This window comes from Eschscholzia californica, unplaced genomic scaffold (genome assembly GCF_041429995.1).
Source record: "Eschscholzia californica isolate CP2 unplaced genomic scaffold, dmEscCali1.0.p SCAF_2, whole genome shotgun sequence".
Classification (NCBI taxonomy): Eukaryota; Viridiplantae; Streptophyta; class Magnoliopsida; order Ranunculales; family Papaveraceae; genus Eschscholzia; species Eschscholzia californica.
In genome coordinates, this window is record NW_028238309.1 from 29542547 (window position 1) to 29614317 (window position 71771).

The window sequence follows — 71771 nt, forward strand, 5'->3', positions numbered from 1 at the left end:
TTTGGTCCTAGACCATGTCGGATGGCACGTTCTAGTCGCATCCTAGACGCGGTCTAGCACGACATGGCCCTAGGCCATGCACGGTTGGAACGAGTATGGACGGGACGTGTGTCTCGGACTCTATGTCCGAGACGCGTCTGGACGTGCCAGGCGCGTCCTAGGAGCGTCTGGTAGCTTCCAGATGCATCTGGTCGCTCCAGACGCATCGACGCTAGTCCCTGGTCTCGGTCCTAGATCGAGACCATCTGGACGCATCTGGGACGTCCTAGTCCCATTCGGACTGGGGTTCCAGACGCGTCTGCGTGTCCGAGATGCGAGCATCTCGGACTGGGAGTCCAAGACGCGTCGGGCAGTCCGAGATGCAAGCATCTCGGACTCCCAGTCCGACCGGGACTTTTGCCCCGTGTTTCACGGTCTCGGGACAGAGTCCCGAGACCTACTGGCGGGTCCGCACCCGTGAGGAATTTCAAATTTCCTTCCAACCGAGTTCCATCATCTTCTTCCTACTTTTTCTCATGAAAAACTGTTATTTTTTTTTAATGGAAAAGCTGCTGGTTTTTCAATATTCAAGACTAAAACTTCATGATTTTGAACTCCAATATAAAAAAAAATTCATCCGTTGGATCCGTTTTCCATTTCCAAAAACATATAATTTTGACTATTTTGAGCATTGAAACCCTTTCAAATACATGTTTGAAGGTGTTCTAAAAACTTTTCAAACAAATCAAAATTTTGTCCGAATCTCTATTCAAACATTTCTATCCATCAATCTAAAGTTCGAATCTAATTCTTTTCGCCAAAGATAGTTTCATGCAAACGGCTCTTGATGCCACAGTTGGGAATTACACGTATCTAATACATAACCTAATCATGTTACTAGTGTTGGTAGAGGAATCTAAATCATCTTATGATTAACGACAGGTTGTCCAGGATCTATACATGAACATATCAATGAACAAGAATGAAGAACAATACCTGGATTTGCTTTCCCACGAACTAAATTCCGACCAGTATTCGGAAGATAAAGAGCTTCAAGTGGAGCTCCTCCACTTGAGACATCGAATTGTATAACTCGAACTCCCTTCTTTTGAGTCAGCTGGGACCTTCTTGAAGGTTGAGATGAAGAACTGCTTCTTCTAGACTTGATAAAAAGAATGAGAACTTTTCTCTAAAATCTTCTTCTCTCTAAGATGTGTGATAGAGATGATTTTCTTCTGAGAAAATTCCACACCTTTTCTGAACTCATAATGAGGCTTTATATAGCATTAGCTTACTAAAGTCCTACTAAAATAAGGAATCCTAAAAAGTCTCTTCAGAAAAGATAAGCACAAGTTAGTGTTTAAACTAACCGGGACTCCCTTTTATGGGGAAAACCCTAATTAGGGTTCCCCATTGATATGGCCAGCCAGAGAAGCCCTTAATGGGCTTGCTCTGTCCGGCCCAACCCTCTATCTTGGCCGGTCAGGGATCTCCCCTTAAGGGAATCCCAGTTTGCCCCTTAAAAGTGAGTTTTTACCTTTTTCGAACTCCTCTTTCGAGCCCGATTCTTTCTATCTTTTAGACTGGGCCATATTCATCTATTTACAAGTTCCTATCAGTCTATTCTCACTGTTCAAGTTACCAATTCTTATGTGTAACCCGTTGTAGGATCCGGTCTATGTTAGCCGCGGATAACAGAAGTGATCCGACAATCGTAAGCGGCTTCTACCTAAGCATTACGACTCCTAATTGGACCGGATTGATTGATCTTCTAATAAAGTCATCATTATCCTATGAGTCAAATCATACGCATTGCCATCTTGGTCGGAAGGACATTCCTTCAGAAGGATATACTTTTGGACTCCAAGGACATATATGCATGCCCCGATCCAAACTCTGTTAGGGTGCAATATAGTTTGCTAGTTATAATCGATTATGTCGTGTCGATTTTTTAGAACGAGGTTCGACATTCGCCAATAGATTTAACTCCAGTAGGTACTAGAGTTAAATTCGATTGGGCCGTGTCGATTTGATCTGAATCCATACGACATGAAACGATCGATTGGAATGGGTATTACTCTCTGCCTTGGAAATTTTGTTCTTAGAAGTCAACACTTAGAATTGTCAGTTCCATTAAGTTTGAATATTTCTTAAGTCAGACTTTTTTGAATATTTTTTTCTTGTAAATCTCGTTTTCCTCTCTTCTTTATTCTCAACTTAAGCATTGAACTACAATGTTCAAATTGTTATCTTTCTCTTGTTCATCATCCATGGATTTGTCATCATCCATGGATTTGTCATCATCCATTGGTTCGTCAATGCCAAACCTAGTTGATAAGTTGGTTTTCAGACATTTTCTTGTTAAAAAAAAAACCACATTTTCTTACAACATACAAAAATAATAATGATAATAAATCTTAAATAACCCACATTTAGACCTCAGGTTCAGAAGATGTACCAGACCTCAGGTTTGGATCGTCTTCAGTGTCTGAACCGACATAGTAACCATCTAGACCATTTAGACCCTGAACAATTGGTCGGACATTATCGGTGCATTCGCTACCTTCACTTCGGATTGGAAATGGAACATGTAGACGATTGGTGCTCTCCTAAGAAATCAATGACGCACACCTCCGTACCGAAGTCTCATTCGTGCTACTCTAGCTCTTAGGCACTCAAGCGCTTTTCCGTATTGACGAAATTTGGGATTTTCATAGTAATCACAATATACTGGGACTCTTATACAGTCTCTGTAATATTTCTCACGTAGCATTCCCAATGTGTTTGTTCTTAATAGAGTTGGGCTTGCATAGATCGTGTGATCAAGTTCCGACCATTATTTTGTTCAACTTGTGCATCTTTGTTATTTCTATCCATCTTGGTATGCTCTTGGAGTTAGAGAGAAAGTTTTCAGATTTGGATAGTAATTTCTATGGTTTATCTACTCAATATATGAACCCATTTATATACTTAGTGAAAGTGTGGTACTGTGGTCAAAGATGAGACCTATCAAGTACCATACCTAAGATATCTAGAATTTCTAGACTGTACCGTGGGGGTTTGTCATATTAAGTGACCATACACAAGTACAATACTTTGCAGTCTAGATATTCTAGATATGGTACTATGGTTAAAGGATGTGACTTTACAATGGATACCCTAGACTCTATAGTATGGTTATATGAAAGGATGTGACCTTACACAAGTAGCTAAACCCTATATCATATTGTATGGTTATGTGAAGAGATGTGACCTAACACAAGTATCTAAATGTTAGACCCTATGGTATGGTCATTTGGTAAAGGGAATACATAGAACATCGAAAACCGAAATTGAAATTCCGAAGTTACAATCGATCGGCACGTACCGATTTGACTTTTTACACAACGACATTGATGGATCGATTCCCACCCCGAAGCTGGATAGTTTACTGATACTAAGTTTGGTTTGACAATGTCGGTGCGCTTTAGAAGCAAACGAGATCCATGTATCGATTCTAACTCTAGGAAGTTAGAAAGCCTTCTGAATTTCATTTCGGCCTAACAATGTCGGTTGACTTAAGTAACAATTTCGAGATAAACCGAAAAATTTATTTTACAATCGACAAAATCTAAGGTAATTTCATCAAATAATCATTTATTAAAGGCTTATAATTATCATTTAGGAAGAGTTTTGCAAAAACTAGGAACGGGTTCACGGATTCTACATGTCTTACGATTATGTCTCAATTGACCACATCTTCCACATTTTACCTGCCTCTTCGGTAAAACATCGCCTCTAAACTTTCTTCAGGTCTTCTTAGGTCTTCCTCCATGACGGCGTGTAGTGGGGGGCTTAATATTTGAGGTCGACGCACTGTCAGAAGAAACCCAAGCTGATAAGGATGTCACTGGTAAAACCGAGTCTGCATAAGCATCTATAACTGTTTGGAGAAGGTAATACTTTGTACAATATTGGTAAATATTAAACACCTCGTGTTACAAATGGCTTGTTGAAGATCAAACTGGCGACAATTGTAAGTCTTATTTTCAAATCCATCGTCTCACGAGAAAGACGATAATTCACTTGGAACTCGTCAATGCTAATTGGTACAATTATGAAATGATCAGCCATCGACTTCCTGTCCTCCATCTTGTATGGTGCCTATTGCGTAAGAATCGAGTCCCTGTGAGTTGTTTGTTGTCGACGCTTAAAATACTAGTTTTGCAGTGTAGTTCGAATGAACTCAACAACATGTATAAAGGAAGTTCTCTTGCCTCTTTCATCAAGTCATTAATACTTTCGGCAATGTTTGATGTCATCATATCATAACGATTCTTACTCGCTTGAGCACGTGTCCATCGTTGAAATTCAGTCTCGCGCAAGTAACGACCATGTTAGGAAATGTAAGTTCCAATTGAAGAAAAATACTTTAAAAAATCTTCAACTTTGTAGGATTTGCTTGCTCTAAAGAACAATGAACTAAAGTCTCATGCCCAAATTTTGCCTTCAGATTCATACAAAGAAGAACGATACAAATTTCGTGCATCGCACCGGGGAACACTTCCAATACCGATTTCTCAATACTCTTGTGGCAATCGAAAACTACGACTAGGTCCTCAACATTACCGATACATTTTCTTACCTGAGACATGAACCGATTCCACGACATGTCATTTTCAGAATCAACAATGCCAAATGCAAGTGGATAAATATTGTTCTTGCCATCGATCCCAACACAAACAACCAAAACACCAAGGTACTTTACTTTTAGGAATGTCCCGTCAACAGCAAGCACCGGTCATTTGTCAACTAAAAATCCCCGTACGCTACATCCCAAAGCCGTGAAGTAAAATTTGAAGTGGTTCGAACTATCTTTCTCTAGACAACATACGTACCTGGACTTATCTGAACAAACACTTCTGAGTAACGTTGCAAGACCACATATGACTCGTCCACAACCCCCCTCAACAAATTGCGGGCATGTTCTTTTGACTGCCATGCTACATTATAGCTGAGCGAAATTCCCATTTGTTTATGGATGTCACAAACTATGTCGTCGGGTCTATAAATTCTTTTTACACCAACAAACTTGTCTTTGATCAACTCACCAATCACTTTTGAAGTCGTGTGGAGATCACGAACAACACTACAAGAGTGGATATTGTTAAACTTGACAATACTAAAGGTAGAAGAGTGACCTATTGTAGTTGCATGGATATAACTGTAGGATTTTGAGTGTATCTAATACAACTATGTAGTGTTCTAAGCGGAATCTCAAACATCTATATGTTAACACTAGATTATCAGGATCATAAATAAAGAACTAATCAATGAACTAGAAGAGGAATAAATACCTTTATCGGTTTTTTTCCCTCGAACTTTTCCAATCGCATGTGAAGATCCAGAGCTTCAAGTGTAGCTCCTCTACTTGAGACACCGAGTAGGTTAACTTCATCTCCCTTCCTTAATGTCAGCTAGAACTTAATGGAAGGTTGAGAAGAACCCTTCTTCTTGACTAGATTGATAGAGTGGGAGCTTTTTCTCTACAATCCTCCCTATCTCCACTAGCTGTATATTGAGAGAGAGAGTTGTATAATTTTTCTTTCTGAGAAAAAATCCATACCTTTTCTGTTCTCTAATGACCCTTATAGAGAAGCCCTAATTAGAATCATATTCAAATTAGGTTTTTCTATTTTCCGGGTCACAGAAAAGATAATACCCAAAATACCCTTTTTGGGTGTTTAAGGTTTTACCCTTTAGTGTGGCCGGCCAAAGAAGCTGACCATGGGCTTTATGTGGCCGACCCAGTTCCTTGGTCGGCCATCACATGGCCGACTGATGAGACATGAAAATGTCCCATCTGAATCTCTTAACTCGGGTTAGTTAGTCCAACTCGAGCGGTTACTCTGATGAATTATTTGATTTTCTTTCTCAGGTCTCATTTATGGAGTTCGATGCGAAAACATCGTGATAAAGACATACTTGAGGGGCATTTTGGTCATTTTAATGACAAGGGTATTCTGGTCAATATTAGTGCTCAAGTGAAAACGGAGTCCGAGACGAGTCTATCGGCGAAACCGGAAGTGAAAACGGAGTCCGAACGAGCAAGATAGAGAAGGTCAAAGTCTTGGTCCAATTAAGTTGACTAACGAGTATGAAGACGACATGTGGCGTTGCAACTTAATTATTCCTATGGTGAAGCACAAAATCAGCTCTTATTTGACCGAGCCAGCAAATCAACCACCAGCAACATCTTTTCCCAAAATTTATGGGAAATCTATTCTTTCCTACTTTCTCTCATATATTATATTATTATAATAAAGAAAGAAAGGCATCTTTTGCTTTCTTTCTTGGTGAGAGATCCAACGACAGCTTTGAGTCCCAATCACGTGGTTCCATCCGGGTGCCTATTGCAAGGTTTTAAATAGATCCGTGAAGCACCATAGCAGCCCCTACTTCCAGCTACATGCACGTAAATTGGTTATTATCCTCTCCCATCTCCATTTAAAACCGAGACAACCTAATTGGGAAGATTGGCTGGATATGATTTTGAAGATGTTTCCATTTAACAGGGAAGAAAGAGAGAAGAGTATCTTCTCTCTCTACAAACTAAACAGAGTAAGATTGATTACCGTTTGAGACAGAGAAGGAAAGCCGTGAGAGAAAAAGATTTTCATAAAGGAGGAAAGAAGATTGAAAACCGGTTTTGAAAAGAGATGTTTCCTTAAAACCGAAATGGGGAGATGAGCTGGTGATTTGAAGATCGAATTAGAGTTGGGATTTATCTCTTATAAAGAAAGGAGAAAACAGAGTGAAGATTATCTCATCTTCGGGGCAATAAAACAGGGAGCTCTTCTTCTCCTCTCCGGGCTTCAAGTAATTTTTAGAGAGAGAGAGAGAGAGAGCTTTTATGTAAAAAGAGAGAGAAAGAGAGGTCTGAGCTACCATTATCTTCTTCTTGTTCTTCTCCTGTTTTATAAATTCAAAGAAAAAAAAAGAGAGAGAATTGTAGAGATGGGGAGGGTTTGTGAGAGACTTTAACCTTATTCTTTGTAATTTTCTTCTACAAGCATAAATCAAAGAGACAGAGAGAACAATTAACACATTTCTTGTGTTTAAAGAGGGTTTGAGAGGGACTTGATAAAGGTTCTTGTGAGAGGAACCAAATATTATCAAAACTCTCCATCACTTACATCATCATCATGTTGGGATTTTGAGCATCTTCATGGTGATTTCTTTTACTTGTCTTGGATTTGTTTTATTTTCTTAGATTGATAACAAGACACTTATAAGGATCACATTGGTATTAATGTTTATGTCTCTCCTTATACGGTGTTGGTGAAGTTTTAAGCATGAGTAAACAATTTAATCTCTTCCTTTTCATGATTCTTAAGATATGCGTTATTGTTTTACTATGCTCATTTCGATTCCATAAAATAATGGTAGTAGCTTCATCGTCTATACTTAGAGCTTGATAGATCATACTTAGAAGTAAGTTTCTTTGATGGTTTATACTTGAAATTTGATAGGTGATAGTTGGGATACAATTATTTAGGACTTGAATTTAGCATAGTTCATTCTAGATATGTTTATTTCAAATGTTTGATTTTCCGATGTTTAGGTAAAACTACTTTACTAGACGTTGAGTTATAAAATTAAAGAATCGTGTCAGAAAAGAGTTAAATAATTTATGATAGTTCAAAGTGGAATTCCAAAATCCTAGGTCCTCTCCCCAGTTGAGTTCATACATTTGTTTTAGCATTTTATTATTTTATACCAAAAACTAAATTTTCAAAAACAAAAACCGTCTTAATTCCAAGTCTTAGAATAGGTTTCACTTAGTCTCTGAGGAACGAACCGGTCTTACCGGAATTACAACTTGACACCCGTGCACTTGCGGGTGTAGACCTATTTAAGGTAACTTTCTAGGCCCATCAAGTTTTTGGCGCCGCTGCCGGGGACTAGTTTTAAATTTGTTCTAATCTTGGAAAGTTTTTATTTTTGGTAAGTTTTTATTTTTGGCCACTTTGACTTGCTTCTCTATTTTTGGTGTTTAGGGCATAAAGGAGCGAAAGAGAAGGCGCAAACAAGGAGGAGGAGTCGAAAAGAAGAAATTTACATTTATTTGTTTATTTTATTTTTGGTGAGAGAGAGACTTTAGACTTTCTTAATTTTATTTTTTTTGGATTAAAGTTTTGACCCTAAATTAGAGGGCTTTTAAATTGTAACCGAAAAATCAAACGAAGCCTCGGGTTCGGACACTTAAGGGAAGAGTGGCCCGGGTCGTCTACAAAGGTCATCGCCCGTCTTGAACGGGAGGTAAATTTCTTGAACACCCACGAATCTCCTGTCAGTGGGTATTGGTGTGAATTCGTGTGCCTAATTGCTTTGATCGAACTGTTTAGTGTAATCATTCTAGTAAGGGCACTAACCCAGTTACAAGATAAGAAACGGATTTCATCACCGTTCTCTTGCCCACATAGGTAACAACATTCACGAACCCAAACCTTACTTAAAAAGCTAAAATATTATTTAGACATCAGCCCCTAAGGTATCGAGCTCATAAGACCCTTCAAAAACAACTCGGGAAATTGACTCTTATCTAGGCATTCTCAGAGGAAAGTTTGTAAACAATTCTTGTCAAAAAGGCCGCCTCGAGAAGAGGAAACGTTTGCCGAAGGAAGACGGCTATCACAACGTTCATCGTTGGTTGTCTTCCTGGAGAATTGTTTACCGACTACTCTGATCGAGTAACCTTTATAACAGTCAAAGTTCAAGTGTTGTGGCGAAGTAGGAGCTGTCTAGCTTTTTAGGTGAATCTGACAAACCCACTCATTGCTAGATTTTGTCTAGGTTGCTTGGTGGAGTCAGCCTGATTGTGTTTGCTTTCCTATAGGATCTTCGTAGGGTTTCCCGGTTTTCGATTTAAAAAAAAAAAAAAAAAAAAAAAAAAAAAAAAAAAAAAAAAAAAAAAAAAAAAATTGATGAGAAATGGATAGATCGTGGTCCCAACATAATGGCAGAAGGGACGAGAGTTCTTCAAACCTACCATGGTGGTACTTAGCAAATGGGCAGAATAGTAGTAGTCATCCTAGAGACAATGTGCATAATGATGGTCGTAGGGATTATTATCAACCTCAAGAAGGTGATGAACCATATTATAGATATCCTGACAGATCATCTTACATGCATTATAGTAGAGAGTCTTATGCTCCAAATGTGTCCCAACCTCAATGGGAAAACATTGAAACTAATGACTCTTACATGCATTATAACGAAGAATTTTATGCTTCACACGTATCTCAACCTCAATGGGATAACGGTGAAACTATTAATCCTTCATCTCCAGCATCATCTTCGTTGGCTGAAGAAATGAGTATGTTAAAGAAGGTTCATGAAGAGACTATGAGTGACCTAAGGAGGATTTGTGGAGAGTCTTCTGCTCCACACGTGTCTCAACCTCAATGGGATAACGGTGAAAAAGTTGACTCTCCATCTTTAGAATCATATTCGTTGGCTGAAACTATGAGTATGTTAAAGAAGGTTCATGAAGAGACTATGAGTGACCTAAGGAGGATTTGTGGAGAGTCTTCTGCTCCACACGTGTCTCAACCTCAATGGGATAACGGTGAAAAAGTTGACTCTCCATCTTTAGAATCATATTCGTTGGCCGAAACTGTTAGTGATTTTCAAAAGAGTACTTTCGAGTTTTGTGAGACTTTAGAAGAAAAGAATGACAATACCTATAGAACTCTAAAAGAAATAACAACTAGTATTATAGAAGAAGATCACCATGAGAATGTAGAGTACGGTCCACAATGTCCTGTGTACTATGATGACGAGGATACAATTTTAGAGGAGTACAGTTCTCCCGACAACATCGTTATTGAGACTAAAGTCTCAGAAACGATGGAGCCCGATGTTGAGATATCCTCTCATTGTATCGAACTTGAAATCCATTCAGACCATAATGAAGAGTTCACTAGAGTTGAAGATGATTTGAAGTCGTTTGACTCAACTGAGGATGATGAATCATGGTTGACCAATTTGCTAAATGAGAGGATTGACTCGCCTGATTTAGGCGAAGATTTAGAATTCTTTAGGGACACAGATGATAACATGATAAAAGAAATTATAGAAGGACTATCTAACTCAACTTCTAGGGATTGTGAGTCTGATAGTAGGGTTTCTTCATTGAAGGAACCCGAAGTACCTGTTTTAGAGAACCCTAGTTTAAGTCCTAGTGTCATTGATAGTCCTCTAGATTGCTTTGTATTTTGTCCCTCAAAACCATGTGTAGATTTTGAAGCACTCACTCCCTCTGTCGATCATCCATATGAAGACCCATTCTATCCGGTCTGTACTTTTTCTAGTGCGGTACCAAACTTAACGACCTTAATGTTGTCTAAGTTTGGGGATTGCCTTTCTTTTCTGATAGTCTCACATGCACTATCAGTAATTTACAAAAATGTGAGACTATCGTTCAATGAAAACTTTGTGTTTTGGGTGGACCCACAGATGTATCGATTATTGGTTTACAGTTAGTTACGCTTCTGTAATCCAGTAGGTATAATCTTTTCCATTTTTCGAATCATCTGTTTCGTCTGGCTGAAGACGTTAAACTTAGCGCTTTCTGGGAGGCAACCCATGCAGAGGACGCTGAACCGGGTAATATCTTTCCCTTCACCCTGTTATTTTTTTGCATAGTCTTCAGAACATTGAGGACAATGTTCGTTTTAAGTTTGGGGATAGGGGATTGAATTTTTGAGTCCTTATTTCAAAAATTCAAAAGGGTTTAAAATTTTTTAAATTTTTGGATTGAAAATGTGAGTCTAGTTATTTTTGCTTGTTAATAGTTATAGAGTCTAGTTGGTTGTACTACACTTTTGCTAAAGGTTTTTTTTCACGAATTTCGAGTCTTGGAGTTGTCTGTGCACTAGCCATGTGAGTGTTAGATAGGTGAAGAGTTGACTTTTCTGAGAGAACTTAATCGATCATTAGTGGAGACTTAACCTATGTGAGATTCTGAGCCTTTCTTGTTGTTTTGAGTGATCTCTTCTGAGCTAATTCCGAGTAGAGTGAAGAGCTACTCAACCTCGCAATATTGAAAGAAGAACTCGTTTGATCTCTTGAGTTCAAATTTTACAACCACTAGGGATGTCATCAGGAAGTAAACCTTTCTCTTGTAGTCTGAGAAACTTGAAAACAATGTCAACTAGAGGAAGATAGAAATCCATTTGTTAGAACCCTGAGAATAAGGCATGAAGCAAAATGAAGAGAATTATACCCAAGGAAAGAATAATGTCAAGAAAGTTTTTTGTGTATTTGAGTTTGATTACCAGAAAAGTACTACGAAAAAAAAAAAAAAAAAAAAAAAAAAAAAAAAAATAGAAATAGAAAAAGAAAGAAAAGAAAAAAAAGTGTTTAGTTGTGTTTAAGTGTTTATTCCCTGAAGTAGTTCTTGAAGATTTGAAGACGTCGAGTTCTCAGGAGTTCTAGTCACATCCTTAGTCTATCGACCTCTAGGAAGCATTGTTAGAAAGTAGATCAGGTGAGAAGAGTTGGTATGCTTCCCCATTCCGTATTAGTGGTTGTTTCCCTCTTTGAGATCAGTCGTCCACACAATTTTAGTCCGTCTTTTTCATGTGTTGAGTTTTCATTCTTATTCATACTAACACATAGAGTGAACCATTTCTGAGCGACTTTAATTGTTGAGTGTATGACCGTGAGGCAGTAGTCGAGGCGAAATGTATCGAGACGGTAATCGAGGTCTTGTCTTTTCAGAACCGAAATGATACTCATATTGGCTGGTCACGTGCACTTTAGGTCTTGATTACTAGTGAAGAGATTTTTAGCGTTTGTATGGTTTGATTGACTTGGATTTCATTTCTACTAACTTTCAAAAACCTACCGGATGAACATCTTTAGTCCACATCATATTTAGACCCTTTTGCATTTTTGAGATTTTTGAATTTTGTGGGTATATTCACTGCAAACCCTCACGAGACAAAACTCGTCCTTTAGGGCAACTTAGAGGTTTAACGGCTTGTTGCACGTGCTAAGTGCAATCGTGATTCCCTACGAAAGTGGTGAACTGGGCTTAGTTTTATTTTTCTGTTTTGCTCGAGGACTAGCAAAATCTAAGTTTGGGGATGTTTGATGAGACATGAAAATGTCCCATCTGAATCTCTTAACTCGGGTTAGTTAGTCCAACTCGAGCGGTTACTCTGATGAATTATTTGATTTTCTTTCTCAGGTCTCATTTATGGAGTTCGATGCGAAAACATCGTGATAAAGACATACTTGAGGGGCATTTTGGTCATTTTAATGACAAGGGTATTCTGGTCAATATTAGTGCTCAAGTGAAAACGGAGTCCGAGACGAGTCTATCGGCGAAACCGGAAGTGAAAACGAAGTCCGAACGAGCAAGATAGAGAAGGTCAAAGTCTTGGTCCAATTAAGTTGACTAACGAGTATGAAGACGACATGTGGCGTTGCAACTTAATTATTCCTATGGTGAAGCACAAAATCAGCTCTTATTTGACCGAGCCAGCAAATCAACCACCAGCAACATCTTTTCCCAAAATTTATGGGAAATCTATTCTTTCCTACTTTCTCTCATATATTATATTATTATAATAAAGAAAGAAAGGCATCTTTTGCTTTCTTTCTTGGTGAGAGATCCAACGACAGCTTTGAGTCCCAATCACGTGGTTCCATCCGGGTGCCTATTGCAAGGTTTTAAATAGATCCGTGAAGCACCATAGCAGCCCCTACTTCCAGCTACATGCACGTAAATTGGTTATTATCCTCTCCCATCTCCATTTAAAACCGAGACAACCTAATTGGGAAGATTGGCTGGATATGATTTTGAAGATGTTTCCATTTAACAGGGAAGAAAGAGAGAAGAGTATCTTCTCTCTCTACAAACTAAACAGAGTAAGATTGATTACCGTTTGAGACAGAGAAGGAAAGCCGTGAGAGAAAAAGATTTTCATAAAGGAGGAAAGAAGATTGAAAACCGGTTTTGAAAAGAGATGTTTCCTTAAAACCGAAATGGGGAGATGAGCTGGTGATTTGAAGATCGAATTAGAGTTGGGATTTATCTCTTATAAAGAAAGGAGAAAACAGAGTGAAGATTATCTCATCTTCGGGGCAATAAAACAGGGAGCTCTTCTTCTCCTCTCCGGGCTTCAAGTAATTTTTAGAGAGAGAGAGAGAGAGAGCTTTTATGTAAAAAGAGAGAGAAAGAGAGGTCTGAGCTACCATTATCTTCTTCTTGTTCTTCTCCTGTTTTATAAATTCAAAGAAAAAAAAAGAGAGAGAATTGTAGAGATGGGGAGGGTTTGTGAGAGACTTTAACCTTATTCTTTGTAATTTTCTTCTACAAGCATAAATCAAAGAGACAGAGAGAACAATTAACACATTTCTTGTGTTTAAAGAGGGTTTGAGAGGGACTTGATAAAGGTTCTTGTGAGAGGAACCAAATATTATCAAAACTCTCCATCACTTACATCATCATCATGTTGGGATTTTGAGCATCTTCATGGTGATTTCTTTTACTTGTCTTGGATTTGTTTTATTTTCTTAGATTGATAACAAGACACTTATAAGGATCACATTGGTATTAATGTTTATGTCTCTCCTTATACGGTGTTGGTGAAGTTTTAAGCATGAGTAAACAATTTAATCTCTTCCTTTTCATGATTCTTAAGATATGCGTTATTGTTTTACTATGCTCATTTCGATTCCATAAAATAATGGTAGTAGCTTCATCGTCTATACTTAGAGCTTGATAGATCATACTTAGAAGTAAGTTTCTTTGATGGTTTATACTTGAAATTTGATAGGTGATAGTTGGGATACAATTATTTAGGACTTGAATTTAGCATAGTTCATTCTAGATATGTTTATTTCAAATGTTTGATTTTCCGATGTTTAGGTAAAACTACTTTACTAGACGTTGAGTTATAAAATTAAAGAATCGTGTCAGAAAAGAGTTAAATAATTTATGATAGTTCAAAGTGGAATTCCAAAATCCTAGGTCCTCTCCCCAGTTGAGTTCATACATTTGTTTTAGCATTTTATTATTTTATACCAAAAACTAAATTTTCAAAAACAAAAACCGTCTTAATTCCAAGTCTTAGAATAGGTTTCACTTAGTCTCTGAGGAACGAACCGGTCTTACCGGAATTACAACTTGACACCCGTGCACTTGCGGGTGTAGACCTATTTAAGGTAACTTTCTAGGCCCATCACCGACCCTTAGAGACTTGCTCCGGGCACCCCTAGAGCCTTGTTCTTATTTTAGTGAGAGAAAGAAAACAGAGTAGTAAGAGAGAGAGAGTTTGTGAGAGATAGAGAGGGTTGTGAAGAGAGAATTGTAGAGAGAAAGACAGAATTGTCCTTCATCTAATATAATCATAAGGTTTAATTTATTTGTTTTGATTCTCTAGTTTGATTTAAAGAAAAGAAAAAAAAACGGTAGAAAGAAAAAGAAAGAGTTATCATCATCTTCACCGCCAACCTGGTAAGTCTTGAAAAGATTACGGTCATTGCAGACATGGATAGTTGCTCCTGTGTCGTACCACCAACCACTGTCGGCATCTATTTTATTAGCTTCAGAAACTGTGGCTATGAATTTTTCTTCGACCATGTTTGCTTGCCCTTTAAGATTTTCTTTCTTTAGAGACAATCACGAGCATAATGGCCAGATTTGTTACAATAGTAACAAATTACCTCTTATTGTCCTTCCGAGTTTGTTTCTTAAACTTTTTATCCTTCCTAAGATTTAGAAAATCTCTGTCAGATTTTTCTTCTTTAACCACATTAGCCTTAGTTAGATAATCAGTTTGGGTCTCTTTTAATTTTCAAATACGAGAATCTTCTTCAATACGAAGGTGACGTTGTAGAGAATCTAATGAATAATTGTATGTGTCATGCTTGAGTTTTTTCTTATAGTCGCTCAAAGAAGGGGGTAGTCTAGAAATGATAACCCCCGCCAGAAAAGCATCCATAAGAGAAATCCCAGCGTTTTTAAGATTGCCTACAATAAGTAATAATTCACTGCCTTGAGTCATAGCTGACTTACTGTTAACCATTTTAAAATCCATAAAATTACGAATTAAAATTTTTTGATTACTTGCCTCTTCAATGCGGTATTTGTTGTCCATTGCTTTCCATAATGCTTTGGCAGAATCAATTGAACAATGAGCATTGTAGATGGAAGTAGACAGAGCGTTCAGAATATGACCACGACAGAATAAATCGTCTTCCTTTTGCTTTCTTCTGTTTTCCCGTAATTCAGAAGAGTCTCCTCGGGAAATTTATCAAGAACCCCTTCTATTATATAAAATAATTTAATAGAATTCAGAAAGAACCGCAATTTATCTTGCCACCTTGTAAAATTTTCTCTATTAAAACTTTCAAGACGTGTGTAGGCTTGATTCATAACGCCCCAAGCCCATCAGTTATCGATATTGTCCTCCCTTTCTGCACCACCCTCGCACGGATGGCAGGAGGCTTTGTTCTTAGCGAGAACACTCCCAACACCCCTAAAAGGCATCGACACTTGCAAAAATTTGAGCATACACCTATAACCTAGGCTCCAGACACTCTCGTGAGCAATGTGGGACTATCACAATCCCCCACCCTCAGCCAAGAGTCGTCCTCGGCTCTTATACCACTTGTGACGCCCCAAGCCCAGTAGTTCCCGATATTGTCCTCCCTTTCTGCACCACCCTTGCACGGTGGTAGGAGGTTTTATTCTTGGAGAGAACACTCCCAGCTCCCCCAAAAGGCCTCAACACTTACCAAGCTTGAGCATACACCTATAGTCCAGGCTTTTGACACTCTCGTGAGCGATGCGGGACTATCACAGGTGCCCACAAAACTCTTCTTTGTTATTCTTCTTTGGGTTCTTGGACCTTAGGATTTTTGGGTTCCATTTAGAAATCGAGGGTCGCCTTCATAATTGTCTCTACTTTTTATATTTTTCAGAAAAGACAAAAATGTCATTCGACTTCTTTCTTCCATAACTTTTCCGTCCAAACTCCGATTCGACTTCCATTTTCGCCATCGGACTCACCATTGACTCTAATTTCCATTTAACCTCTGATTTTCCTAAAATAATAAAAATACCCCTGTTGCTCTTTCCTTCCGGTCTGTTCCACATGAGATGAAAATGTGATAAATGCTTCGGTTTATTCTGAATCAAACGTCAAACTCCAAATAAGGTACCTACCAAGAAAAACACATAAATAATTAGAAATAATGCTTGAAATGAAGTAACTCGTCCAAGTTAAGTGATCTAAATGTGGTATTTTAACGCCACATCAGGACGAAAAATGCAGTGTAAGCAATTTGTCGGATATAGGACAATTAATTAGGAAGATCATCAAATCCGGATGATTTAGGGATCGTAATGTTTAGCTAGAAACCAACTACGACCGTCGAAGTACGAAGTAATTCGCGGCTAACTTCGACCGGATCCTACACCGGGTTACACATAAGAATGGGTACTTGATCAGATGATATGACTAGTGGGAATGAGATATATATATGCATGGGAGAGTCCCATAGATATGTCTCATAGGCCTAAAAGAAGTTTGAGCAAAGATAACACAAAAGGCCCGAAAGAGGTATTTTGGGCCGGGAGTAAAAAAGAGGACTTTTTACGCTCAGATTGGGCCCATCTTTGGGTGGACGGTTCCCCTAATTGGGAAGGTTATATCTGGCCTTCAGGGAATGGTTTGGGCGTTCACACATCAAGGGAATCAAGAAATAGAAACTAGTTTATATTTTTGACTATTTCCTTAATCATATTCAAAAGGGACTTTTTAGAAATCTAATTAGGGTTGGACTCTAACTTAGAACTCTATATAAGGTCTCTTAGGGACTTAAATAAAGTGTGGAATTTATCTAAGAGCTTTCTTACTCTACCACATCAAATAGAGAAGAGAAAGTGAGCTTATTCCCAAAAGCTATCAACTAGTCAATTAAAGAAGAAGGAGTTCTTCTTATCAAACTACCATTGTTGTTCTAGCTAACATACAAGGTAGGAGATTAAGTAGACCATTCGGTGTCCCAAGTAGAGGAGCTACAATTGAAGCTCTTGATCTTCTTCAAAGCGATTGGAAAGGTTCGAGGGAAACTAGCGATTAAGGTAAATCTCTAACTCTTAGTTGATTATTAGCTTATGCATGATGATCATTGGAATACTAGTGTTTGACATTGGATGTCAAAGTAATCCGCATACAACACTAGTAAGTGACTCCATAACTCTATAGTGGCATCAGAGCCTCTTGCAAATAGCTAATTTTTGCTAAGTTTCAGACTAATCCATTATTGATTAGCTTGATAGTTTTGTCTAAAAGGGTTTTAGACATTCAATTTGATTATTTTGAATGGGATTCAAAAGTTTTCAAGTTGATTATTCAAGAGTGATGATTGAAAAGAGTTTCAAAAGACTCAATTTTGAATGATTTCGGTATTGAAAAGTGTTTTCAAAAGTGTTGTTCTTCATGAATTTTGGAAATCTCTCAAGAACAAAGAATTGAAATTTTAGAAGTTTCAAAAGTTGTGATTTTCATAATTTTAGAAGTTGTTAAAAATCAAAATTGGGTGTTTTAGAAGTTTCCCAAAACCTTGAAAAGTTGCGATTTTCATTATTTTAGAAGTCTTGAAAATCAAGTTTAAGATTGGTAGGAGTTTCTAAAAGAAAAATTGGGATTAGTTGCTTGAGAAGCAAAAAGAAAAAAAAAATTGGGGGAAGTTGCTAAAAACTGGTCGGGACTAGACGCGTCTGGCCAGTCGCGTATGAGTCTTGGACATCCAGGCCGAGACCGTTCTTGACTTAGAGTCCGGAACGCGAGGGGACTGGTCCCTGGTCGCGTCCAAGAGATATCAGAACCGTCTCGGACTTGAGAAGCAAAAAAGAAAAAAAAATTAGGGGTGCCCAAACATCTCGGTCTTGCACCGAGATGGCTAGGTGCTTCGGCCAAGGGCCAGACGCGTCTGGGGCGGCCCGTGGTGTCTCGGTTGAAGACTGAGACACGTATAGGGCTAGGCCTTAGGCCAGACGCGTCTAGGCCTATGCTGTCGTCCTGGCTTAGGGCCAGGACTCGTCCAAAGCCTCTGCCGTGACCAAGACGCGTCTGGTTTCGGCCATACCGTGCTAGGCACGACCCAATGCACTCTGGTCTAGGTCAGACAGTGCATGGGCCGGACCTATGCTAGTGATACGGGAGCAACAGTGCTGGACCAGCCAGGGCAGGAACAATCAGAGCTTGAGCCAACAGAGCTGAAGCAAGCAGCGCTGGAATACGCAGACAAGCCTACCAACGGTCTGAGCGTTACTTTCCTGAAGTTGGACCAACTAAGCAATGATTAAATATGGGCTTTAGAGAGGATTATCGAAGATTTGAAGAGTCATTTCCGTTTTATGCATTCACATTAAGTTTAGTCTTTTATTTCTACATTCATGCATTCAAACTAGGTTGTTTCCAATTTATCAAGTTTCTATGCATGTAGATTAGCTTTTATGACTCCTTTTAATGTAATCTCCTCTATATAATGAGGTTTATTATCAATGGAAAAATCATAAAACGAATTTGAGAAATTATAATGTCTTTAGTGACTTTGGATCTGTTTAGATCATTTCCTTTATCCTCTGGTTTTGGAAGAGCCATTGGTGGTGGAAACTTTATAAAAGTGTGGTGTTAGCTCAACCGGTTTCTTTATCACTTTGTGGTGAAAACTTTATCAAAGTGTGGTGATCCGGATCTTCGTATTCACTTGTTACGATCTTATCTTCACTCAGTACTCACGCTTCCGGTGAAACGCATCAATTGGTATCAGAACTATAATTCAGGTTGTTGGAGTGAAGTTACTATATACCCTGTTTTTTTCAAATGGATTTTCTAAGAGGATTGACTCTTAACCAAGCCCACGATGAACGTATTGGTAGAGAAATAGAGGAAATGAGGCAGCAAATGGTTCAGGCTTTTAATGGCATGAATATGCAAGCGCCTCCAAGGAGACAACGAGTAGACGATGACCATTCATCTTCAAGTAACGACGAACGTGTTTCTCTTAGTTCTGATTTTGATCTTAGTGTTAGGGCTAGACATGGGAGAAGGAAAAGAGACAATCGTCCACAACAGCAACATCGTCAAGAAGAACTCAAAGTTGATTTTCCTGACTTTGAAGGTAATCTAAATCCAGATGACTTTCTTGATTGGTTAAGATAAATGGAGAGGGAATTTGAGTACAATACATATGACGATGAGAAGAAGTATAAAATAGCAACCTTAAAGCTAAAGCGTTATGTTAGCCTTTGGTGGGATACTCTTAAGTCGCAGCGTTTAAGAGAAGGCAAGACCAGAATCAAGTCTCGGGAGAAGTTGAAACGACTTATGAAGAGAAAATTTTTACCCGATGATTACAAGCAAGATTTGTACCTGAAACTTACACACTTGCAGCAAGAGAAGAAGACTGTAGAAGAGTATACAAGGGAGTTTGATCTTCTGAAATTACGGTGTGATGTTCAAGAACCACAGGGCAGGACTATTGTATGCTTTGTACATGGTTTGAATGATGAGATTTCAACCAAGGCGGAGCTGCAACCTTTCTGGACTCTTGATGACGTCAAGAAGCTTGCGATCAAGGTTGATAAGCAGAACAAAGTAGGGAAGAAGCAATACACCAAACCCTACAATCCAGTATCTTCTGTTCCAAAAGGAGCTGTGAAAGGTGATGTTAGCGGCAGCAACAAAAAGTCAGAAGTTCAAAATTCAGCAAAACCTATGGATCTGAATTTGAAGAAGTGCTTTAAATGTCAAGGATTTGGGCATTTCCAGGCTGAATGTCCTAATCGAACAGTTATGACAATCAAGAGATTGAGCAGATTGAAGAAGAACTAAAACAGAATTCTCATGAATCATTGAACAACCTGATCATGGAGAATTATTGGTGATTCGAAGGGTGTTACATTCTGTTCCTATTACAGAGGAAGAACAACGAGAAACCATTTTCTCAACTCGTTGTACAATTAAGGGAAGAGTATGCAGTGTGATTATTGACAGTGGGAGTGGTACCAATGTCGCATCAAGTACACTTATGGAGAAGCTGAGTTTGCCAACTTCAAAGCATCAACAACCGTACAAACTGAAGTGGTTGGCCGATGGGAGCAAGTTGCAAGTTACTAAATAGGTTGTGATTTCCTTTTCTATTAGGAAGAACTACCATGATGAGGTGGTCTGTGATGTTATTCCAATGGATGCTTGTCATCTATTGCTTGGCAGACCTTCGGAGTTTGATAGAAGAGTTGTACAAGACGGGTACAAGAACACTTATTCTTTTCATAATGACAAGAAGTACATTACATTGGCATCATTATCACCTACTATGTGTGCTAAGTCTACAGCAGAGAAACCCAAGGAGAACCTGTTTTTGGGTGAAACCAAAATCATGAAGAAGATGGGTAAGGGCAAGGAGGTCTTTCTTTTGCTGGTGGTTGAAAAAAATGAGGGAGCTGAAGTGATTTCTCATCCATCGATGCTGAAATTGATGAATGAGTTCAGTGATGTTTTTCCTAAAGATTTACCACCCGGACTACCTCCAAACAGAGGTATTGAGCATCAAATTGATTTACTTCCGGGGGCACCTTTGCCAAATCGTCCAGCTTATAGATGCAATCTATAAGAGGCTAAGTAGTTGCGGAAACAAGTGCAAGAGCTGATTGATCGAGGGTATGTCGGGGAGAGCATGAGTCCATGTTCTGTACCAGCTCTGCTTGTACCAAAGAAAGATGGTTCGATGAGGATGTGTGTAGACAGCCGAGCTATTAACATGATCACCATCAAGTATCGTTGTCCTATACCCAGGTTGGATGACATGCTAGATGAGCTGAATGGCTCAAAGGTCTTTCCGAAAATTGATCTAAGAAGTGGATATCACCAGATCAGAATGAAGAAAAGGTGATGAATGGAAGACTGCATTCAAGACGAAGAGTGGCCTGTTTGAATGGCTAGTCATGCCATTTGGATTATCAAATGCACCAAGCACTGTCATGAGACTTATGAATCAGGTCCTGTGAGACTTAATTGCAAAGTTTGTTGTGGTTTATTTTCATAATATTCTTGTCTATAGCGAGAATGAAGCCGAGCATGCTGAACACCTCAGGGAATTTTTCAAGGTGTTAAGGAGAAACCAGTTATATGCTAAACCAGAGAAGTGTGAGTTCTTTACTTCTAGCAATGTGTTTTTCGGTTATATCGTTTCAGATAAGGGGATTTCAGTTGATGAAAGTAAAGTTGAAGCTATCAAAAGTTGGCCAGTTCCGGCAACCCAAACTGATGTAAGAAACTTTCATGGACTTGCATCATTCTATAGACGCTTTGTGAAGAATTTCAGCGCTGTCGTGGCGCCAATAACTGAATGCTTGAAGAAGGACAAGTTCGAATAGAGCAGTGCTGGCCAAAAGGCATTTGAAGTTGTTAAACAGAAGCTAGGTGAAGCACCTATTCTAGCACTTCCAGATTTTAATCAAATGTTTGTAGTTAAGTGTGATGCTAGTGGAGTTGGTATAGGAGTTGTTCTTATCCAAGGACAACGTCCCATCGCTTATTTCATTGAGAAACTTACAGGGGCACAGAAGAACTACTCGACCTATGATAAGAAGTTTTATGCCATTGTAAGAGCTCTAACACATTGGGAGCATTATTTAAGGCCAGGTCAGCTCGTTTTGCCTTCTGATCACGAGGCACTGAAGTTTATAAACAACCAGCACAGGTTAAACAACCGACATGCTAAATGGGTAGAACTCCTACAATCCTTCTCATTTGTGTCAAAGTGCAAAGCTGGAAAAACGAATGTTGTTGCTGATGCACTCTCAAGGAGGTATGCTTAATCTCTATTCTAGATTCTCGGATTAAGGGATTCGATTTGGTGAAGACTTTATATGATGAAGACTTAGACTTTGTATAATGAGTGCAACAAGGGAGTTACAAATCAGTACTAGTTGCAAGATGGGTTTCTTTTTAAAAGAAACCAGCTCTGCGTGCCAAGGAGTTCTGTTCGGGAGTTGTTGATTCGTGAAGTGAAGGATATGGTGCCTGAAGTCTGAAGGAATGGTATCCTTCCGAAGGAGTGTCCTTCGACCAAGGATGCAATGCGTGCAATTTGGCTATTAGGATCTTAATGACCTTATTCGGAAGATCATTAGTCCGGTCCAATTAGGGGTCGTAATGCTTAGCTAGAAGCCAACTACGATCGTCGAATCAAGAGTTGATTCGCGGCTAACATAGACCGGATCCTACAAGGGTTACACAACAGAATAATGATTTGAACGGAGAGAATTGACTAGATGGATAATGGCAAATAAGTGGATTGGATCCGTTATTGGTAAGTCCAGAAAGATTCGGAGAAGTCCGAAAGAGATAAACATGTCCGGGCCCAAAAGGGAGGCCCGGAATGGCTTTAGGGAAGCCGGCCATGTGATGGCCGGCCAAGGCAATAGGGCCGGCCATGTGATGGCCGGCTAGGCCCTAAGTGGGCCGGCCAAGGAAGCCCATAAAGGGCTATGTTGGCCGGCCACACTTAAGTGACCCAATGGAGGGTATTTTGGGTGTTGCCTAATAATTAGGTTTATGGAATCCTAGTTTGAGTCTAATACCTCTTCTAGGGAATTCTATATATACCTAATTATACAACCTAAAGAGAGAGGCAATTTCAGAAGAGAAATTCCCAAGTCTGAAAGAGTTTCAGAATATACATCTCAGAGAGAGAGAGAGAAAAGGAGTTTTCTCAAGTATCTAGTCAAGAAGAAGGAGTTCTTCATCTCAACCTTCAAGAAGGTCCTAGCTGACTGAAAGGAGGGAGTTCAAGTCATTATTCGGTGTCTCAAGTAGAGGAGCTACACTTGGAGCTCTTATCTTCCGAATACTGATCGGAATTTAGTTCGTGGGAAAGCGATTAAGAGGTAATCTTCTTTCCAATCTAGTTCATTGGTATGTTCATGTATAGATCCTGGAATTAGTGTTAAACATATGATGTTTGAGATTCCGCTACCAACACTAATAGACAATTAGGTGTATGAGATACACTAGGTTATTCCCCTTCATGAAGCACATGGCGGACTCTTTCTGGTTATTTTGGGATTAAAAAAACAGTGGGCATGCTTCAGGAGCATTTCTTCTGGCTCAAGATGGTACGAGATGTTCATTCAATCATAGAGCGATGTGCCACGTGTCAAAGGATGAAAAGCCATTTCCAACCAGGTTTGTACACTCCTTTACCTGTTCCCATACAGCCCTGGGATGATGTGAGCATAGATTTTATTGTGGGACTCCAAGAACTCAGACGGGAAAAGATTCTATCATGGTGGTAGTTGATAGGTTCAGCTAAATGGCACATTTTATTCCTTGTCACAAGACTGATGATGCTAGTATGGTTGCTGACTTGTATTTTAAGGAGGTTGTACGCCTTCATGGTATTCCTAAGACCATTGTTTCTGATTGGATTCAAAGTTTCTGAGCTATTTCTGGAAGACTTTGTGGAGGTTACTTTGTATTAAGCTTCTTTTTATTACTTCTTGTCATCCACAAACTGATGGTCAAATAGAGGTGACAAACCGAACATTAATTACTCTTCTGAGAGGCGATAAAGAAGAACTTGAAGGAATGGGATCTGAAGCTAGCTCAGGCTGAGTTTGCTTATAATAGGTCAACAAGCTACACTACAAGACGTTCACCTTTTGAGATTGTGTATGGTCTTAATCCACTTACTCCTATTGATTTGATTTCACTACCTTTGGGGTTTAAGGCAGACTTTGAAGCAAAAGAAAGGGTAACTACAATGAAGAAGCTTCATGAGAATGTTCAGACAGAAATTGAAAGGTCCAATGAGAAGTATAAGAAGAATGCCAACAAAAACAGACGAGCTAAGTCGTTTGAACCAGGTAATCTGGTATGGTTACACCTAAGAAAGGAGGTTTCCAAACAAACGCAAGTCGAAGCTGATGCCAAGATGTAGGAGAGAGTTGATGACTGGTTAATGGAATTCTAACAGTAACTGAAAAAAGGGATCATCTGGGAATTATTGATTAAGTTAGGGGCTAAGTAGGAAGCTGGTCACAAAGTTAAGGGCTATTAGGGAAATAACCCATATATTAATTGGTTATAGGATTAGATGAAATTTTTTTCTTTTCATCGGGTATTGGATCTTTGGTGATCTAAACAAAGTCTCGGAAGTTAAAGTTCTTAAAAACTTTGGAAAAGATGAAGCAAAGAAGATTCTCGATAAAATAATAAAAAAAGGTCCAACCCATCATGAAGGAACATAAATGGAGAGTGAAGCTTCTTTTCTGAGTTCTGATAAACCTTTTCTCTACCGACATGTTTCTGAACTTTGGTTGTAGACAAAGAGGAGCCAACGTGCATCTATAAATCCTGTTATTATTATTCTTCGCGTGGGCGCTGGTGAACATGGTGTATCGCCGCTAGAAACTTCAGAGTTGTGGTAATGGATTATCAAATTAAGGTTTTGGCTTCTCCATAGTCCAACTTCAGAAAGAAAAGTATCAAAACAGTTATGGTAAAACGGGATATTTAGTAAACGGGATAATTTTTGTTCCGTTTAGTTTATATTTTTGATATCTTATGTTTTGTTGGTCATTCACCCAGAGATACAAGAAAAAGCTACTGTTTTGATTCTCCAATATTAGTGAAATCTGGAAGTGATTAAGAAAAGAATGAGAAGTTATTCATTTTGGTATTTTGATTTCTAAAACTCTCTTATACCTATTTTTTTTATAGTTGTTGAAATGTTGTTTGTTGCTTCTACAGGGAAATGCAAATAGGGTCTTTTAGAGATCAAGTTTATGAGTGTTACGAAAAAAAAAAACCACAGTTCTTGGATATTACAAAACTTTTGTAAAAGAACTAAAACTGAATATGTTTTTCTTATTTTCTTAATGTACCATGATTAATGTGTTACGTTTGATTTTTCCAAATGTCAACATATATATATTTCTTCTTAATATAAAAGAATTTTTTACAAGATTGTTGGTTTATCTTTACATTAATATTTTGTGCGAATATAACATTCCTAATAAGATAAGTTTATGACAATTTGCTTGATTTCATCAACAATTTCATTAAATTTGATTAGTACGTGTCTTAGGGCACGGGCTATACCCTAATCTATTATATTAAAACAGCTCAGTCAGCTATCCAGGGGATAAGTCTGACCGTCCCTTTTATTTTAGAGATTTGGTTAGGAACACATTCGAAATATAAATTTTCTTTTTATGTAAATAGACTAAAATTGGTTAGAACATCCCTACAATAACTACTACCTACCCACATATTTCTCTCCCTATTTATAAGTTTGTTGATAGTTCTTCCTTGATAGATTCGTTGGGTTAAGAGATTTGTGGGGAGAATCTTTTTAAACAGTGAATATCACTTCCTGCTATATATATTTTTTTTATCCTAACAAAGTTTTGGTATCTTTTTCAAAGAGTTTCACCATTTTCAATTATATCCTTCATCTGCTCTATATCTCTCGATCAACTTCAATTTAGTGAACAAATGGTTACAAGAAACACAAAAAGATCAGTGAAGTAGAGAAAAAATACATAAATATTTTCTTCAATCTTCATTATTTGTATTTTTGTGTTCTTTGTTATTTATATTTTTTTTATTTTGCTTTCCATTAGTTGCCATCTATGTCTTGGAGAAATTTATTTTTGTTGTGATTACTTTTCTGGAGAAGTGAATAGTAGGGCGGGGTGGGAACCTAGTTCATAGATAAGAAGTCATTTTGAATAAACCATAATTCCCAAAAGGAAAGAACTCAGCCATTCTATCTGAAATTCTCAAGACCTTATTTACCATTTTCTATCCCTGTCTTGTTGTTACTTGCACCAATTCACATAAGGCTGCAGCTTTGGGGAATAAAGAAAATTCTCCGGGGAATAAAGATTTTTCTTAAAACTAGTCAAATAATATTGACTTTTTATGTTTCTTTTTATTGCTAAGGGGCTTCTAATTTTAGAAGATGCTATAAAAAAGACTCCTCCACCTCATCATCATCTTCTCCGACGAAGGTCGCCGGCCGGCAAATTTTCCGGCCGGCGACCTTCAAACATTAAAAAAGAATTTATCTTTTTCCTCTCTCCTTTTTTCTCTCTCTAATTTTGAAAAAAAATTAGAGAGAGAAAGAGGAGAGAGGAAAAAGATAAATTTTTTTTTTTTATGTTTGAAGGTCGCCGGCGACCTTCGCCAGAGAAGATGATGATGAGGTGGCGAGAAGGTTAGGTGGCAGAGAGAGGTGATGAGATGGAGGAGAACTTTCAAAAAAATGTATTTTGTATTCCATATAAAAATTTATTCCCCGGATAACTTTAAAAAAAATCTGGATTCCCTCGAGAATTTATTCCCCGGAGAATTTTCTTTATTCCCCAAAGCCGCGGCCTTCACATAATTGCTTAAGAATCACAGATCAACCATGTCTAGAGATACATTTATGACGTCATCTTCAGTGGATTCTCGTCAGATCATTCACATGGCGTGTCTATGATCTCTCATGTTCCTTTACACCAAAGAAACTTAGCATTTCAGAAACCAATTCGGAAACAGTGAAAATCAAGCAAAGAAACAGGCACACAAGTGTATAATCCTTCAACAATATTAGAATCTGAGTTCGGTCTTAAGATGAAAATGATTGATAAAATCAATCGTTATTTATATGCAATTCCATTTAATCAAACCATTAAAACTAGTCGGGGAAACCATTGATGGGTATTCAATTTCCCAAAGTAGAATCTCGAAACAGACTGTTAGGTTCACATATGCAGTACAAAATCAAAACTAAAAGGAAAAACAAGCGTACCCATCAAGCAGACAAGGGCGGGAAAGCAATGTTATTCATCTTCTTCTGGAAAAACGAGATGAACGAGTGCTTATGCTATAGTCATCATCTTTCATCTGAATTGCCTCAAAGCATTTCACTGGGTTAAACTGTAAAAAACAGAACCAATAAAAAATAAAGATGACAAACATTAGCTCTCATAAGCTGACCTTTGAATGATATTTATGTAAATGATAAGATTTATGTCAGAGCTCATAATCCTTAATTGCTGAACCGAACAGACAATCTTAAGATTCTTAACTTCTTTTAGTTTTTCTTCTGAAGTGACTTTTGATAATATATTGAATTTTTCTTCTGAAGTGACTTTTTTTCTTCAACCAAGATAACTAATTCTTTTTTGAAAATCACACTTGATGTGATTGTAAGAAATGATCAGAAACATAAAGTATTTTGGAAAAAATATCGGAAGAATATAATGCGTATGCGAAGTATCAACGTACACATAGGAGTTGCAAATCTCGTTTCCCTGAGATAAACTCTGAATGTCAAAGCTTTATCTCTACTTTGAGGCTAGTAAATAAAGATCCAAAAAGCGGGGACAACGATTATGACGGGGTAATTATTCTAACTTTAATTCCTTTAATTCAATCTTTTGACTTCATAATATAAACTTAAAATAAATTTTGTTTATTTCAGTTACAAAGAGCACTTGAATGTATAAAAAAAAACTCACAAAGGAAAAGGCTTTAGATTCCAACATGATCACAAAATTTTGATGACACACAACAAGTGGATGTCAGACATGCCAGAAGAGTCAACATCAAGCAAAAGAGATTCTAATACCACCCATCGGAGGAAATACCAATTGGTTGTAAACAAGCCAAAGAAAATGCAAGAGTTGGGAAAAATTCCACACATTCTATTGCTAAAAACAAAGAAGACAGTAGTTTTTCAAAAGCTCCGATGGAGGGATATTGGGAAAAGAGAGACGAAGAAGCCCAACGGAGAGCAACAAATATGGAAGAAGCTCTATGGATTCAACAAAAGGCTCTACGGGTTCAACAAGAAGCCCAACGGGATCAACAAGAAAACATACGAGTAGAGAGAGAATACAAGAACCGAAAATATGGGGTGAACTTATTGATGATTGATGCTAGGTCTCTCGACGAAGATGGTGCACGAATTCTTAAGGCAGCGCGAGACGCTTATTTATCCGGTCTTCCACGAGACTCAAGAAACCCCTTCCATCTATCTTTAATTATTCTATTGTTGTTTAGTCGTATTTAAGTAGATTTAAATTTTTAATCAATTATTAGTTGTAATCAATGTTGTTTAATCGAACTTATTAAGTAAATTGGAAAATTTCAAATGGAAATTTTCGGCCTAAAGAGATGCTGGGGTTGGAGCTGAATTTTTTAGGCTGAGCTGAGGCTGAAAATTTTGGGTGAAAAAGTGATTTTTTTTTTCGGCATAAGACAAGCTGGGGTTGGAGTTCCTCGAATACTTCTAACACAAAAAGGAATTAAGAGTAAATAACATAGTTCAAACTTTATGACACACCCGTTTCAAGATTATTTTCAAGTAAAATATACTGCGGTAATGTGGTCGCACTAAGTCTGAATAACTAGATTTATTATGAAGATGGTCCACATAATTATAACTTAGAAAGCCATCCAGACAAAAGATCAACCCGGAAACCATAGTTCATAAGAATGTTTCAACACTTAAAAGTAAAAATACGGACCTTGCAACGCCTCTTTTGGAAAAGATGATTATCAATGACGTCGAGCTTTGTAATAATTTCTCTAAATGTTGGTCTACTAGCTGGATTGTCGTTCCAACAATACTCAATCAATCTGTAAGAGATGAATGTATTAGACATATTAACAAGATTTTCATAACTAGAGGTTTTAAACATGATAAGACTTCATGTTAACAAGGTCCGACAATAAATCCACCATGGCTCTATTACTTATTCTGGTTACCCACCTTGTTTTTATGAATTGATGTGTGACAATAGTAACCTTTGGTTTACGGTAATTCATATAATTATACTCGTGGTGATCATTTCATTTAGTCGTCAATTTTATAAATAGTATGTATATTGTACATCAAACAGCCATATTCTATATTTTATGATATGAGAGTGATATGCAAATGGGCCTGTAGCTGTATATCCCCTCCAAGATTTAGGAGGTCCTGGGTTCGATACTTGGGGACCGTAGTTATCCTCTCGTATTACTCCATGTAATTATAGTTGTAAATAAAAATTTTAAGTAGTTATCATTGCCTTCAAATGTTAGTTATCAAAATCTTTAGGATTTACTATCTGCATTTCGTCTAAGTTTCATGGCAGTTTATGTGCTTATTCCATCTTACCGATGTATCTATGTCACATGCCTTAAAGTATTCGCATGCAGTGTGATGTAGTGGTCTTCCAAAAAATTCTGAAGAAATTTATTCTCCCCCACAGATTTGTTCGTCGGATACTTTGAGGTTTTCTATAATGGTTTCGCATGGATACTCTGAAGGTAAGAAAGGGCTTCGAGAAGGGTGCGTGATATCACCATACCTGTTTGTTATGGTAATGAGGTTTTTGCAGCCTTTTTTTTGAATGATTTGAATTAATTAAAAGGAAAAAACTATGTACCAAAAAAAAAGGGGGAGGGGGGAAGGCTTTTGCACCCCTCATTGCTAAGGAAGAGGTTGAAGGAAGATTCAAACTTCACCCACCGACACCGTATAAGGATCCTTAGTTACCCACTTGTGTTTTGCGAATTATCTGACGGTTATTAGCAAGGAAGATGAAGGTTCAGTCAGACTCGTGTATTGCAAAAATTATTTATGAGTATAGGCCTTGAAGTTAATGTGGGGTACTGTTTTCTGTGATTGTATGACGTCAGATCAGAAGGACAATTTCAGGCTTCGGTTGGGATTTCAGCTGGGTGTTTTGCCAATTCGGTGCCTGGATTTGTCACTTCTTTCATCTCGGATTTCCGACAGTGATAGCATCCCACTCATCACCAGAATCCAGGAGAGGGTCAAGTCATGGAAGGCAAGGTTTCTGTTCCAAGTAGGGGGAGTTATATTTATTAAAGCAGCTATAAACAGTATGCTTATTTACATGGAAGGCGAGGTCTTTGTGCTACCTAAGCTAGTCTTCGGGGAAATTAACCAAATCATTGGCAAGTTTATATGGACAGGATTTGATAAGGTATTGAAGAGCCCGGCACTGAAGTGGCACTCAGTATGTCGACCTAAAGAAAGGTACTTCACGTCAAAGATACAGAAACACAGAATGTGGCACTTAACCTCCGACATGTGTGGGATGTGGCTACCATTGACGACACCTTATTGGTACAACGGGTTCGAAGGAACCTGGCACGTAACAACAACTTCTGGACTATGCACATACCAAAGAAGTGTTCATGGTGTTGGGCGTGTATTGTTAACAGCCGAACCATTGCCCAAATCACCATCTTCCACTGTGATGGTTGAAACTTGAAAGAAAATATTGGAGCTGACATATGGCACCCTTTGGAGTTAAGAGACAATTTAGGAGTTAAGAGACATCTTAGGCAGACGGAATTGGAGTAATTCAGCTAAGAACGACTTAATTATTTTTTTATTTGTTTATATATGTTTATGATGTAAATATGTAATTAGATAGATCTATTTCCACCTTTACTTGTTTCTTGTTAGGTTGGCCCTCCGCCCCAACCCAACAAGAGATGACAAATTTCCAGTAGATCAATTACAAAAACAAAGAAATGACAAAATTGAAGAACTTACTCTCTTAAACCAAATCTGTAAAGCTTTGCAGGAGCTCTGAAAGGTGGCCTTTCTTTCTCAGCATATGCTTTAGGAACTTCGTCTTCCTGTTTCGTGGAAAATGGTGGGCATCCTTCAAGCATCTAGAGGAGAACATATAGAAAATGGTAGATTATGAGCATCTGACAAACAAAATCAGAGTGATTGCAATTAAAGATTAACATTTGAAGTAGAGAAACAAGAACCAACACAAGCAACATATGTAGAATCATATCCACAAAATGTTTTGAGTCTTCTAATTGCTGCATTTCAGTTTTGAGGTTGACAGAAATTAAACTAGCTATTGATGTTTTTCAGTGGTGTTCGCAGCTTGTTTAGGACTCTGGACTGGCCGACTGGGTCTGTGGCTTAAGAGGTAATCTTAAACCTTGACCACCACAATCAAAAGTCAACTGCGAGGTATGGTGTGGGGAAAATAAAACGTGAAGACTGAAGAAAATAAATTGATGGAGATATTAGATAAATATCTGAACTCTAATAGAAATATAAGTACAAATACGCCCTAGAATGCTGTATAGAGTTGTGAGTTGAAACTGCACATCTATTACCAGCCCAAACATTGGAATGAGGTATAGATGGTAATGCTAACATGTCTGAGGACATAGTAAGCAGAGTATTTAAGTAGATATCCTGACTGAGCAAGATCGAGTTCTTGGATTCAGTAATATTATATATGACTTCACAGATCAACTTAATATGAGAGGATATAGCTTGGTAAACAGATGGGTTATGTGTCAGAAGGATTCAGAATCAGTTGATCACATCTTCGTACACTGCCCAGTGGCAGAAGACGTATGGTTTTACTTCATTGGATCACTCAAGGTCAGTTGGTGTAGAGCAAGGACGATTGGATGGAATCTAGAGAAATAGGATGGACTAAGCAAAACAGAAGAAAGATCTTCAAAGAGGAAAACTAAATTGCAGAGTCGTGGCGGAGGATGTTAAAGGAAACCTATTTCATTGGACTAGAAATCTACAATATTATAAAATGTTATTGTATTAAGACTTCGTACATAATTGGGAAGCCTGGATATCGTTAATAGTCTCATAACTGCATAGGCCCCTTGGGCTCCATTGTACCTCATTTTTTATTGATAAAATTCATTCAGAGTTTCAAAAAGAAAATCACAGAAACTGCACACATGATTACGAGATGAAGCAAGTCACAACTTATAAAACTTAGAAGATTAAGGAGTTTCATCGGCAAAGACCCAAGGTGATAATAGTCAAACCCGAAAGAATATAAAGTAAAATCAAAATTGACTTCAAGCTTCACATGTCGAATCTTGTTAAAAAGGATTTTTTTTTTTAAAAAAAGATTTGAATGAATATATAAAGGACAAAACAATACAGGGCTAGAAGGGAAGCTAAGGATTAACAGGACTTTTCACGACATCCATCCTTCCCAATTTACGACTAAATCAAGAAAAGAAATATTTTTAAAGGACTCTAAGTTTCTTAACCATAAGAAGACCGTTCCCTTAATATCTTCGATATCCAAAGTCCACTATACTCGATAAATTTTCCTCCTTGAAAATCTTATCGTTAAAAAGGAAAACAAAAAGACCAACTGTGGGTATCAATTACAAAGAAGATTGGAAGAATAAACCTAAAAGATCTCACTATTTTGACAAAGAATCAAGAAATGATACTTATAGAGGAAACTTTACCTCTTGGAGGATCAATGCAAATGAAAAGACATCCACTTTTTCATCGTATTCTTCATTTCTAAAAACTTCTGGTGCCACATATCGACCTGTTGAAAACGATTAAGCAAGCATTGATAGCCCGAAAGAAATGAAGGAAAGTGAAATCATATATTTCCTTTACAAGTCTTACACCTGAAATCAAATGGCGTGAACGTTTTTGAGTATAAATGGGAGGGGATTAAGTTTACTAGCAAATTAGATGAATAAGGACAACTTTAGTAGTATAGTACTATAGTCTATATGTTGCTGTATTCTCCATTTCTTTTAAGGGAAAACTGGACAAAACTCTCAAAGCCATTTTTTCGTCAAAAAGGATTCATCAATTTTTATTACCAGATATATGGCTTGCACAAAGTGGTGCTCAAAAGGCCAGGCCGGGCCTCCAACCTGGGCTGGATGAACAAGGCCAGCCCGGGACCAGAAACTGACCCGGGTCTGACCAGGCCGGCCAGTAGGCCACTGTTACGGGCCAGACCGTCAGTGCTTTTTTTTAAAAAAAAATCAAGTTTACTTTTTTTCAAATTACTTTTTTAAAAGAAAATCAATACTAGATTTGTAGTAGGGTAATAAATACCGGATAATAAATTGGTAGCTTTATAAAATACCGTTAGAAAATCTGAAAATGAATCACATTTTTGAAAATCATGCATACTCAAAATAAATTGATTTTCAAATCCAATAGAGTCAATAATTACTTCTTCATAACCTTTATATGATTTCAACATTAGACATGTTGCATTTTAACGAGTAGGTTAATCCATCATAAAAAATTTGGGTTTTAGGCCCCTATCTACACACAATTTCCAGTATTGTTGCAATCTAGAATTTGAAGTAGAAATTTACACAATAGCATCAAAAATATTTCCAATAAAATTAAGATCCTTATCATGTGCAATTGTTCTAATACCATCTTGAACAACTAAACTAAAGATACGACATGTGCATCTAACATGAATAATTTTAGAACCAAAAAGTTCATTAACATGCCAAGTTTGAAATAAAGACATTGCACTTGTTATAGCGCTAGCATTACCAAAATTAATACTACACTTACTCATAATATCATATTCTCTAAATATGTTATATCTGCTTTGATATATTTGACTACCATCATGAAGGTAGCTACATAATGAAAGACCAATAATACGTTTACATAAAATCCAAGTCTCAGGATTAATATAACGTGCGGTTACAACAAGATAGCCAAATTTGTTGATACCACTCCATATATCCGAAGTAAAAGAAATTCCACCTTTTACATTTTGTAGTTCATTTATCAAAAAAAAATTTTGGTTTTTAAAAAGTTCCATGATGTCTCTCCTAGTGGTGTGTCTACTAGTTTTACGATATAGGGGTTGTATGGATTTTTTAATCCAACGTTCTAACTTCTCATCTTCGGCAAATTGTAAGGGTTGTTCATGACATGCTATATGTAAAGCTAATTCTTTCCTCATTTTACAACTGTCATATGTAAATAATTGTTGGGTACTAGTACTTGCAACTATGGTTGTTTGTGTAGGAACACCTCCTTCATGCTTAGGTTTACAAGTTAGTAAATGTCGTTTTAAAGTAGATGACCCTTTCGAAGGGTCTCTAACATAATCTCTTTTGCAAAATATACAAACAACCCTCATGGATTGTTTCCATATGATCGTTCTTTCTTCCATCGTAAAATAGTTCCACGCGTCCGATTTCAACTTTCTCTTCTTAGATGTTTGGGTTACACTAGGTTCTTCACTCGACATAAAGACATTATCATCTCCCAAAGGACTACCAAAGTCATAATCATTTACACTAATATTAACATTATCGAAGGTATCCATAACTAATGAGAGGGTAAGAGAAGAGAATTATTTAAGAAAATATAAATAGCTTGATAAAGAAAAAAATTACTTACTTGATATAATTAATTGAAGTTTTTGATTAATTGATCACTACTTCACTAGAATAACAAATTGTTCACTTGTAGTCTTGAATAATTGATCACTTGAAATCTTATCACCAAAATAATTAATGGAACTTATACTAGATGTCTACATTACTTGAAAGTTTGACCACTGATCGCTAGAGGCATAGAGGTATATACGAAGAGCTCAAAAGAACAACAAACAGGGGAACTTACAAGTAGTTTCCATGCATAGGATGGGCTTATCTTCTTTGACTGTTTTAGCAACTTTTAGCAGCTTGCTGATTCCAAAATCTGCAACCTTCAGATGGCCAGAATCATCCCGCAGAATATTTCTGTTATCTTACTCAAATAGAATGTAAGAAACACTGAAATTTAAGATTTTTCATGTAGAGTTGTAGACTGAGCTTTTATTTGGACTGGTATAGTATGCAATCCTAGAGTAAGAAGTTTCTGAAGATCAAGTTGAACATGAACACTTACGAAGGCTCAAGGTCACGGTGAATTATTGCTCCAGGCCTAGTCTCATGCAAGTAATTCATTCCCCTGGAAATTTAACAAATACAATGAAATAAAGGATATAGGTAGCTTCAAAAGTCATAAATAGATAATCTTTTATTTTCAGAATATGTAGATGCATCAAACCAAGATAGAAACCAGCACCAGCCTTCGGATTGATGTTTTAAGTTTTCATCCTCAAAATGAAATGTATCTTTCAAGGAGTCTCTCTTTGTTCATTAGTTTTTATCAAAATAGTATCCCTGTTACCTCTTGGTGTTGTTTCTTTCTTTTCTGTGCATCTTTACCCTCTTCTATCCAGTGTAGACTTTTGTATTCCTAGTATCTCCATGAACCATTTCAAAAGATAATGAACTTTGGTAGTTTTTTTCTTTTGCTTCTTATCCTTTTAGTTTAATAATAATACAATGTTTAGAGATTAGATTTCTCTCTTTTACCCAAAATATAGAACGGAGTCGAGGCTAATGAAGGGAATGAGACTTTTCTTCTGTTTTTTAACTCCATCTTTTAACTTCAAAATTTTTGTCGAGTACTGATGCTTAGTTAATGCTTTTCTAGTGATTATATAGCTACTTGCTTAGATTATTTCCATTACTTGTTGAATGGTATCAGCATAGAGGCCAAGATATAGGAAATATCTCCTAGCTGAAGTTTACATGCGCACATAAAGAAGTGAATTTGAATTTTGGGGTGAACATGTTTAACGAAATCGCTTAACAAGGGTTAGGCAAGTTCAGAGATCAGTTGCCTCACTTCGCAATTCGGTCAACATATATATTAATTAACAAATTGATCAGTTACTTAATTCATATCAGTGGGCATTCGAAATATTTTAAAAAACTCAACCCAACATATGCAGAAAGGAAAAAAGTATAAATAAAAAAGTAAAAACAAGATAAACTAACAAATAAGCAATAGAATCCAAATTAGAGTACACACCTTGCAATGTCAAGGGCAAACCTCACTCCCATTATTGCCTTCAATGCTCCTTTTCTTTTCAAAAATGCGCGTAAATCACCCTGCACAAAAAACAGAACCGAATGGTACATCTAAAATGAAAGTAATTTCTCGAAATCAAGTTCACGGTACTAAAACTACCAGATGGAAAGTTCATAAGACTTGGCAATTTTCTAAACAAGTCTTGGCAATTGTGATATCTCATGTACGACTTCGGTAAATTTTTATTGTAAACTAGTGAAGTTTGTAAAAGAGTTTAACCACATAACATTAAAATAAAGTACATAAGCGTAAACAACCAAACATCCTTAAAGCGATGCTCAGTGTTAGCGTGCTACTTCTATCATTCTAGGGAGACGACTAACTATGCTTTTTCCTACAAACACCGCATTGACGCACTAATATACCGTAATATTCAGACAAGGTGACAACAATATATACATGTGTCTGTTATTAGACTATTACAGACACAATAACTGTCCAGCCCGAGATTCCTTCCACTCAAGGTGGTGAATCGCGAAATATTTGGAATTCCTGGTAATCCCAATTTGCAACTATTACTCAGCCAAGTGCTTGACTTCATATATCAAGCCATAGCTAACTTATATGAAGAATGTGTCAGATATTGCTAGTCTTCAAGGAGGAGCTGACAACTTGGAAAATGCATGTCTGAATCTGAACCGAAGTGAGGTATGTAAAAAAGTATGCTTGAATAGTTTTAAACACTGAAAGAGAAAAGAGTAATACTCAAGACACTTACTAATCACATGAACTCGAAAGAAAGCATCAGTACAAAAAGTTGTCTCGTAGAGAGAAAGAAAGTCATGAAATAATAAACACGAAAGAGCAAGATGTGAGTGCTAACAATGCTGATCAGTATTGAAGTCCTAGCACTAACAACTCAAAGCTCAATAAGTTCATGTTCTGCAGACAAACTTAGATCCAACTTCGCTATGAAAAAATTTGATAATGAAAAAGTGGATAGAACTATTGACTTAGACATTAGGCAAAACCTTGCGCAAGTATTCAGTGACAATCATCATTGGACTACTTTGTGTTACAGCACCCAAAAATTGGACAACATTTGGATGTCGTATCTTTTGAAGCAATGCAAGCTCATCTATAAAAGCCTTTCTGCAAGGGAAAAAAAATAAATGAAGACTAAATGTCAAGGACAAATGAAATATCCTAAATTAGTTAGAGAAAGATAAGAGTAACACCAAATAACATTTGAATTTAAGTAGATATTATTCGGCCATACTCACAGCAGATCAGAACATGTAAATGTAAACACTAAAATTCACTAGTAATGAAAAACCAACCCACACTTTATCCTCATCAGTGACCAAATCTTCCCCAATCTTCTTCACTGCTACTTGAATTCCACGCCATAATGCAGTACGAAATGTACCCTATAACATTTTCCACATTACAAAATAAAACATAGATATTAACAATGGGATACAGAAATGACATAATAATTCCCGCATTAACTTTTTATCCCCTTTATGACAAAGGGTAGGCAACATTAAAGCACAAGTTTGTAACATAATGTCAGAACTCAAGTGCATGCATTCTTAGTAGGGGTTATTGGTTCAGAATTTATATTAGGATTTCAAAGTCCTTAAGAACTTTGAATGCCAGCTTTATTGGTTCAGAACTTCTATTCAAAACATTGAAATTCAACGTGTTGGTACAGAGCTTATTTTTCGAACTTCTAAATGATGTCTTATTCGTTTTTTATGAAAATTTCAGAGTTAACCTTGGCGAGAACTTCGGAGAGTTCTCAAAGATCACCGCCTGACAATGTTAGCTGAAACTTCCAATTGTGACGTATTTGTATTAGGGGTGTACATAAAAAGTTGAAACAAGCCAAAACCCATTTTTATCTCTCTTTCTCATAATTGTTCTCTTCCTTCACCCCCTCTCTCACAAAAGCATCACCCCTCTCCCTCTCTCTCTCTCACCAAAGCATCAACCCTCCTCCCTCTCTCTCTCTCTCTCACCAAAGCATCAACCCTCCTCCCTCTCTCTCTCTCTCTCTCTCTCAAAATAATTTGCATCTCTCCGAAGAATCAGGACATCTTGTTTCAACCTTAAAGCTCAACAGAACAAATATCCAACCACCCGAGTATAAAGATTATAGAGAGATAGAGAGAGGGGCTAAAACCCAATCTTTCACCGAAACTAGTCTAGGAGTGGCATCTGTTTCAGCAATTTGTAGGTCTAAGATCCCCACCATTGTCTTCTTCTCACTTCTCGAAACCTTCTATTCCTTCAAATCCCCCATAGACAACTTTTTCCCCAATAGTCTCTGTAGTTGCCATCTCCAACAGAAAAATGAGAGGAAGATAGAGAAAGAAAAATATAGAATCTAACGTGAGATGTCAAACGACACCCATGCAAGGTGGTTTCTTTCACTATTGAACCTTTCCATGCGGAACTTGAAAAGTATGACTACATCTCTGAAACTGGCACCAAGTTATAAGGAATAATTTATTTCCGAGTAATGCTCACAATGTTTGATATGAAGGAAGTGCATGTTATGCAACCAATTTCCACCAATCCAAGGGAGCCAGATTTAGTGCACTTCCCATATAACAAATTGCAAAACCAAGCTGATTTATGCAAAACCCGTACAAAGTCTTGGAAATGAAGTCCTACAGATACCCCAATAGCTTTTAGAAACTAGTAGTTTGTCTCGGGACCACGTGTACATTTTGCAGCGAGATTTACGGTTATAGAAGAAGGAAACAACAGAAACTTTTTAAGTCAACTAAAGCAGCAACCAAAAATGCATTCGCATTAGAAACATATAGTGAGCCGCCTTTCTATGGAACTCTTTGAGCATCTCTTTTAAAATCGAGTTAGTTCTTATACCAAGCATACCATGAGTCGCTCCAAGCTTTAAATGTTTTAGATAAGATTGTGGTTAGCTAATTATGGTAGAATAAAGCAGAGGAACTTAGAAGCACCTAATATTATATTATTATCTATACATTAGAAACATATGTAGTCAATACGCATAGCAGAACCCTTTGTCTGGCTTCCACAGACAGCTAGGTGTGACACGCTCTTTTGGAGGGAATTAGAATTCTAATAAATAAATTGGATTATCATAAGAATATAGTTACCTTAGTTATCTCAACACTATTAGTAAAATCAAGCTCATTTGGGTTGATCTCATATTCTGGGACCTCACGGGAACTTTGGACATGCATTGGAGCATTCTGTAGTGGCATAAACAAAAAAAAAATGTTTCAGCAGAAATGGTAGGTCGGAAAGAGAAAGAAAGAAAGAAAAACACAAGAAGCCATAAGGCACATGCAGAACTTACCAATTTATAAACAAAAGTTAACATCTCGAAGATGAATAGAACATACCAGAGGCTTTGCACCATGTCCCTCCAAAATCTTGATCACGTTATGGTGCTTATAGTATATTGCATCTGCAAGAGGCTGCTTATGAAATAAATCAGATTAAGGCAAGATAAAAGGAAAAATTTTATTGTTGCTAATACTACCTCGGGCAGTAATAGGAAGTTTAAATTCTCATGCTCACCCGTGCTAGGAAACTGATTAGAAATATTTATCTACGTCCATTATATTTTGTTGCTTTGCTTATGTTTCAACAAGTTCCGTTAAGGCAGATAGGGCATGCGCCTTAAACCTATCTAGTTTTACCTAGGAAGGATAGTCAATTGTGAACTAAGTATTTGTTAGTTTCGGTGTGCCGATTCAACAAGTTGACGCGGCGAGTCTTTTAACCGATATACTGGTGAAACTGATTCTTACTTGACTTTACAGGTAAACATCCGAAGATACTTTCATTCTAAATTACTGAAGAAAGACTAAGGAAGAGACAATTCAATATCTTTCGTGTTTCTGTCCAATAGTGTTCGTTATCAGGAACAGATGATTTATAGCCGAACCTTACTATTGATATAAGATTGAAAAGAGGAATTGTACTCCATAGGTGCTTTTTGAGTTATTGCTTCAAAAATCAATACACTTCTTGCTCGAAAGATCAGAACCTCTTTGATTTCGAAATCGGATAAATTAAAAAGAAAAAGAAAAAGAAAAATCGGAGGATTAGAAAAAGAATTTTCAATCGACGCAGGGATTTCCTCTTACCTTAAGACAATTGACACCCTGCATAGTACCAGACAGCTACTGCCGTTTGTCTCCTAGGATAACACAATCAACCTTTTCATTCGATGGTACTTCAGATTAGAGAACAGTCCAACGAAAGTAGACTAAGCTACGTCTTGGTGAGAACGGACCGGAATTACTTCTTACGAAACTCCTTAAAACCTCTCTTAAATCTTATTTTTATACCCTTTAAAATGAACTTGTAATAATGTTTGATGCTCTAATCAAAATGGAATAAAATTTGGAGTTGATTTGGGGTCCTAATTATAGGAATCACATAGAATTAGGGACACATTTGTTCAACAAACGGTGATGGTTTATAAAGGAAAGTGTCGTTTCTTTCAAATTATATGTCGGCTGCGATTTGGAGCCTTGGATCTAGGGAAATACTTGGGGTAGAACGTGATCGGTAGGATCTATCCCGAATCTGCCTGAAAAACCAAGCCAAGTGCCCTTTAGATTTACCAGATCTCGCGGGAAAAATGCGCACCGTTGCATCTGGTGTGTTCCCAAATATTAAAATAAGAGACTTTGTTTTCATTTTGGCCTGGAACAACTTGGTTTTCATGTGTGCTCTAGGGAAGTCAGCCATTACGACCGCCTCACAGAACCGACACCAATTCTTACACCATAGATTATCCTAATAAAGAGATAAATCATTGCAAACAACACTAAATCATCCTACGAATGGGTACGAGATAAATCACTTTCAGTGTTACGGTCGAGTCGTTATATAACTTCAGTTTTTCCATTTAACATACATTTTGGGATCTCCAATCACATAGGTTGGGTTTGACTTTACTCATTTACATTAGGCAAAAGTCTCATTCCCCTTGATGAAGCAACTACGGTGTATATTATGTCGACTACAAATGTGTAGGGAGTTACCTTTATACATTTTACTATGTGTCATTCAAATAGTTGTCTTATTATCACAGTGTATATTAATTGCAAGCACTTGCGACCATATGGGAATATCCTCTAGGACGTGTCGCAATTATTTTGCCTCTTCTCTTACTTTATCCGGAGCAATGAATTTTAAATTCATTGTTCTAGCAATGCAAGTCTGCTTTGAGGGTTTCCATGATATGGCAGTCCCACCTAGTGTGAAACTGTGAATATGTATCCACTGGTTGAGTTGATGCCATCAGTATCTGAGATTCAATTCACATCCGCATATCCTTCAAATACATTAGATATTTGGTACATAATCAGCCTATACTCTTTAGTCTGTCTCAAATGTTTGAGTACCCTCATCATAGCAGTCCCCTGTCCCTTACACAGATTGCTTGTAAGCTTAATCAGTTTGCTGACTGAATATGCTACGTCCGAACGGTACAATTCAACAAGTACATTAGACACCCAGTGATCTTTGAATACCTTAACTTGTTAACTCTTTAGCCGCGAGTTTTCATCTAGTGTATGGTCGGATATATCGGTTGTCTAAACTATAATCATGTCATTCTGATTGAATTTCTATAGGATATAGGATCTTCTCGACGTAGTCTGAGATAGTTTTATCCCGAAAATGACTTCAGCTCTACCTAAGCCTTTCATGTCGAAATTCTTAGACAACATTTTCAAAGTTGTTATGACATCTATATTATCTCCCATTATTAACATGACATCTAACTATCTAAGTAGAGGCATAGGATTACACATCCTTCCTCAGTGACATGAGTTGTCATTTGGATGTCTAGTTATTGCAAAACGAACCTCAATCTAGCTTTTTCATCTTACCTTTAGTCCCTATTTTAACTAAAAAACATTTAACAAGAATATCTCATTCATCCAAAATCGCATTTGAGCAATTCTTGGCGCAAACTTTAAGAGCTCGACGAGACAAATGCAATAAAGTCTCTCCTTTCTGAGTTTGACGATTCAAAATTGATCCAAAATTGGCTCCGATTCCAACAATGATGTTTGATATTTCAGCCGTTTCAAGTTCAATGAGAGAATCCAGAATCCGTGAACTATTATAGATGCCTAAGAAGCCAAAATTAGGGAAGTTGAAGAGGAATGAACTCCATTTTAGTAGATGTTCCAATTTTAATTTGGAAAAACCTAGCTAAGTAGCTATCCAGGACCATGAGTATTGGAACTCATGAAAACACCTAGCTAAGCATGCATGATTTATACAATTGTGAGAAAATCAATTGGAGGAAAAAAGAACTGAGTTAGTTTATCTAAAGAACTTGAAACAAAAAAGAATTTAATAAGACATTGGGATTGTTTAGCAACATGTTACGAAATTGAACATACCGTGCTGCCCCATCGATCTTTTGGATCAATATCCGCACCCCGCTGAATCAATAATTCAACAACATCGGTACGGCCTTGACAAGCAGCAATATGAAGAGCAGTTCGTCCATCAATATCCCTAAAATTAACATTCGTTCCTAACTCCAAAAGCTCATTCATTCCTTCAAGATCACCTTCATTAGCAAGATACATCAAACGAACAGTAGAATCAATAGCTACAGTAGTTTCAAAATCCCCATCATCAACTCCGGATACTTCTTCTGTTTCCAGCGGAAGTGATGATTGCTTCATCTTCGTCTTGGTTTTTCCTTCCAGATCCAAAATTAACCTAGAACCTTCTCTGTACAGGACTTTTCTTGAATTTTAAACGTATAAATCCGAATAAGTTTCCTTATAAAATCTGAGATTCTATTGACGGCTTAATCGAACAGTAACGAGAATATCATGAGCAATGTTTCAGGAGTCATTTGACACAAAGAATGAGATGAAGAAGATCAGAGAACTTTGAAGAAAGAGACGGCGTTTGATTTTTTGCATTTAGTGATTTTGAGGGGGCAATTGTAGGTCGTTTGTTTTTTCATTTGATGAGTGAAAATCACTTTTAGGGGTGTTAAAGTAAGGTATCGTTTGACAATCAAAAGTAAAAATTCTTCTATTTTCAGTAGAAGTTCTTTTACTTTAGAAAAATAAAAAAATTATCTTAACTATGTTTGGAGAAAATATTATTTATAAATAAAAAAGTAAAAACATCAAAAAATTAGTTTGATAATGTGATTTTCATGATTACTCTTTTGGAAGAAGTGTTAGTGACATTGGTAGTAGTGGTGGTGATATTGGATATATGGTGGTGGTGGAGGTATGATGGTTGTGGTGGTGGAAGTATGGGCTAGTGGTGGATGTACGGGTTGGTGTTGGTGGAGGCACAACAGTGGTGGAGGTATGGGATAGTGGTAGGATGTATTATAGTGGTGGTGGTGGTGAAAGTACGGTTGTAGTACAAGTACATTGATGGTAGTGGTGGTTGAGATACAAATGGTGGTGGTGGTTGAGGTATGTGATGGTGGTGGTGGAAGGCATGATGGTTGTGGAGGTATGGTGGATATACGATGGAGGTATGGGATAGTGGTGGTGGATGTATAACGGCGGTGGTTGTGGTGGTGGTGGTAGAGGAGGTAAGGTGGTGATGCAAGTATATTAATTGTAGTGGTGGTTGTTGAGATACAAATGGTGGTGGTGGCGGTTGAGATACAATGGTGGTGGAGGTACGGTGATGGAAAGGTACAATGGTGGTGGAGGTATGGTAGTGGTGGTGGTGGTGGTTGAGATACAGTAGTGGTGTAGATTTGAGGTGTGATGGTGGCGGAGGTGTATAATGGTAGTTGGTGGTGGTGGTACAATAATGTCGTGAAAGTTTAGTTGTGGTAGTGGAACAGAAATAACAAAAAAAAAAATTTAAAAGTAAAATTCGTGCATATGTTGAAGAAAAGCTGCTTAACTTTAAAGTCAAAGACTGAAAATATGAACTTTAAAAGAAAGTCAAATTTTAACTTAAGGGTATGTTTGATACGTAGGAAAATAGGCTGAGAAAGTTCATTTTAATAAGAAAGTCCATTTTCGTAAGAAAGTCCATTTTCGTAAGAAAGTTCATTTTCCAGCGTTTGGTTGGACCAAAGAAGTGGGAAAGTCGATTTCCCTGGTAAAAGAAAGTGTGAAAATCGGATGAAATATTTTACCATCTAAGACATGAGAAAGTCACTTTCTCAGCCTCTCAAATTTTTGAGCTCTCTCTTCCCGTCTCTCAGATTCTCTCTTCCGCGACTCTCTCTCTCTCTCTCAAAACACTCATGTCATCAACAACACAACCACCATTAACAATAGTTAAAGTAACAATCAATGATGCAATAATTAGAGAGAGAAAGACAGACTTCGTAAAGATCTTTTCATAGTTTTGATGCATCCCTGTTAGAAGATCGTTGAGCCAAGTCCTTCATGTTAACAATAGTTAAACCACCATTAACAATAGCTAAACCGAGTCCTCCAAGTTACAATATCATTTTGATTCATTACTCTATTTCTAGAATTCATACAAATCTCCCTTTCAAACTAATAAGAGATGGTGGTGAGGGTCGGTTAGGGGATGGTAGTCCATGAGGCCACAACCAATCGAAGAAGATGATGGCTGAAATCCCTCTCTGAAGTGGAGTTGATGGTGTTAAAGTCTCCAATACAACATATGGGGTTTGAGGTAGCATGGATTCGATTAGATAAAGCAGACCAAAAGAGGTCTCTGTCGTGTAATTCGGTGGACCGGAAATGCAAAGAAGGTCCCATGGTTCTGTAGTCAGATTAGTAGTGATAGTAAGATGAATTAAATTACTAGAAGAAAAGATAAAGACACAGTAATAGAATTAAACCAATACAATAGAAGGCCGCCACTACGACCAATAGAGGGAACAATAAATTTATTAGGTAAATCTAAATCATCATATGACGGAATAGAAATAGTAGAGGAAATATGAGTTTCAGAAAGAAACACTAATGCTGGTTTTGTCGATGATAGGAACGCCTTAAGAGTATCTTTTGTCGGGTCGTTCCTGAGACCCCGACAATTCCACACGAAGCAATTCATTGCTCCATCGACGTTGGGGTTGTCGTTACCCTTTCAAAGCTTTGTTTCTCAGAGAGAAAACGTGTTGGCCTTTTAGTAATACATCGATGACTGTCCTCTACAGTAGATTTGGTTGTTTTTATTTGATTTAAATTGACTAATGGTTCCGCCAAATCATGAGTGGACTGAATATCTGCAGCCCCTGAGTTCTCCTGTTTCGATATCTTATGTTTCTTTGCCCGAGACAAGACAATTAGTAAATCTCCAAAGCATTCTGTAATAGGGGAACATTTAATCCTTCAGACGTTTGTGTTGGACCGGATCCAAATATGCCCATATTAAGTGGGTTATCATAAAGATAAAATGAATCATGCTCCCTAGCCAATCCCCTAGCATTAAAGGGAAACCGAAAGACATCATTGTATCGGGGTTCCATCGCTTTTTTAACCAAAAGATATTGTTCTTGGGTGATGTTCATTTTAAGTAAATCTCCAAATTGGAGAATGACCGGACAGAACTTGATAGAATGACCTATAAGACCACATGAAGTACAGAATCTTGGTAATTTTTCAATACGTAATTCTATTGAAATAAGTTTATAATTCGAGATTTTGAGGCTCACACGTTTTGGGAGGGGCTTAGTAATATTAAGTTCCACACGAATACGTCCATAGACGGCTCCATTTAAAGGCGTCTGCAGGAGAAGCAAGGTCATGCTTCCCCAAGGACTCGGCTAACTTGTTAACTGTAGTTGAAGTCATGTATCTGATTGGGATACCATGGAATTGAATCCAAAACCAGGCGTGGTCAAAACTACTAATGTCAAAAAATGGCCTTCCGTTATATCAGCATGAACCAGGGAGTTGATGCATGACAACCTCCGTTAAGTTGATTATTTTGTTAAGTCAGGTCGGACTCTGGTTCTCTGCTTCTCCTGCTCCTCGCTCCTTGCTCCTTGCTCCTTGTTTCTTGCTCCTGTTCGTTTGATCCCGAGGGGGGAAAACCTGCAAAGGGTTCGAAAACTGCTCCGATGCTCAAACCAGTCTGGGTGCTCTTTGTAGTAAAAGAATGAATATTGATTGATCCTTTTGGGGGCGAGTTATTAGAACTCTGAGTTTCTTGTGATCTTTTTGGGGTAAAGAGATCGTGACCTGTAAAGGAAGATGTGGGGGGCCTTTTATAGGCAATGTTAGGCCGACTGTGATTAGTGACCGTGGTGAGGCGGTTGCCGTCAAACCGAAGGGAAAGTTTCCTCTCTTGAGTATCTCGGGTTTCTCTTAAAGTCTATCTCGGATCTTTGATAAACGAAAATTCCTAGGTTTAAGGATCCTTCGTAGATATCTTGCCGAAGTGATAGACTTTGAAGGAGAAGTTTACTCCTTCAGATACGTGGAGGTTAAACTAGCTTAAACACTTGACATGTGTGGCCGACTGAGATCTTTCTAGAAGTTTCGGGATTAAGTCGGTAGGTCGCTTGGCGCTACTGCCTCCCCAGTTCTGGACGTAAGACACTGGTCGAACCTGTGCGGACCCTCCTTACTCCTTTGAAGACCCCAAGGCTGATCTGTCCATGGCAAGGTTGTTTTTCAGAGCTGGTTTCTTCTGGCCGACCTCCCAGTTAGGGGAATATTTGGTGGACTATCAAGGGCTCAGCGGTCCTGCTGCCTTAAGCCGGGTTGACGCAGTAGACTTCAGGTCTAATCTTGACTCTTCAGATGTTAGTCAACGTCTGGAATTTTATGCATCATCGTGAGTCCCGCCGCTCCTTAGTCGAAAGTAATGAGACTGAGGAGTAGAAGTAACTCGCGTGTTTTAAACATTGAAGACCTTGAAGTCAAGGATTTTACATGGACCAGAGTTGTTTCGTGAAGCTAGGTCTTTCTTTCAGTTTTCCAGAGCTGCATATTCCTGACTTTTGTACCGAGCTGATAGGGACTGCTGATGGTAAAACCTCTTTTTTCTCTAAGGCGATATTCGCCAGAACTGATTCAAGTTGTATTTGCCTTGGACGCGTGGTTTGTTCTCCCGAGACATGTTTCGACTTCTGCTCAAGCCATTAATTTCCTTTCCATGCGTGATTCTGTGACGTCATAGATTCGATCTTTTGATCACGCGTTTTCGACGATAATTCTTTAGGTAACTGCGCACGGCAGTTTCGGTACAATGTGTGGATACGTGGCGTTTCGCGATTGGAGAAGTTAGTGTGTCTCCTCCTGTTTCGTTAATTCCTCCTCTGGTTCTGCCATTACTCGAGCCGTCAGCAGTTTAGGGAAGTAAAGAGGCCTTGGGGCCTTCTCGATACCCAGTGCATGTTGCTACGTGTCTATATTTCATTGGGCGTTTTGCCTTTGCGCGGATTTTGTGCTTTCTTCTTTTAATTTGGGAAATCCCTCCTTCTTTAAATACCTCAACTATTGATTTTTTTCTTCTCTTTCCTGCAGATCTAACTTTTATCTTCTTACTTCATTTCTTTTTCCTTATCTCTCATCTATAAAAGACATGGCTGCACCTTCCTCCAATGCTGACTTTTCCGGCCAGATGCGTTATTCTAGTCGTATGACTCAAGAAGGCGTTGATGGCCTTCCTGTTGAGCATGCGATCCCGACTAATGTCGAACTCATTCTTCCATCTCCGGAAGATCGCATCTGTTTCACCGGTGATCGTCGTGTTGGTGTTTACGAAATCTTCTTCAGTATGGGTCTGGTGTTTCCTTTTCCGTCTTTTCTTGTGGAGTTAATGAATTTCTACGGGCTTCAACTGTTTCAGTTAAGCCCTAATGTTGTGATGACTATCATGGCGTTCTACTTTCTCTGTCCAGTGATCGTTGCTGGTATTACTTCTCTTCTCGTTTTGGACCGTTCTTCTCTGCTCCTTCCATCCCCAAAGACTATAAAGAAAAGTTTCTTTTTATTCGTCTTGCTTCTGCTACCGAGGATTTCGGTTTTGCTGTTCGTGCTACTGGCTCTTCTGTCGATCGTCCCAAACTCATCCCTGACGTCGAGGATGCCAGATTTCTGAAAAACTTGTCTGCTTTGGATAAGGGGAAAGAGGGGCTGGTTCATGAAAATCTTGCTCATCTTCGAGCCTTGCATTAGACCCAAGTGGTTCCCTCTCTTCCAGGTATTTTCTCGCCTCCTTGTTTTGATTTATTGTTTCTCTTTTTTGCAAAATTGGTTCTTGCTGAAAAACGTTTTGTCAGTGTCATCTTCTTCTGCTGCCAAGAAGTCTCGTATTAAGTCGATGGTCGATGGAAGTTCTGCCTGTGTCATTATTCGCGAACATGCCAGTCCAACTACTCCTCCGGCTCCTTCATCCTCGTTTAAGACGACGCCTCCACCGGGTTCCGTTGCTTCTCGATCCAGGGCTGGGATTCATTCCTCCGTTGAGAAGGGGAAAGCTCTGCCCGTCCTGGGTTTGTCAGCAAAGATGGCTCGTTGGCCTAAAGGTCTTCCTCATTTCGTAGTTTCCTTGATTAACGGTCTTGATCATTATTTTCAGGGCGAGGTATTGTCTTCTTTCTTAGCATGTATTCCTAACTCATTGTTTATCAAGCTAGTTACCTCCTTAGACATATTTATTTTATTTTTTTCTTTTTCGGGGCTCCCGAGCTAGCCATGACCTTGCATCTAACCTGATTCAAATTGAGCGTTTGGAGGCTCAGCTTTCTCAGGTTGAAAGAGAGGCCCTTGCTTATAAGGCTGAACCTGAGATTTTGACCAATGATTTGAAAATTGCTGCTGCTGACCGAGACTCCTGGAAGCTAGCAGCGGAACAATCTCAGGCTGGTGCTGACCTTCAATCTTCTCAGTTTGCTGCTCGTGTTTCTGCTCTGGAGAAACAACTCGAGGCCCTTAAGGAGAAGGAGGTTGCCTTGGAACTTCGAAGGGAGAAAGACAAAGCTGCCCTTAAAGACTCTCGTCGTAACACTTTTGAACTTGCTGAGTTGAATCGGGCAAAGGTAGTGGCGACCTTCAAATGTGGAGACAAGATTTCTGCCATTATGTGGAAGCAACGCAAGTTGGGGTTCCACATTGCCTGGGAGGCATCTCGGCATTTCTATTCTCTCAAAGACTCTGTCCCTTTGCGGCATATTGATAGAGATAGAGTGGCCATGTTCGTTAACACGATTGCCGCTGACCAGGGTTCCAGAAAAGACTTCCCCTTTAGCGATGATGAGTGGGATAGCGAGGCAGCTGCTTCTGGTTCCAGTGGATGACAATTCTGATGAAGGCTCTACTTACTCTATTCCTTAATCCAATCCTGATGATCTTCCTGAGTCTCCTCCTTCCGAAGAGGAGCTTTGATTCGTTTTGTTTCCTTGCCCTTCCTTCAATGTTTTGCTTCGTATTTTGAATGTTCATGTTGGGATTTTATTCAGTTGTTGACTCTACTTCTGCTTTTATTTACTTCTAGTTTCCTTCGTTTAATGCTGCACAAAAGACCTTACGGACTGGTGTTAATATATCCCAATGCTTACTAATGCAATTTTCCCTAAACTTACTACACATGCTCCGAATGATCGCTCCTGCAAAAATAATAATTTAGACTTATTCTAGTATGGCCCAGGCTTACTAATTCCCTCTGCAAAATAAAACCCAAATTAGCGTAACTGCATAGCTTTAGAATGATTTTTGGGTCCGGGCTTTACCCCTGATCACGGTTGTTGCTCCCAGGGCTGTTTTTCGTTGGCTGAAGCCCAACTAGTTTCGCTAGGACTTCTCCTAAGGCCCTGGTCGCCGCTTTCGCTACCAGGGCTGGTTTCGTTGGCTTGAGCGCAATTAGTTTAGCTAGGACTTCTCCTTGGACCCCTGGTCGTTGCTTTCGCTAGCAAGGCTAGTTTCGTTAGCTTGAGCGCAACTAGTTTAGCTAGGACTTCTCCTTAGGCCCCTGGTCGTCGCTTTCGCTACCAGGGTTGGTTTCGTTAACTTGAGCGCAACTAGTTTTCGCTGGGACTCCTCCCGTACCCCTAGTCGTTGCTTTCGCTACCAGGGTTGTTTTGTCTGCCTATGCATGACTAGTTTCGCAAGGACTTCTCCTTATACCCCTGGTCACCTTTGCCAGGGTTGTAGGTTAACTAGGACTTCTCCTTAGGATCCTCAATGGGGACCGCGTTTCACACGAGTAAAGTGAGTTTAACTAGGACTTCTCCTTATAAGGTTCCTGGTTGTTGTCGTAGCTACCAGAGCTGCCTAATTTGCCGCCTTGAGCACGGTCAGTTTAACTAGGACTTCTCCTTGGGACCTTGGTGAAGGGTCAGTTTTACTCGGGTGAAGTTTCAGTTTAACTAGGACTGCTCCTTCAGGCTTCTGGTCGTCGTTTTAGCTACCAGTGCTACCTGTTTTGCCGAAGCAAAGTGAGTTTGACTAAGACTCCTCCTTTGATAGTGTAACCCTTTTTGCTAAAATATTTTATTTTTATTAATAAAATATGTAGCTGGTGACGCTACTTCTCCTGCCTAACGGCTTTGTTCGCAGAAATATATTTAAGGTAAAAAAACAAAAGGGAGATGAGATGGTGACCTGCGCGGCTTTATTCTTGCATGTCTGTCGTGCGTTTGCGATTGACAACTTCTCTTTCGCCTATGGGGGCTGGAATTGTTGCCTTTCTTCTATAGTGTCGGGCCGAGACTGCGTAACACTCTCTGGTCGTTGCCTGGTCTCCTTTCACCGTGCCCTCGCGGCTTGTTCCCGGGATTGGGAATTTTATCATCAGATGGTTCATCGATATTTATAGCTCCTGATTCTCTCAAGAAATTTCTTCCCCAAGATGATGTTATATGCATGCAGTTTGTCGATGATCAAGAAATTTCTTCCCAAGATGATGTTGCATGCATGTAGCTTGTCCATGATCACGAAATTTAGCATCATTGCCCTGCTGGTCGTCCCTTCTCCAATGAGTATGGGTAAGGTGATCATCCCGCCAGCCTTCACTTGATCCTGTCCAAAACCCGTTAGGTAGTGTTCATAGATCTCGGTACAGTGTGCCCTTACTTCAAGTCTTTGGAGACATGGTCTGCTTATAACTTCGGTGGAGCTGCCAGTGTCGATTAAGATGCACCCTACACTCCAATTAGCCACTAGTGTTGTTATCACTAGAGGCTCCGTGTTGGGTGTGATTACCCCTCTTAGATCCTCATCGGTGATGATCACGGGGGGCGTCGTTTCGTCGTGTATCGTCATGACTTCGCTAATTTACTGGCACCTTTTGTTACCCTTGCCTCTTTCGCGGGTTGGTTCTCCAGCTATAACATTGACATCTTCCCTGCTTTCGGACTCCCACTCCGTTTCTTTCTGTGTGAGGTCCTTTATCAAGGCTTTCGACATACCGTTGAATTCTTATGCCAGCTCCACTAGGTGCCTGGTCATTGTTATGGTGAAAGTTATCTCTCGGAGCGTCTGATTGTTGGTATGACTTTCCCTGGTTGAGCGAGTGGCTCGTTTGTCGGTCAATTCTTTCCCAAAGGTTTTAAGGAAGATATGAGTGAATTCCTCGAAGGACCTTGTAGATTCCGGCGTCAATGACCGGTACCAATCCCGAGGGGGTACTCGTAGCAAGGTAGCGAAGGTTGAGCACCAGTCGTCTGTGTCGGTCGTGCAAAAGCTCATTGTTGCGACGTAATTTTCGACAAATTCCCGGGGGTCTCCCGACCCGGAGTATGATCTCAGGTCTGGGATCAGGGGGCCTACTGGGTTGTTGGTTTCCGGGGGTTTTCCCAGAGCAGTGATTCGTACTAACTTTCTTAGCGTGGTTTCTGTCCTGCTAAGGTTCTTCTATAGCTGCGTGATTTTCTTCTCTTGCTGCCTTCTTTTGGGTTTGAGTCGTTCAAGGGCTGCCATGAATATCATGTGGTTGAAGGATGTTTCCCGAATTTCGCTGGGTGTGCCGTCTTCGGCTGACATATCTATTTGAGGGGCTCAGGGAAGTAGTTAGTCTGAAAAGTTTGATAAATAAGATTTGGGTTACCGAATTGATGATTTTGCTGGAGAGATCCCCTCCTTCTAGCGCCAAATGCTGATGTCAAAAAATGACCTTCCGTTATATCAACATGAAACAGGGAGTTGATGCATGACAACCTCTGTTAAGTTGATTATTTTGTTAAGTCAGAACGGATCTATCGGTTGAATCTGCTTCCAGCTCTGGTTCTCTGGTTCTCTGGTTCTCCTGCTCCTTGCTCTTGCTCCTTGTTCCTTGCTCCTGTTCATTTGATCCCGAGGGGGGAAAACCTGCAAAGGGTTCGAAAACTTCTCCGACGCTCAAGCCAGTCAGGGTGCTCTTTGCAGTAAAAGAACGAATATTGATTGATCCTTTTGGGGGCGAGTTATGAGAACTCTGAGTTTCTTGTGATCTTTTTGGGGTAAAGAGATCGTGTCATGTGAAGGACGATGTGGGGGGGGCTTTTATAGGCAATGTTAGGCCGACTGTGAGTAGTGGCGGTGGTGAGGCGGCTGCCGTCAAACCGAAGGGAAAGTTTCCTTTCTTGAGTACACAGGGTTTCTCTTAGAGTCTATCTCGGATCTTTGATAAGTAGAAGTTCCTAAGTTTAAGGATCCTTCGTAGATATCTTGCCAAAGTGATAGACTTTGAAGGAGAAGTTTCCTCCTTCACATACGTGGAGTCCAAACTGGCTTAAACACTTCGAGATGTGTGTCCGACTGAGATCTTTCTAGAAGTTTCGGGATTAAGTCGGTAGGTCGCTTGGCGTTGCTGCCTCCCCAGTTCTGGGCGTAAGACACTGGTCGAACCTGCGCGGACCCCCCTTACTCCTTTGAAGACCCCAGGGCTGATCTGTCTGTGCCAAGGGCGTTTTGCAGAGCTGGTTTCTTCTGGCCGACCTCCCAGTTAGGGGAATGTTCGGTGGACCATCAGGGGCTCAATGGTCCTGCTGCCTTAAGCCGGGTTGACCCAGTAGACTTCAGGTCTGATCTTGACTCTTCAGACGTTAGTCAACGTCTAGACATTTTATGAATCATCAAAAGCAATGTTCGCCAGGGGAAAGACTAGGATTGCACAATTGTATAACAACTAGATCCTCCGCAATAACCCACAGAGAACTATCAATAGCAAGACTTAATTCACTTGAAGTAACAAGTCGAATTAAGAACAAATTGTCATATACTTCCGTTAGTGTGAATTTATTTGGTCTATGTAGAGCTTTGGAGATCCGAAGCATTGCTTGTCTTCCTATGTCAACTTTCTTTGAGTTGAAGAATTTGAGAATGCCATATTTTGGAACTCCATTAGAATCCATGGGGTCAGTACTTTCAATCGTCAGAATTTCGGTGTCTTCCATTGTTAACACCTCAAATTGGCGTCTGAAATCAGATTGTTGGTCAGCCATTGGAAATTGGGATTTAAGGTTAAGAAAGGGTTGTAATTTGGAAGATAAACGATGAAATGAGACTATATCTCAAGGATTAGAGCCCAATATTGAAATATCCTCTCAGTGTGCTGAGTTTGAAATCCCTTCAGACCAAAATGAAGAGGTTGCTAGAGTTGAAGATGATGAGAAGCCGAAACTCCCAACTGAGGATGATGAATCTTGGTTGACCAATTTGCTAAATGAGAACATTGACTCGCCTGACCTAGGCGAAGATTTAGAGTTCTTTAGGGACACCGATGATAACATGATAAAAGAAATTATAGAAGGACTGTCTAACTCGACTTCTAGGGACTGTGAATCTGATAGCAGGGTTTCTCCATTGAAGGAACCCAAAGTACTTGTTTTAGATAACCCTAGTTTAAGTCCGGGTGTTATTGATAGTCCTCTAGATTGCTTTGTATTTTGTCCCTCAAAACCATGTGTAGATTTTGAAGCACTCACTCCCTCTGTCGATCATCCATATGAAGACCCATTCTATCCGGTTTGTACTCTCTCTGGTGCAGTACCAAACTTAACGACATTATGGTCGTCTAAGTTTGGGGATTGCCCTTATTTTTTGATAGTCTCACTTACACTATCACCAAATTGTTTAAGTGTGAGACTATCGTTCACTGAAAACTTTGTGTTTTGGGTGGACCCACAGATGTACCGATTATTGGTTTACAGTTAGTTACACTTTTGTAATCCAGTAGGTATAATTCTTTATATTTTTCAAGTCATCTGTTTCGTCTGGCTGAAGACGTTAAACTTAGCGCTTTCTGGGAGGCAACCCACGCTTAGGACTTCCGAATCAGGTAATATCTCTCCCTTCACCCTGTTATTTTTGCATAGTCTTCAGAACATTGAGGACAATGTTCGGTTTAAGTTTGGGGATAAGGGAATGAATTTTTTGCTAAGTCCTTATTTCAAAAATTCAAAAGGGTTCAAAAATTTCCAAAATTGTAAATTTTTGGATTGAAAAGGTGAGTCTAGTTATTTTTGCTTGTTAATAGTTATAGAGTCCAGTTGGTTGTACTACACTTTTGCTAAAGGTTTTTCCACGAATTTCGAGTCTTGAGGTTGTCTGTGCACTAGCCATGTGAGTGTTGGATAGGTGAAGAGTTGACTTTTTTGAGAGAACTTAATCGATCATTAGTGGAGACTTAACCTATGTGAGAGTCTGAGCCTTTCTTGTTGTTTTGAGTGATCTCTTCTGAGCTAATTCTGAGTAGAATGAAGAACTACTCAAGCTCGCAATATTGAAAGAAGAACTCATTTGATCTCTTGAGTTCAAATTTTACAACCACTAGGGATGTCATTAGGAAGTAAACCTTTCTTTTGTAGTCTAAGAAACTTGAAAACAGTGTCAACTAGAGGAAGATAGGAACCTCATCATTTAGAACCCTGAGAATAAGGCATGAAGCAAAGTGGAGAGAATTTTACCCAAGGAAAGTGTTAAGAAAGTATGTTGTGTATTTTGAGTTCTATTACCAGAAGCGTATTGAAAAAAAAAATTAAAAAATCAAAAGAAAAAAAAAGTGTTTGTTTGTGTTTAAGTGTTTATCCCAAAGTAGTTCTTGAAGATTTGAAGACGTCAAGTTCTCAGGAGTTCTAGTTCATTCTTAGTCTATCGACCTCTAGGAAGCATTGTTAGAAAGTAGATCAGGTGAGAAGAGTTGGTTATCTTCCCCATCCCGTATTAGTGGTTGTTTCCTTCTATGAGATCAGTCGTTCACAAAAATTATAGTCCGTCTTCTTCATGTGTTGAGTTTTCTTCATATTCATACTCACACATAGAGTGAACCATTCTGAGTGACTTTAATTTTTGAGTGTATGACCGTGAGGCAGTAGTCGAGGCGAAATGTATCGAGACGGTAATCGAGGTCTTGTCTTTTCAAAACCGAAATGATACTCATATTGGCTGGTCACGTGCGCTTCAGGTCTTGATTACTAGTGAAGCGATTTTTAGCATTTGTATGGTTTGGTCGACTTAGATTTCATTTCTATTAGCTTTCAAAAGTCTACCGGATAAACATTTTTAGTCCATATCATATTTAGACCCTATTGGATTTTGAAATTTCTGAATTTTGTGGGTATATTCACTGCAAACCCTCACGAGACAAAACTCGTCCTCTAGGGCAACCTAGAGGTTTAACGGCTTGTTGCACGAGCTAAGTGCAATCGTGATTCCTTACGAAAGTGGTGAACTGGGCTTAATTTTATTTTTCTGTTTTGCTCGAGGACTAGCAAAATCTAAGTTTGGGGATGTTTGATGAGACATGAAAACGTCCCATCTGAATCTCTTAACTGGGGTTAGTTAGTCCAGTTCGAGCGGTTACTCTGATGATTTGTTTGATTTTCTTTCTCAGGTCTCATTTACGGAGTTCGATGCGAAAACATCGTGATAAATACATACTTGAGGGGCATTTTGGTCATTTTAATGACAAGGTTATTCTGGTCAATATTATGCTCATGTGAAAGTAGAGTCCAATACGAATCCATCAGCGAAAGCGGAACTGGAATCGGAGTCCGGATCAGGGAGATAGTCCAAGTCAAAGTTGGAGTCAAAATTATTGGGCCGAAAGTCAACATGGAGCTTTAAGCAAACGTGGCACGCAAGAGGGAAATAGACCAGACGGTCCAGATCATTTTCGGGATACATTCGGTAAGTCCGGGTTTACCACGGGGTCTTCTGAAATGTTTGATCCGGTGTACTGCAGCGCAAGATAGTTCGGTGTTCCCTCTAGATCTAACGGTTGATTCTTCTTCATACACATGGCCTCATCCGCGAAGAGCGACGTAGCCTGTCTTTGGGCTCCACGATGCACCAGATCTGCCTCTCTTGTCAACCATCGTCACTATCCAGATTTCTAACCGTGTTACCCAAAATCTTGGGAAGAATCTTTCCTTTCCTTTCCTCTCACTCCCTCAACCGCCCTCTTCTATACTTAACCGGATTAGAAAAGTCAAAGATGGAAGGAGATTTAGGTGTCGTTTGGCAACACTAAAATAAGTTACTTTTTTGCTTATTTAAGTTGAAAAGTCAAAAAGTTAATTTGGTACGCAAAAATTATCGACTTCATTTAAGTTAAAATTCGACTTTCTCTTGAAGTTAAAATTTTTAGCTTTTGACTTCAAAGTAAAGTAACTTTATTTTTAGTCATGCATAAATTTTTCTTGACGAATTTTTTTTTGTCCATCTCCGCTCCACTACCACAACTAAACTTCTACCATACCAACCCTCGCCACCACCACAACAAGCATTGCATCTCCCCCACCACCCTACCTCAACTACCACCACCACCTTTGTACTACCACCACCACACCTCGGCAACAACCACCTCGTAGCTCCACCACCACCATACACCACCACACCTCGACAACAACCACCTCGTAGCTCCACCACCACCACCATCATCGTACCTTCACCACCACCACCGTACCGCCACCACCACCACCGTACCTTCACCACCACCGCCACCGTACCTTCACCGCCACCGCCACCATACCTTCACCGCCACCACGGTACCTCCATCATTACCACCATACCTCCATCATTACCACCTACATATCTTATCCACCACCTTTACCACCACCACCATAACTCCGTTACTATCACTCACATACCTTATCCACCACCACCATCGTATTTTCACCATCACCACCACCGTATTTCCACCACCGCCATACTTCCACCACCATTGCCACCATCATACCTCCACCACCATCGCTGCCACCATCATATCTCTCTACCACCACTACCATCAAACCTCAACCGCCATCACACCCCATAACCATACCTTCATGGCACCACCACTACTACCAATATCATCACTACTTCGTAATACAAGAGTAATCGTGGAAATCATAAATAAATTCAAATTAAAATCAAGTATCTCTATGAGAAAGAAAAATAAAATTATCAAAAGTAAATTGAGTTACCAAACTAACTTTTTGACTTTTTTACTTATAAGTAACATTTTTGCCAAATATACTTTTAAATTTTTTTTACTTTTTTAAAGCAAAAGAACTTCTACTACAAGCAAAAGTACTTCTACTTTTGGTTGCCAAACGACACCTTAGGAAGATAACCGAGAGAAAGAGAGAGAGGTTCGAAAAAAGATAAACTTGGCTAGAAATTTTCAATTAAAGAGGAATGAAAGCATGAGCTGGACAAAGATGGAAAGGTTGAGAAGAATTTTATAAAGAATGGTGTCGTATATATATTTTCTAGAGAGAGAGAGCTCTCGGCCTCTTCATTGTTTCCATTTTCAGAGAGAGTGTAATAGTTGGAGGATTAGATAGATAGATAGCTCGGTTGGAAGAGATAGAGAGAGAAGATTTGGAAATCATAAACAGTGATTGAGGAGTTGAATTAAAGAGGATAGAAACAGAGGAGATATTGAAAGATATTCGAATTTTAGAGAGAGAGAGAGGTCTGTTAAATACCTCTTCTCTTCTCACTATTATGGCATCTCGATTGGGGGGGAGTAATCCACTGAATTTTATAGGGTTTTGATCTTCTTTACTGTTCTTCTCATTCTTTCCTGAGCTTCATCGAAATTATTAGAGAGAGAAAGAAAGACAGAGAACTGTGAGCTTATTAAGACAGGTTTTATGTATAGAGAGAGAGGTCTGAAAAATCACGATTATCTTCTTTGTTCTCTGTTTTGTATTTTTAGAGAGAGAGATAGAAACAGAGAGAGAGAGATTGTAGAGAGAGAGAGAGAAGAAATTACGTAGAGAGAGAAAACAAAAAGAGTTTCAATCTACTTCTTCCTTTATTTTTACCCATTCGGATTGATTTTATTATCTTCCTTGTTCTTATTTTACTATTGCCATTAGTGAGGAAGAGAACACAGAAAGAGTTAGAAGAAGTTTAAAACAGTAGAGAGAGAGAAAATAGTTGGGGAAGATGAGAAAACTGCTGGGAAAATAATTTTCCCAGAGAGAAAATACTTCCGAGAAGACGAGAAAATCGTTTTCCCTGAGGGTGCGTTTGGCAGAATTCTGGGAAAAACAGAAGGAAATCACTTCCCTAAGGCCCTGTTTGGTTTGAAAATAACAGGAAAAGTTATGATATTTCTTCCATTTTCTCTCTTACTTTTCATATTTGTTTAAATCTCGATCATGATTAACTAATACTCTCCATCTAGGATTTTACGATGAAACCCATTTTTGATTTTTTAGAGATATATTTCTTTGATTAACTCTTGATTAATGCTTCATAGTTTAATTCGTTTTAGTTTGATAAATAGATTTTCAATTCATTATCTATACTTTTAGTTTGATGCATCATACTTAGGTTGAATCCTTTGATGATGCATACTTACCGATTGATAGATAATAGTTTAGAGATTTATTTATTTAAAATAAAACGATTACATCGTTATGTTTGATTCGGTTTTAACGAAAACATCTCCCGGAATTAGGATAGGTCATTATCAGAAATTCTGAGTTATAAAAAAAGAGAATTATTTTGAATATTTGTTTCTAAAAGTGATTTTATGTGGTGGAATCCTAAACCCTAGACTCCTCTCCCCATTTGAGTTCATTTTCATTTTCATTATTTTATTTAAATATTTTATTACCAAAACAAATTTTCAAAAACAAAAACCTTCTTACTTTCAAGTCTTAGAATAGGTTTAACTAGTCTCTGAGGAACGAACCGGAATTTATTACAACTTGACACCCGTGCACTTGCGGGTGTAGACCTATTTAGGGTAACCTTTTAGACCATCACGCGTCCCTTGAAGGACACCTGTCCGAAACCGCCTGAACTGCTTTCAAACCGTCCAGTAACTGTCTAAAGGGGAGGCGGAGATAACACCGATGAACACTAATAGGGAGGCGCCACTGCAGAGCAGAATACGCGTAAAAAATAGGTTACGTTTCTTAAAACCATGTTCTGGTTTGATTTCCTACATTTGAATGAAATTATAGTTTATCTCAAAAAAAAGGCCGCGGCTTTGTGGAATAAAGAAAATTCTCCGGGGAATAAATTCTCGAGGGAATCCAGATTTTTTTGAGAATTCTCCGGGGAATAAATTTTTATGGGGAATACAGAATACATTTTTTTGAAAGTTCTCCTCCATCTCATCTGTTCTCTCTACCACTTCATCTTCTCGACACCTCATCATCTTCTCCTGCGAAAGTCGCCGACCGACCAATTTTCCAGCCGGCGACCTTCAAACATAAATTTTTTTTATTTTTTTTTTAATTTTGTCTCTCCTCTCTCTCTCTTTAAATTTTTTTTTTCTTTTTTTTTTCTCTCTCTCTCTCTAGAACAGATCTAGAGAGAGAGAGAAGGCCTGTTCGTGTGAACAGACAAGATCTGTTCTCACGAACAGACCACAAAGTACTACTAGTTGAAAGAAAAAAAATGCAAATTTTTTTTATTTTTTCTGTCTGATTTTGATCATGAAGTTTCTTTGATGTGAAGGGTTTCTTGTGGGAAAAAAAGAACTCATTTCCGTTACTATTTTAGGGAAAGCTAGCTAGTAGCCTAGCACAGAGGATAAAAAAAAGTTAGGGTTTTTTTTTCTGTTCTGCTTAATTTGGGGACCATGGAAGTTACAGAGGTCTAGTAGAGATTTCATGGTGTAAAAACAACTTTTTGATCTTAAGACTTTCTTTCCTCTTTTGTTTGTAATTGTTTTTACTTAATAATGGTAATTGTACAACTATAATTTTGTCCATTTTTGTTTCAATAGATTGATTAAAAACCCTTTTCTTTCTTTTTTTCCTTCATCCATGGAGCTCTTCTTCAATTGATTCCTGTAAGTTTCATACTCTCACTCTCTCTCTTGCTTCAATTAAGAAACTGAAATCATTTTGATTTTGGGGATTTTATTTTTGTTACAGAGAGAATGCTGAAGAGATCAAGAACAGTAAATAGTAACCAAGCTCTAATGGCTGATAATGGTTCTCTCTCATCACCTACAAGCAAAAATTTAAGACCTTTGTGGTCTGTTCGTGAGAACAGACCTTCTCTCTCTAGATCTGTTCTAGAGAGAGAGAGAGAGAGAGAGAGGAGAGAGAAAATAAAAAGTTTTTTTTTTTTTTTTTATGTTTGAAGGTCGCCGGTCGGAAAATTGGCCGGCCGACGACTTTCGCCGGAGAAGATGATGAGGTGTCGAGAAGATGAAGTGGCAGAGAGAGGTGATGAGATGGAGGAGCCTTTTTTATAGCATCTTCTAAATTAGAAGCCCCTTAGCAATAAAAAGAACATAAAAAATCAATCTTATTTGACTAGTTTTAAGAAAAATCTTTATTCTCCAGAGAATTTTCTTTATTCCCCAAAGCCGCGGCAAAAAAAAAATGAGGGAGTGAAGGGAAATATCCTTTAACAAAAAAGAAAGGGAAATATGGGTTTGTCCCTTAGATTGGGTGTGTATATAAAATCTCCCCAACTGCATCGAATGTCGTACGCAGGCGGTGTAAGAGCATCTCCAATGGGACACTCTAACAAACACTCTAAAAATCTTAGTTGTCAAGGGTCAATAGAGATTCTCTTCCCTAAATGTCAATATAGAGACACTCTAATTGTTGTTGGTCTCCAATGGAGATCTTTAAAGTGTCTATACTTAATACACATGTCCTTCTTCAATTCAATAGATAAAAAGTAGTTGAAAAGCAAGATTTTCTATTGGTTGAAAATTAAAAGTAACCCTTAGAGAGTCTCAAGTAGACACTCTCATTTTAGAGTTTCTCTCTCTAGACACTCTATAATAAATGTGTCCACCTCATATTAGAGTGTCTAATAAAGTGTTCCATTGGAGATGGTTTTTTAACAAAAACTATAAAAAAATCTATGTGGCACTCTAAGTGTTAGAGATTGAGTGTCCCATTGGAGATGCTCTAAGGCTACAACAGAAATTTTGGAGTGACGCTCTCAGGTGGCTCCTATTTTTCTGTTTCCGACGTTTTTGTATTCCGCATCCTAACAGTTGAGTGGCACCGAAGTGTGTTTCAAGTTGCGAACGGTTAATCCTCAAAACCCCAGCAGAGAGACAGAGAGAGATAAAGAGATGTCGATGAGGCGACTGCTTGTACTGCTCAAGCCCTTCAACGTTTACCCAACCAAATTGGCTGATGGTTCATCTCCCATACGAAACCCTCAGGTAGAATCCACCAATCATAATACCTATATTATTTTACCCAATTACTTCCATTTGGTTCAGAAATGTAGTCTCATATCACTATCTCTTTCTCTTTGGTGTTAAAGAAGATCTTTGATTCTTAATGATTTGTTTATTTTGGGCTGAACTCAAGATTATGGGTAAATGGAAGAATCTGAAATTATTTTGTTTTTCTGGGTTTAATTGTAATTAGGTTATTAGGCAGTTCTTTGAGCAGTTCATCTACTGAACCGTTTTCATAGTAATCAGTAATAACCATTGATTGTTTTCATTTGCATATTTGGGTTTATAGAGAACTTTTTGAAATGTGTATGGAATAACTGAACTATCAATGAGTAATTTTCCCAAATAAAAAGTATAGTGAGAACCACACCAAATTGTGGCGAATAAAGCAGAAAGATGAGCAATGATCCCCCCATAGAACGCAGATACTGTTTGGCTAGCATCATTAATTCCCTATTGAAAACTTCAAATTTCTTTTAGCCTCTTTTTAAGAGGGAAAGATAACAAATTGTTTAAAGGTTCTGGTTTAGTTGTATTTGGGTAGATTAGCATATCGCTTCTGAAGGTTTTGTCCATTGTATCTAAGTGTGTCAAGGTAGACTCTTTCTTTTACATGAATACCTTTATTTTTGGTTCTAGTTCGTTTCTTTGCTCGATTTTCATCATGTTTTCCTGTTAAATTTTTTTTGATTAGATTTCTTATCACTGGTATTGAAGATAAGAGGTTTGAGTGGCGTTGTAGACATACTATATTCTTGTGATGATCTGTTTGGAAGAAGGAAACATAAAATCAAAGACTCATTAGTCGTTTGGACTTTGGAACATGAAACCTTAGGGTTTTTCTTTGTTCATTTGGAAACTAACTAAGAACTCCTTAAATATAAGATTCATTAATTGAATTTTATTTCCTTTGTAATTTGGCAACAAAAACAAGGTCTTATGATTGCTGGTAAATTGAAGATCTAAATAAAAATAGTAAAATTGAAATATAAAATCTTTAAATTTAAAAGAAATTTTTTGTGAAACTAAACAATTTAAATTTGGTGGTGTTAGAGAGTGGGATTGGTGGTGATGTCGATGTGGTCGCAATGTTGATAAGTGGTGGTTGTGTTAAAGGTGTAGGTGGGTGGTGTTAGGGTGATGGTGGTGGTCGTGTGATGGGTGATGGTGTTGTTGTGAGTGGTGATGGCGGGTTGTGGTGGTGACAACTACGTTGGTAGATGTGGTGACTTTTTGGGCACGGTCGATGAGAGTGGGTCGGTTTTGGTTAACGGTGTTGTTGCTGGTTGTTTTGGTGCTTTGGCCATGGTGGGGGTAGTAAAGGGGGCGTTCCGAGTTTCCGGTTTAAGTTTGTTGCTGTTGCTAGTGGTGGTGATTGGGTTAACTTCGGTGTAGTGTTGTTGCTGCTAGCAGTGGTGATGGTTTTTAGTTCGTTTAGTGGTGTTGTTGCTGGTGGTGGTGACGTTAGTAATGCTCCTTTAGCAGTGGTAGTTTGATCATTGATGTTGTTATTATTGTTGGTATAATATCTTTGGTGGTTTGGTGGTAGTAGTGGTGGTGGTGGTGGACCTGGCGATGAGGTGGTAGTTTGAAGGTGGTGGCGGCGAGGTGGGAGTAGTGATGGTGGTGGTGTTAAGGGGGTGAGTTGATAGAGGTGGTGTGGTGTTTGTAGTCATGATGGTATTTACTGTGGTGGTGGCGGATCTGGCAGTGAGGTGGTAGTAGTGATGGTGGTACCATGGTAGTGATTTGGTAGAGGTGGTTATAGTCATGGTGGTGGTTAAAAACAAGGGATTTGGTGGATGTTGTGCTTCCTTTCCTAACTGATTCTCTTGCAAACTTTCTGTTTCGTTCTGACTCGTCTCATGTTATTATATTTGATTGTTTCAGAGGAACATTCATTCTTCTGATTACAGATTCAAGTTGAAGTTATTCTATTAGGTTTGGATTAAGAAACTTTTTTATTTGAAATATCCTTCCAGTTAAAACTTCAACACTGGAGAGTTATTATGGAGAATCTAGTCATTTCTTCTCTTTTGCTTTATCTTTTCCTTGGGACGTCTTTATTTATTGCATTAGGGCAAGACTGACATCCTTTTACCGCACAGTAATTGATAAATTAGACAAAATTCACAAATCGTCTTGCATGGGACAATAGGAGGCGGAATTCATACGTAATAACATAACATAAAGAATGGCATTTATACCTTTTCTTATGAAATTGCAATTAAGTTCCAAGTATATAGCGAAAAGTACTAGACAGCAATCTTTCTCGTTAGAGATTTAAATTTAGTGCTGATCACTTAGTGCGGTGCTGATTAAAATATAGGTTTTTACATAGTTCCCTTTTACGTATAGTCGTCTTAATTGTTCATCTTACTTCAACCTCATAAAATTAGCTTTACTTTGAGTATGATGCAGGTCTTACGTCATTTAGAAAGCCGAAGTAAAACTCATGAGACGGCAGTAAAATTTTGTGAAGATATTTTACGGCAGAAGTCACTTGATTGGACGTCTGTTTTACGCAATAATTTATCAAAACGAATACAAGATGTAGACATGGTCATTTCTATTGGTGGTGACGGTACTCTCTTGCAAGCAAGTCACTTCATGGATGAATCAATTCCAGTTTTAGGCGTGAATTCCGATCCAACACAACCCGGAGAAGTTACTATACTACTTAATTTACTACCCCCGCTTATATTTTATTGTCCATTTATCTGTTTCTCAGTATAGTTTTTATCAGCTTTTCTTTGTTATCGAACTAGTCAAGACATACGATATCGAAAACAAGGTTACCAGATTCGCTGGAACCCCCTGCGAACCGCGATCTGGTTCGCGCGAACCATTTTTAGGGTACGTTCGCGAACCAGATCGCCCGATCTAGCGAACCGATTCTCATGAAGAATGGTAGGAACACAATCGAATTTTTTTGTGATGAACACAATCGAAAAATGGGAGAATTAGTTACAAATACAATTATTAGTGAAGAATTTTGGGAGAAATTTTATATTAATCGAATTATGTACCGAATTATCGTACCGAATGGGTATACCCCCCACGTACCGGATACACTCTAATAGGCGTACCGCGTACCCGTTTTCGTACCGCGTACCGGAGCGTACCGCGAATCTGGTAACCTTGATCGAAAACTTCGTCTACTAATTCTCATTTCTTTCTGTTCCTTTTTTGACATAGGTTGAAGCATATAGAAATCAATTTGATGCTTCTAGGAGTACTGGCTATCTTTGTGCTGCAACTGTCCGAAATTTTGAACAGGTAATCTTTCTCGTAAATTTGGCATTGAAGGATAGGATTGTCTCAAGTATTTATAAATGTTAGTCATATTCTTTTTCGAATTCTTATAGAGCTAAGCTTCTATTTCAGGTATTGGATGATATCCTCGAGGAACGGAAAAAACCTCATGAATTGTCAAGGATAGGCATAAAGATCGACAATAAAATGCTCCAAACATATGCTCTTAATGATGTTTTAATGTCACACCCATGTCCCGCTTCAACTTCTCGGTTCTCGTTTGAGTAAGTTAACATTTAAGAATGAACTCTTTAACCTTTCTCATGAATCATCAGTTACCGTTTAATTACAATTTTCTTTTCTTTTTTTTTGCTTGAGCAGAATTGTAACTGATGGTGAACCAATATCTCCTTTAGTGAATTGTCGATCAAGTGGTTTGAGAGTATCAACCGCTACAGGATCAACGGCTGCCATGTTTTCGGCAGGAGGGTTCATAATGCCAGTTTCATCTCGAGATCTTCAGTACATGGTCAGAGAACCTATTTTATCAGGATCTTCATCTAACTCTAGTTTGATTCACGAATTAATCAAGTCAGGTAAATCCATGAAAGGGACATGGTATAGCGAAGAAGGTATGATATATATAGATGGTTCTCATGTAATTCATTCAATTCAACAAGGAGATGTCTTTGAAATATCTTCTAAAGCTCCTCATTTGAAAGTTTACTTGCCCAAACACTTCTTATCATAGTTTTACTTGTTAATATTACAAGTATTCTATCTTATCAATCCATTCTTTCGTTCTTTTCTACTGGTCCTTAATTTCCTAATAATCATCTAATTCTAATTAAATTTGAGTTACTTGGAAGTATGTTTTCACTTTTAATACCGCACTTCTGTTCTTCGATCTTTTAATTCAACAAGTTAAACATTTATATATGCAAATTTTATCGCAGATCATCGATTATAAAGTGAGCAATCTATGTTAATGAAGAAAAATAAGTTTTAATTACTAGATTCTGCGATCAAACAGAGAAACCACTAAGAGAACAACTTCTATTTTTTCTTTTCTGATATGGAACAAGTCTTGGAATGTTTACTATTATATTTAAAGATCTTAACATTTTCTGAATTTCACTTGTGTTTGTCAGTTTTGGGATTTATATATGTTTGTGAATACACCTGAAATGAGTAGTTATCAGTAAAGAAATTAGGAGAAACATCAAAGTCACAAACTTTGAATGCATCAGCTTCTGCAATTCGTTTTCTGTCAAAGTTGTTTGTTTCATAGCCTAAAAGATCTGGAGACTTGTATTTCTTGTATCCCTTACACCTGATGCGGCCTATAACCTGAATAGTATGAGACAAAATATTTTAATCAGAAACCAGTGCTACATCGTCTTTGTTTAGTTTTCATTGTTTGAATCATACTTGTTCCACCCATCTGAATCTGAATCATCTAAATCAAATAGATACAAAACCCAACCAAAATCAAGCATTTACACCAGCCATATATTACAAGTCAGACAAAGAAAAAAGTCTGAAATCTGGCTCGAGACAATTCAGACCTTGAGTCAGACTCAACTATAACTTAGAAAAAAGAACACTGCCTGAAGTTTTTTTCGACTGATTGGTCTGAATCTGACTCGGATGAGCCCAGGTTGTCTAAGTCGGACTTGATTTGCTCAAGAGGACGATTGTCATTTAAGATTATTCAATTATCCTATGTCTGGCTCAGATTGGAACCAAAATGAGACTGATTCAACCATTTAGACGAGTTAGACGCATAAATTGAACAAAACAAACAATCTAAAGTCTGACTCGAGTCAATTCAGAACTCGAGTTGAATTTCAAGTCTGAATTTTAGATATTAAACTACAAGAATGTGTTGTGGTACAAACTTCCAATATATAATTAAACAAAAATATGGAAGAGGTAGATAAGCTTACGTGAACATTTGAGGGCGATTACGAGAGAGTTGAGGTCGTTTCATGGGTGAAATAATGAGATTTCGTAAAGTTGTGGAAGGATTACCAGCTCCAGGTCCGAAAAGTGTACGAGTTCCACCCCTCCTGTTCCCAATATCACTTGGTAATTGTTTTACTGGTGAGCCAGCAGAGCCATCAAACGGACCTGAATTTGAAGTCTTCTGTCTTGTTGAAGGCCAGATATCCTCTCTTTGTCCTGGAGTATCAGGAGTGAAAACCGACCGATCTGCGAAAAATAAATCAACTTGTATTTTTTGGGTGGGTTTTATTGACAGCTTTTTTTATAACTCAGAACTCAGCTCAGTGTCTTAGCAGAACAGTTTTGGCGAAAATGTTATTTTATGACACTAAGTTGACCTTTGAGTTTTGTTAGCTATTCTTATACTGGGGTTACCTTGTCTGTGAGAATCTCTGTGATCCATCATATTTGCCGGGCTTGAGAATAAGTCAGGCTCAGCTCTAGAGAAGATATTGTTCGCTGGCTGAATGGCAGATCTCTTCACCGCCTCGTATTCACTTCTCAGCTGATCATACATTTCATCTAGTTTTCTCTTTTGTCTGCATGTAAAATCATAACGTTTTGAATTTCCATTAAGGGGCTGGAGTAAAAAAAAAAGGAACAGTTTTAAGAAAGATAAACTAAAGAATGTCAAAAAAGGATAAATTAAGGAAATCAACCTGGACTTCTCTGCGAATTTTTCTTGGAGCTCCTGTTTATCTTTAGATACACTCTCTAATTCTTGCTCAAGCATTTGACACCTTTTTGCCATTTTCTGGTATGCAGTGTGGACCTGCTCCATTTTTTCTGTAAATTTTTCTTGCATTACCTCACATTTCTGTCTGCACTGTGCTACTATTTTGTTCATCTTGTATTGCATCTCAAGTTCTTTCTGTCCAATGAAAAACATCACACTTCTGTAGGCACTTTTCATCACTAGTTTTGCTTAAGGAAGATACAGAATCTCTCAAATGTTTAATAAGAAGGGAACTGCAATAACGAAGAAGAGCTAAACAGGATACGTGTCTGTGGATTTACTGCTGTCATTGCCATCTGCATATATAAATGTCGTAACTTTCAGAATGTAACAGAAAGGAAAGAAGTTTCTGGTACTGAAAAAGTTCCCTGTAAATTGAGGAAGAACATTCTTACATTTATCCATTCATCGTTTGGATTGATATCCACTGGTTTCATTAGGCTGATGAGTAGAAGTCACAATGCAGAAGTCAAGTAACCAAACCTTAGAACTTTTATAACATTTAAAACTTGATAATAAAACCCAAAGGTCATTGCAGCATTATCTTTATGAGGAATTTACAATCTTTTCTTTTAAAAAGGTATCCGTGTCTCAAACCCAGGACGTAAAAACCGCTCCAAGCAAAGGGTTGTTGACAAGAAATAATTATATTTTGAGAAATTGTTGTTTCTTGCACTTCTAGTTCCCTCCTTAACATATAATGACACTGATTAATGCAAAATTATAAAAACGAATTCCTTAAAAAGCTCTAATGTAGATTGAATTATGGGTGTTTTTTAACAACAAACTTGAGAAGAGAAGCTGCATACCTTTTAGATAGCACTTGATCACAAATGGGGCATGCAGCATCATTGCTGAGTATCTTACTGGCATCATCTGTACCTGTTTTCTGCTGTCAAAGAAAAGAACTCTCCGCAAATGTACAAATTTTATCAACTTTATAATTTTAGAACATATTTAGAGCTACAAGAACCCAAGAAAGGATACACAAGAGATGGCCACAGGTAGTCGCTACAGCACGCCCTTCTAGTTCTCTCCAACATGCGTTGCACCTCATCTCAATTTTTCTGCAAAATTCTCAAAACATGTCTTATGTATAGCCAAAATTCTATTATATGTTTCTAACTAATCTAAACTCAATTTGAACCGAAATTGACCAATAGAGGAGTGTTTAATATCAAGATCTTTGTGGGTCTTGTTACTTTATCAAAGAAAAGTAGGACAAGATAATGATGTTATATAACTGGATAAAGATGTTGAAGGTGTTACTAAACAAGCTTTAGTGGGTTGCTAATAATTCAGAGTCTTTAGAAGATGAAACATATGAAGCATTGAATAAATTTTATTATATTAGAATCCGAGAAAAACTGTAAAGAGCAGGAAACAGAGTCATGCTATGCTTTAGTTAACAAACCCTAGAACACTTGAATATAGGGATCTGGAGGGGTAATCGTTTGCCAGAAGCTAAATATCTACTAGTTTCTAGTACAAGTGACTTAAATCAGCTTACTGAACCTTTGTTCCCTCCGAATCTGAAGAACAAACTCTTCTTAAAATCCCAAAAAGGTATAAATGCATTTAGGTATAATTTCAGACGAATAGTAAAGCACCACAATTAAACTCCTTAATATCAGAATAGCAAGTACAGTAACGAAGAATAGTTTTGGAAATGAAAAACGAAAATAGAGGAATACCTAGATATCTGTTCGACTGAAACCCTAATCGAACTCAGAATCTCAAGCTTTCTTCGTCAAAATCTCAAGATGATGAACTGTCTTAATGTCCAAACAGCAAAACCAGTGATTGAATTAATGGTGAAAACTAAAAAAACCAGAGACAAGACACAACTTGACAAGAATTCGACCTCTCTCTCTTTCTCAGAAAATCAGAACGAACGAAGAGCTGAATTTTCAAACTGCGAAATTAACACGGTTAGGTCAATTGGAGGAGAGAAAGTCGATTACAGGCAAATTCAGAACAGAAAAAGTCTCGAATTCAAATTTATATTATTCACTACGTAAGATCACAAATTAAACATACAGAAATACGAACCTGGCTTAGAAGAACCTTCAAGATCACCAATGAAGTTCAATCTCTCTCTCTCTCTCTCTCTCTCTCTCTCTCTCTCTCGCTCAGCAAGTATGAAGCTTCAAATCTGAGGAAGCGATCTGCAAAACCCTAGCGAAAGCTTTAAAATTCAGCTATTTTCTCTTCTTTCTCGCTCAGTCGATGCTGAATTTAGAATCAAAATGAGAAAAGCGGGAAACATTTTATAATGGTCGTTTCGTGAGTGCAATTACTGCCTACTTCAGTAACAACGCACAAGAATGACATATTTAGGGAAAATTTTGCAGCCCTAGGATTTCTACTGGACAACCATCGTGCTGTCTCATGGGGACTGATAAACAATGTAGTGGCCATTCTTAGAAGCCTATTTGGTCGAGCAATTAAGAGCTAACTCCAATGTAAGGGTCGCGGTGCTTAATCGTGGGAGAGCTCCTGAATTTTTCTAACTCTAATGTCGGGTTCTTAGCAGTGGTTCCCACATTCAAATTATGTACGTATATAATGTATGTGTGTAAGATTTTAATTTCAATTTTCAACTATAAATTATTAATTTTAAATATGAAATGATGACAGGGGCGGCCCGTGACCAAAGCCACCAAAGTGGTCGCTTTGGGCCCCGAAAAATCAAGGGCCTCATGTGTTCATATTTCGTATGTAACTTGCGAAAAACTAATTATATTTTAAACCCATTTCATGCACACAATTTAAGGTGTAGCTTGGTGGTAAAAGGTTTAGATCTTGAATAAAAGGTCAAGGGTTCGATTCCTACCATTTGCATTGTTTAAATTTTATTTAATTTTTTCTAATACTCATTGTATGGGCCCCATTTTTTAATTTCGCTTTGGGCCCCCGATAGACTAGGGTCGGCCCTGATTAACACATCAAATCGCATGTAATGACCAGAGATAGCAATAGTGGCATTCGTTCGCCAGAAAAACCTGATAATAAATGAAAGGGTCGGTGGGTATATAGACCAAAATAATGTTCAAAAAAGGTTTATGATCCAATCTTCTCAAAATATGGATATTTAGTCCTTTTACATTATGGACATAAAAACCCTCACTTTCTAAACACATTACCGTCAATGTCCCACGCTCAAATTTGAAGTGGAGATTTATTAGCAAAAATTGTGGAGATTTATTAGCAAAAAATATGGAGATTTATTAGAAAAAAAAAATGGATAGAAACAAATCATAATTTCTCTCTCCTCTAAACAGATTTGGAAAACAAATTTTCTCTTTCCTATTATCCGAATCAATCAGAAACAAAAATCCTAACCAAAACGAAACGTCATCACCATGGATATTTCCAAATCAATTTTCTCTCTCTCTTTACAGATTTAGAAACCAAATCAATTTTCTCTTTCCTATTATCCGAATCAATCAGAAACAAAAATCCTAACCAAAACTACTGTAAAGTATGTATAATTTCTTCACAAGTTTTTTTTGCATGGTTATTTTTCATCATAAAGAAGATTGTTTCAACGTTATAGTGAGATTTTGGGTTGATTTTTATGGTTTTTTCTGTTGTGACATAGTTGTTCAAAGCTTCGTCATAAATCAATTTTTAGAGATCTGTTTGATAAATTATGTCAATTTCTGTCTGGTATAACTTAAATTACCGTAAAGTATGTATAATTTATTCACAAGTATCCGTGATTTACCACAGGATTTGGTAATTTTTGATAAATAACCAATGATAACAGCAAAAATTTAAAAGTTTTTAATTGATCAAACCTTGTAATTTCTGACCTAAACTGTAAATACGATATTATGTATAATTTACAATAAATTATGCAAACTTTATGAAAAATAATGAGACATTTATCACAAATAATGAAATCATGTTTCCTTTCCATGTCTTTCAATATGAACATGGAATCGCATTTCAATGGTGCCCATCCATGCACTATCCCTTTGCAATCTTCAACAGGACACACAGCAGTAACACGCTTAGAATCATTCTTTATGAATTTGAAATCATGCCCGGTGTTGATGCTATATTGCCTAAGAGCATATCGAAAAGCTTTTGCACCCCCAGGAAATAACTGTCCTAGTTCTGTAAATATCTTATCCCAACCATCTGATTTCAGTTTGATTTTCTTATTTTGATTTGATGATTCTGCCTGGAACTCCATCTGTGATAACAAAGTGAGATAGATTAATTCAAATAAATTATATATACAAGTATATTATTTGCAGTAAATTATATGAACATTTGAATAAATTACATGTACTTTACAAAAAAGTACACAGGATTTACATATGTAAATCAAAGATGTTATAATAATGAAACGAGAACTATTTTGATATTAAATCATACATAATGTTCCATAAATTACGTATGATTTACACAAAATAATATAATGTTAATGTTATTCGTGAAAAATTTGCAGAACCAGAACATATATCGTGTTCTCAATTTG

At 38.1% G+C, this 71771-nt stretch overlaps 3 protein-coding genes across 10 annotated transcripts; 1 reads left to right on the forward strand and 2 right to left on the reverse strand.

Annotated features, from left to right (window-relative positions):
* Positions 1-26638: 26638 nt before the first annotated feature.
* On the reverse strand, positions 26639-42776 carry LOC147557304 (Integrin-linked protein kinase family). 2 transcript variants are annotated; one of them, XM_086658236.1, is made up of 12 exons: positions 42171-42776; positions 39141-39215; positions 38892-38987; positions 37084-37169; positions 36771-36891; positions 35740-35819; positions 34765-34827; positions 34498-34616; positions 32337-32422; positions 30628-30749; positions 28580-28691; positions 26639-26984 (listed from the first exon to the last, which is right to left on the reverse strand). In XM_086658236.1, exons 1-12 carry the CDS (start codon positions 42459-42461, stop codon positions 26892-26894), a joined length of 1344 nt encoding a protein of 447 aa, XP_086514362.1. In that variant the 5' UTR covers positions 42462-42776; the 3' UTR covers positions 26639-26891. The 2 variants fall into 2 exon arrangements, with proteins under 2 accessions (XP_086514362.1, XP_086514363.1); XM_086658237.1 differs by having other exon boundaries at positions 39095-39215; positions 42171-42756.
* Positions 42777-60992: 18216 nt separating this feature from the next.
* NADK3 (NAD(H) kinase 3) lies at positions 60993-65345 on the forward strand. The gene is made up of 5 exons (XM_086658238.1): positions 60993-61260; positions 63703-63948; positions 64480-64560; positions 64669-64820; positions 64918-65345. The coding sequence occupies exons 1-5, from the start codon at positions 61168-61170 to the stop codon at positions 65285-65287; spliced, it is 942 nt and encodes a 313-aa protein (XP_086514364.1). The 5' UTR covers positions 60993-61167; the 3' UTR covers positions 65288-65345.
* A 233-nt stretch (positions 65346-65578) lies between these two features.
* HEI10 (RING/U-box superfamily protein) lies at positions 65579-69716 on the reverse strand. Of its 7 annotated transcripts, none has more exons than XM_086658245.1 (11): positions 69332-69694; positions 69144-69194; positions 68974-69054; positions 68267-68346; positions 68089-68161; positions 67675-67720; positions 67545-67575; positions 67203-67458; positions 66919-67082; positions 66486-66720; positions 65579-65886 (listed from the first exon to the last, which is right to left on the reverse strand). In XM_086658245.1, exons 4-11 carry the CDS (start codon positions 68334-68336, stop codon positions 65880-65882), a joined length of 882 nt encoding a protein of 293 aa, XP_086514371.1. In that variant the 5' UTR covers positions 68337-68346; positions 68974-69054; positions 69144-69194; positions 69332-69694; the 3' UTR covers positions 65579-65879. The 7 variants fall into 7 exon arrangements, with proteins under 7 accessions (XP_086514371.1, XP_086514370.1, XP_086514366.1 ...); XM_086658244.1 differs by having other exon boundaries at positions 68974-69050; positions 69332-69584; XM_086658240.1 differs by having other exon boundaries at positions 66486-66750; positions 68974-69050; positions 69332-69584.
* Positions 69717-71771: the final 2055 nt, after the last annotated feature.

Coding starts and splice junctions, on each gene's coding strand:
- LOC147557304 (XM_086658236.1), bottom strand. CDS start 42,461: ATGAAGCAATCATCACTTCCGCTGGAAACAGAAGAAGTATCCGGAGTT. Junction 37,170..38,891: donor ATAGTGTTGAGATAACTAAG/GTAACTATATTC, acceptor AAAATGTTATAG/GGTACATTTCGTACTGCATT. Junction 36,892..37,083: donor GTCACTGATGAGGATAAAGT/GTGGGTTGGTTT, acceptor TTTCCCTTGCAG/AAAGGCTTTTATAGATGAGC.
- NADK3 (XM_086658238.1), top strand. CDS start 61,168: ATGTCGATGAGGCGACTGCTTGTACTGCTCAAGCCCTTCAACGTTTAC. Junction 61,261..63,702: donor CTCCCATACGAAACCCTCAG/GTAGAATCCACC, acceptor AGTATGATGCAG/GTCTTACGTCATTTAGAAAG. Junction 63,949..64,479: donor ATCCAACACAACCCGGAGAA/GTTACTATACTA, acceptor TTTTTGACATAG/GTTGAAGCATATAGAAATCA.
- HEI10 (XM_086658239.1), bottom strand. CDS start 68,336: ATGAGGTGCAACGCATGTTGGAGAGAACTAGAAGGGCGTGCTGTAGCG. Junction 67,721..68,088: donor GATCAAGTGCTATCTAAAAG/GTATGCAGCTTC, acceptor TCTACTCATCAG/CCTAATGAAACCAGTGGATA. Junction 67,083..67,202: donor AAATTCGCAGAGAAGTCCAG/GTTGATTTCCTT, acceptor TTTTACATGCAG/ACAAAAGAGAAAACTAGATG.